The sequence below is a fragment of the Musa acuminata genome, chromosome BXJ1-4, assembly GCF_036884655.1.
Source record: "Musa acuminata AAA Group cultivar baxijiao chromosome BXJ1-4, Cavendish_Baxijiao_AAA, whole genome shotgun sequence".
Lineage (NCBI taxonomy): Eukaryota > Viridiplantae > Streptophyta > Magnoliopsida > Zingiberales > Musaceae > Musa > Musa acuminata.
The window spans coordinates 23,920,660-23,992,030 of record NC_088330.1 but is presented as its reverse complement, the minus strand read 5'-3'; the positions used below and the strand labels follow the sequence as shown (position 1 = coordinate 23,992,030).

The 71,371-nt window shown below is 42.5% G+C and overlaps 5 protein-coding genes across 7 annotated transcripts; 1 reads left to right on the top strand and 4 right to left on the bottom strand.

The window, feature by feature from the left end:
• Positions 1–13,564: 13,564 nt before the first annotated feature.
• Positions 13,565–16,258, bottom strand: LOC135672111 (uncharacterized). Its single transcript, XM_065180563.1, has 2 exons — positions 15,867–16,258; positions 13,565–15,788 (listed from the first exon to the last, which is right to left on the bottom strand). The coding sequence occupies exons 1-2, from the start codon at positions 16,256–16,258 to the stop codon at positions 13,565–13,567; spliced, it is 2,616 nt and encodes an 871-aa protein (XP_065036635.1).
• A 105-nt stretch (positions 16,259–16,363) lies between these two features.
• Positions 16,364–18,337, bottom strand: LOC135672110 (uncharacterized). The gene has a single exon (XM_065180562.1). It carries the CDS (start codon positions 18,335–18,337, stop codon positions 16,364–16,366), a length of 1,974 nt encoding a protein of 657 aa, XP_065036634.1.
• Positions 18,338–20,073: 1,736 nt separating this feature from the next.
• On the bottom strand, positions 20,074–22,053 carry LOC135650776 (peroxidase 55-like). Its single transcript, XM_065170363.1, has 3 exons — positions 21,702–22,053; positions 21,116–21,307; positions 20,074–21,028 (listed from the first exon to the last, which is right to left on the bottom strand). The coding sequence occupies exons 1-3, from the start codon at positions 21,948–21,950 to the stop codon at positions 20,468–20,470; spliced, it is 1,002 nt and encodes a 333-aa protein (XP_065026435.1). The 5' UTR covers positions 21,951–22,053; the 3' UTR covers positions 20,074–20,467.
• Positions 22,054–23,766: 1,713 nt separating this feature from the next.
• On the bottom strand, positions 23,767–27,335 carry LOC135650778 (large ribosomal subunit protein uL22-like). The gene is made up of 7 exons (XM_065170370.1): positions 27,224–27,335; positions 27,104–27,140; positions 26,760–26,800; positions 24,933–25,163; positions 24,746–24,848; positions 24,613–24,680; positions 23,767–24,066 (listed from the first exon to the last, which is right to left on the bottom strand). The coding sequence occupies exons 1-7, from the start codon at positions 27,224–27,226 to the stop codon at positions 23,998–24,000; spliced, it is 552 nt and encodes a 183-aa protein (XP_065026442.1). The 5' UTR covers positions 27,227–27,335; the 3' UTR covers positions 23,767–23,997.
• Positions 27,336–28,296: 961 nt separating this feature from the next.
• Positions 28,297–34,908, top strand: LOC103981775 (uncharacterized). Of its 3 annotated transcripts, XM_009398511.3 has the most exons (5): positions 28,297–28,351; positions 28,475–28,567; positions 29,540–29,739; positions 33,582–33,811; positions 34,364–34,908. In XM_009398511.3, exons 2-5 carry the CDS (start codon positions 28,476–28,478, stop codon positions 34,640–34,642), a joined length of 801 nt encoding a protein of 266 aa, XP_009396786.2. In that variant the 5' UTR covers positions 28,297–28,351; position 28,475; the 3' UTR covers positions 34,643–34,908. The 3 variants fall into 3 exon arrangements, with proteins under 3 accessions (XP_009396786.2, XP_009396788.2, XP_009396785.2); XM_009398513.3 differs by having other exon boundaries at positions 28,314–28,567; positions 33,675–33,811; XM_009398510.3 differs by having other exon boundaries at positions 28,316–28,567.
• Positions 34,909–71,371: the final 36,463 nt, after the last annotated feature.

Below are 71,371 nucleotides of genomic sequence, written 5' to 3'. Positions count from 1 at the left end.
CACACGTGTCATCACTCACGTGATTGGCTTACTAGGCACCTATGACTAGTAATCTCTCACTTGACCTAAAGCCAATCACATATATGTTTAATCCCCATTAGACCCCTATGACGCTTAAAGATAATATGAGACAATATCTTTGTCAGAGGATCTACAATGTTATCTTCGGATGGAACTTTTTCCACTACTACATCTCCATGGGTCACGATCTCTCTAATAAGCTAGAACCTCCTTAGAACACTTCTGATGAGACCCAGGTTTCCTTATTTGAGCAATCGCCCCGAGTTATTGCAATATAAGGAATTGGCTCCTCGCTACCCGGCGCGATTCCCAAATCTGTGATGAACTTCTTTATCTAGACTCCCTCCTTTGTTGCCTCTACTACAGCAATGTACTTTGCCTCTGTGGTCGAGTCAGCAGTAGTATCTTGCTTGGAACTCTTCCAATACACTGCTCCTCCATTCAAGGTGTACACATACCCTGAATTTAACTTGCTATCATCGATATCAAACTGAAAGCTCGAGTCCGTGTAGCCTTCAACCTTGAGGCTACTATCTCCATAGACTACTAAAAGGTCCTTAGTCTTTCTCAAGTATTGAAGGATACACTTTACTGTTTTCTAGTACTCCAAGCCTGGATCCGCCTGTTACTTGCTTGTGACACTCAGAGCATGCGCTATATCATGCCTGGTACATAGCATGACATACATGATAGACCTTATTGCTGATGCATAGGGTATCCTATCCATGTTCGCCCTTTCTTCAGGAGTCTTTGGGGACATACTCCTAGAAAGAGATATCCTATGTCTCATCGGTATGAGACTTTTATTGGAAATTTTTCATGCCAAACCTTTTGACAATGGTTTCTATGTACCTAGACTGGGACAAGCCAAGCATCCTCTTGGATCTATCTCTATATATCCGAATCTCCAAGATATATGATGCTTCCCCTAAGTCCTTCATGGAGAAGTGTCTAGATAACCAAGCATTTACTGTGGATAGCATTTCTATATCATTCCCAATTATCATGATGTCATCCACATATAACACCAAAAAAGTGACAACGCTCCTACTTACCTTCCTGTACACACAAGACTCATCTTCGTTCTTAACGAAGTCATAAGATCTGATTGCCTTATCAAATCTTATGTTCCAACTTCGGAAAGCTTACTTTAGTCCATAAATTGATCTAAGTAACCTGCACACCTTATCTGGGCAGTCCTTGGACACGAGTCACTCGGGTTGTATCATATACACCTCCTCCTCAAGGTTCCCATTGAGGAATTCGGTTTTCACATCCATCTTCCAGATCTCATAATCATAGTGTGTTGTAATAGCCAATAGAATTCGGATGGATTTTAGCATTGCTATGGGTGAAGGTTTCGTCATAGTTAACACCTTGCCTTTGACGATACCCCTTAGCCACTACCCTTGCTATATAGGTCTCTACCTTTCCATCTACTCTAATCTTTTTTTTAAAGATCTACTTGCAACCGATGAATATAATACTTTCGGGCGCATCAATTAGGTTCCAAACCTTGTTGGAGTAAATGGAATCCATCTAAGAATTTATGGCTTCTTGCCACTTCCCGGAGTCTATACTCAACATCATCTCCTCTAATATGTCTCACATATCTCTTAAGAGGATGAGATACTCTGTCGGACATACGTAAAATTGGAACTTGTGTATTAGGTACCTGAACAGACTCGAGCTGTAGAGTGGTGCTTGAGCTAGGTTCTCCATCCTCGCTCAACTCTACCATGCTCCCACTGTCTCTGCCAAGAATGTGTTCATTCTTAAGGAACATCACTCTCTTAGCTACAAAGACCTTTTGGTCCTCGAGATGATAGAAATAATACTCACAAGTTTCCTTGAGGTATCCCACGAACTTGCATCATTTCGTCCTTGATTCCAACTTATCGAGGTTGTGTCTTTTAACGTGGGCAAGACAGTCCCAAATCTTAACAACATTAAGATCGGGCTTCTTCCCTTTTCATATCTTATATGGTTTAGACACTACCAACTTAGTTGGAACTCTGTTCAGAAGGTAAACTACGGTCTCTAGGGCATATCCCCAGAATGAGATGGGTAGGTCAACGAAACTCATCATGGACCGTACCATGTCTAATAGCATATGATTCCTTCTTTCAGACAAACCATTGAGTTGAGATGTATAAGGAGGTGTCAATTGGGATAAAATCTCATAGTCCTTGAGGAATTGGGTAAACTCTGTACATAAGTACTCACCTCCTCGATCTGATCGAAGAGTCTTGAGACTCTTTCCAGTTTGATTCTCCATTTCATTCTTATACTCTCTGAATTTCTCAAAGGCCTCAGACTTGTACTTCATTAAGTACACATGTCCATACCTTGAAAAATCATCAGTAAAGGTAATGAAGTAGGAGTAACCACTAATGGCATGTGTTGACATGGGTCTACATACATCACTATGTATAAGTTCCAGCAACTCAGAGGCTCTCTCTCCAGTTTCACTAAATGGAGAGTTGGTCATTTTTCCACAAAGGCAAGGCTCGCAAGTTGCATATGACTCATAGTCAAATGGATCTAGATATCCATTCTTTAGCAATTTATGAATCATTCCCTCATTGATGTGACCTAGCCTATAATGCCATAAGTATGCACTGTTCATCTCATCTCGTTTCCTCTTAGACACACTTACACTCATGATATGTGGAGTAGTGTCTAGCATAAACAAACCATTATACAATATTTCTTTCGTGATAATCTCATTATCTAATAATATTGAACAACTATTGTTATAAAAAACTAATTTATATCCACTAACTATCAAACATAAAATGGAGATAATATTTTTGATAATAGAAGGAACAAAATAATATGCATCTAATACAATAATAGCTCCACCAAGCAAATGTAGGGTGACCTCGCCAATAGCTACTGCAGTAACTTTTGCTCCATTACCCATCTTGAGGTCCATCTCGCCTCTCGCCAATCTCCTAGGCCTTGCTAGAACCTACAATAAATTACATATATGATAAGTACTACTGGTATTCAATACCCATGTGTTATTATAAGAGTTTGACAAATTAAGACTAATCATGAATGTACTTGAAGCTTCTCTAAGCTTTTGTTTCGCCCTCTTTGCAATGTACTCTTTGCGGTTCCTCTTCCAGTGCTCATCTTTGCCATAATGGAAGCACTGGCCTTTGTCTTTTACCAGGTCTTTCTTAGCAACCATTGCTTTACCTAGTCTACCCCTGCCCTTGCCCTTTTTAAAGGACTTTACGGCTTTCCTTTTTCTTTCTGATCTCACTAGTGTAGAAAACTGGCTTCTCTTTCTTGATAGTGCTCTCTGCCTCCCTCAACATATTGAGGAGCTTCGAGAGAGTCTCCTCAAGCTTGTTCATATTAAAATTCATTATGAACTGTGAAAAGGAATCTGATAGGGATTGAAATACAATATTCACACACAAGTTATCTTTTAGGACCATTCCTAGACTTGTGAGTTTCTCTATCCACTCAATCATTTTTAGGACATGGTTCTAAACCGATGTCCCCTCAGTCATCCTAGCACGGAAGAGGCTCTTGGATATCTCATATCGCTGAGTCCTTCCTTGTTTCTCAAACAGTTTGGGGACATGTAGGAGAATGGATCTCACATCCATCTTTTCATGTTATCTCTATAACTTAGGAGTCGTAGAGCCCAACATGTAACACTGAGCAAGAGTGGAGTCGTCAATGTACTTCACATAGCGAGCGATCTCATCCTCGCTTGCCCCTTCCTCAGGCGTAGGCATCACTATATCAAGGACGTACGCAATTTTCTTCACCGTGAGAAAAATTCTCAAGTTATGGAGCCAATCCATATAATTTGGACCAGTGAGGCAGTTGACATCAAGTATGCATGTAAGGGATTTGAAAGTGACATTTTCTAAAAATAAAGATGCGGCAGAAATAAATAATATGCAAATTTTAAAAAAATAAACAATCAAGATATTGACTTCTATCTTAATCTGCTCCCACTATTTTACTGGCGAGTCACGCGACACCCTCAACACATGAAACGGAAGTCTCCGACAAACTTCTAGTGGGGATTATGATCCAATCGGCACCATAGTGTAACCTTGAGGGACTCGACCAATCACATTAAGCCCGAAAGGTAGACAACTCTTATCGATCACAACTCCTTGTGATTCCCATCCTGTTCGGCCTCCGAATCACCATGGTTTCGAGGGACTCGACCAACCATGATGTTCGGTTAAGTCAACACTATCGTTATAAAATGAGTATGATTCGATGATATACTCTCGAGGGACTCGACCAAATATATCATGTCCTCATATCACCGGTGGCATCTCTATGTCATAGGCAAGATAGTGAATTGTGATGTAGGTGAGCCTCGAGGGACTCGACCAACTCAATCTACATCGGAAATCGATCCCTACCTATAACAATAGAATGCCACATGGGTCAATCTAATTACCTCACGTTTACCGACTTAATATTATCGAGAGAGGGGTTTTTATGATTTGGTCTCCTAATATATATCTACATTGCATGCAAATATATATACATATCTAGTAGGTGTATAAGCAATCACACCAGATGATCATGGACCATAGCCTATTGTGATCAGGCCCGAGCCAGTGGACCTAATCACTTACATCAAGATCTATGTGTGCAGCAGTGCATCTCCATGCCCTGTGATCGTCCATCTCGTCCTCGTCAGTTCTATCGACATCTCGATGCATCTCCATGTATCGTGACCGTCCGTCTCGTGGGTCCCGCTATCGCCTCCACACTCCCGCTACGCCTCCTCGTATGATTATAACTTAATCATAGGCACGTAGGCCCGATAATAAACGAGAAATAAAATGGAGACTCGTAGGCCCCAATAATAATAATCACAAGTATACACAACACACGGTCTATGATCATCTATCCACACATCATACATCACATATATAAATCATCATCATGTAGGACTACTAGATAATAAAAAAATTATAATCAATTAAATATTTTAATTAATTAATATTTTCTGAATTTAGGGACATGTAGGGAATTTTCTAAATACTTAAGGGTATTTTTATAATTTGGACATAAAGACATAATTTATAATTTTTAAAATTCATAGGGGTAAAACTATCTTTTGTCTAAAAACCCTAACACCCTTCTCTTCTCCCCTGCTGTTGCTACCGTCGCCATTACCACCACCCTGCCGGCGACGGGGGCATGACCCCTACCTGATGGTGACTTGCCCGCGGGCGACGTGGCCCCTGCAGGTGGGCGCCCCCGAGGGCGGGCGCCGCCGCCTCCGTGGGCAGTTCTACCTGTGATGCAGCGCCCACAAGCGGTGCTGCCTCACCGGGCACCGCCCTTGCGGGGGGTATGCTCGCGGGAGCAGCGGTCGCAAGCGCCGTTGCCCCGCGACGCCTTTGCCCGCGGGTTCCTTCCTCCAAGTTGCTGCTCAAAGGTTGCTAAGAAGATTCATCTATTGCTTGTCAAAAGAGGATGAATACATGACTATTTATAGGGCTTCTAAATCCTAACTCCTAATATGACTCCTACTCAAGACTTCTACTTCTAACCAACTCCTAATAAGACTCATACTCTAAGAAGCAACCTCCCAACTAACCCTAACCCTAGCCGAGCTCTTCACCTCTTTAATAGGGGTCATTGGCTAGGTAGGCTTTACATGAATGCCTCTTTCAATAAAATTCAATTAGGACTCTTTTGAATAGAGTCCTAACATCTTATCCCCTCACCCTCCCTTGCCAAAGGAGCCCATCATCCATTCACAACCTTCATCGTCTCCAATCGAAATACTTGACACCCTATCTCTTTTGATTTAGCAAACCAATCAGGAGCAGGGTGAAAGAACTAGCGATGCTCATCTCCTTTTGTCTTTGCCTAGACCATCATCTCATGAGGAGGTTGTTAGGATCAAGAGCACTAAGAGGGGGGTGAATTAGTGCAGCGGAAAACTTTCGACGATTAAAACTACGTTCGTACATTGAAATCCGATTCCGACGTAAAAGTCATTTCGTGTAGATAATAACTTTGGAAGCTTACGGAAACATATTTGAAGTAAAGTAAGGAAGGCAGTTTACAGTTAAGATAAATAGCACGAAGGAAATGCAAACCAGATTTTAGAGTGGTTCGGTCAAACGTGACCTACATCCACTTTCGGCTTCCTCCTCCGATGAGGTCACCGACGTCCACTAGAGGCCTTCCTTCAATAGACGAAGGTCAGCCACCCTTTTATAGTTTTACTCCTTTTGACGGGCTTAGAAGACAACCCTTACAGAATTTCTCTCCTCTCTTGAAAGCTCAAAACTTGGAAGAAAAGAGGGAGGAGAACTTCTAGCTATTACAACACTTTTGAGCTCTAAAAATTATAGAGTAAGATTGGATTTTCGATGCCCTTTCATGCAGGAAAGGGTGGGATATATATAGGCCCCAAACTGGTTTGAATTTGGAGCTCAAAAATGTCATTTCCCAGATTTTCGGGGTCCTGGTGGTACTACCTCCTGACTGGGGCGGTACAACCGCCTGGCAGCTCGGAGACTGAGCCTCTGGGCGGTGCCACCACTTGTTAGGGGCGGTTGCACCGCCCAGTCTTGCTCGGAGATTGAGCCTAGGCGGTGCCACTGCCTGATTGGAGCGGTTGCACCGCCTAGTCTCGCTCGGAGACTGAGATCAAGCGGTGCCATCGCCTGACATGGGCGGTTGCACTGCCCAGCTTTCTTGGGAGACCATCTCCTGGGCGGTGCCACCGCCGACCCTAGCGATGGGTTGATCCATTCAGCCCAATTGCCCCCAGATTAAGTTAATGGGATCACCTCCCATTCCTAACTTAATCTACATGCTAACTATGATATTTCTTAAGATATTTACTGCAACTTGCTCCGGTGCATCAATCGCTTCTTCCGGCGAACTTCCGGCGAACATCCGACGAACCTTCGACGATGCTCTGGCGGACTTCCGGCAAACTCCTGGACTTGCGACGATCCACTTGGCGAGTTCTAACAAGCTTCTTTGGCAAGCTCCTGGACTTCTCGGATTTGTTCCCCCAAAACCTCCGACGATCGTCCGGACTTCCGTCGAACTCTCGAACTCCCAACGTGATCATAGTCTTGACTCCGGCGTAACTCCTGCTGCATGTCTTACTTCCATCGTAGTTAATCCTGCACATGTAAAACAAAACTTCGATCGAGACAATTAATCCTAAGCAATTAACCAAGTTGTCCGGCATGTCATTGGTCTTTCGACGCTTCGTCTGATTATTTGGCGCATCGTCCTCTCCTGTGGCTTATTGCCCAATCGGCTAGTTGACTCCGCAACTCCGATATCCTTGGCACAATATATGCTCTTCTTGGCCCGATGCCCGAGTCCACGGCCCGAAGCCTTCTGTTGATACGTCGACCGATCCACCGGCCCGACGTCCAATCTTCTAACATGTTCCTCCGGCACAATATGATTTTTCCTGCTTTAATTGTCTCATCCTGATCGAAGCATCCTACGTCACTCAAAAACGTAGATTAAAATATAAACATAATTATCAATTGTTTTCATCATCAAAATACGAGATTCAACATAGATTGACTTTCTTTTTCTCGACATCACTCTTGTTCCTGATGCTCTCATTCTCTTATGTGTTGAATTGGGAAAGGTAAAGCGTTAGACGATTGATGCCACGATGTGTGACGGGCTCCTTCGACATGAGAGGATAAGGGGCGGGACGAAGTTTAAGAAAAAATTATTTTTTAAAAACTAAGAGCATTCTTAAAAAAAAGAAAAAGAGAAAAAAAAGATGATTCTCGTAAAAAAAAAAAAAAGGAAACGTGAAATATTATTTTGGAAAAAATTGCCTGTCTAATTTTAATTAAGTAATTGGTAAAATGAGAAAGAAAGTAGGGTGATGGGGTTCTAAGTACGTCTTATTTGATGCCGACACAGATGTTCCTTATCGAACATGGGTAACCGACACTGACGACGGATGTCTAGTTCCGATTCTGTTAACGACTTACCGCACAACGCTGGGGATGTGACGCTACTCCAATCGATGGTTCTGCGACTCCTGTCGAGATCGTGGCACGAGTTACGTTTGGGACGTGAACCCTCTTTTTCCCTATCAGCCATCATCTCTCCCTGCGCTTTTCTGATGTGGGTTAGTCTTTCTGGTTCAATACAGTTGCGGGACCGACCTGAGGGACCACAGGGAGCACCAGTCACAGGACAGGTGGTTTTTTTCTCTGGATTTCGATCGGGCACCACGAAAAGAGGCCTGATTGATTTGATGGGTGAGAGGGGAGTGGGAGAAGAGCATTCTTCATTAGCTAAACTTCCCTCGGTCATCGCCACCGCCCGTCGCCCGCGATGCGAACACGTGTACGGACCCACGAAGTGGTGGGGAGGGAAGGGGACGGACGATGATTTTGACATATATTAAATAAACAAAAGTGATTCAAAAATAATATTTTTTGAAGAATAATAACATCATTATATTAATGATCAACAATATATATATATATATATATATATATATATATATATACTAAATTCGAATTTAGAAGGATAAACACAAATGATTACTAATACGTGCCTTGATCGCCTAAATCGAAAGTTCAAAGCATTCAACTCAAAGGATTTAGACAATACAAAAATTACTTGGGAAGAAAAATATTCAATAACATCACAAATGTTTTCTTATTTCAGACAAAAGAAAAAAAGAGGATGATGTCACCATTAGTATAACAGTGGCCATAAATATTGACTTTGAGGAGTGTAACAAAAATGTAGTGTTTATTTTTATTTGATTTAATCATTAAAAGTTGACCGGGTCAACAGTGGCATTGAAGAAGCATCTAATGCAATGATACATCAATTCATTTGCCTCGACCGTGTACAGCTAGCTGTCTAAGACATTTAATATAAATGATACGATATTTAATATTGTTAGTGTAAACACCTTTTTCTTAGCCGTGACTCGCGGGGTCGTCGCGGCTTGGTTCGGGGGTCCGAATGGCGGTGATCTCCCTAGGGCGTTCCTCGTCTGCACTGAGGCGGTCGGGTAAGGTCCCCGATCTGGGGCGGCGCGGCAGCTTCCTCCGGGTGGGGACTTCTCGGCTTCGTACCTACACAGAGGTCGGGTCGAGATGCTCAGCCCGACCCCTCCGACGATCAAATTAGCTCAAGTCTTGGGGTTTTTTTTCCTCAGAAAAGTCCTCCTCTCCCGACCTCTCGCTAGGGGACGTTTATAGGGGAACTCGGCATTACCGGGCACGCCATCACATCGGTCAGGGCCGTATCTCTGATGGCGTCCGACATCGCCAAGGACGTTGCATGGGAGACTGGGGGATCGCAGGGTATGGGCGAGCTTCAACCGTTACCTGCTTCTGTCTCGTCCGACTGTGCTGGGTCAACCGAGGGGGCTGCGGGCTAAGTGAGGCTGGCGTCCGGACGCAGACCGTCGCCTTTATGGCCCCCCCTGGGGCACCGAGCCTGTCCACGTGCGGGGGACCTCGCCAGGAGTGGGGTCTGCCATTTTTTGTCATATCATATCCCCCCCCCCAAAGGAAGCCATGGCTCGGCGTTGGATAGAGGGGATTCGAGGCGTGGCTTTGATCGGCAAATGGTGGTTCTCTCCGCGATTCATGATTGAGGCACATGTCCGGGGCGAATAGGCCGCGCGGCAGAGGTGCTTTGGGTGGCATGAGGCCGGGGAGCACGTCTCGGGCGGGCTAGCCGTGCCAAGAAGGTGGTCTCGGGAACATGCGTCCGAGGAGCACGTCTCGGGTGGGCTGGCCGCGCCGAGGAGGTGGTCTCGGGAACATGCGGCCGAGGAGCACGTCTCGGGCGGGCTGGCCGCGCCGAGGAGGTGGTCTTGGGGACATGCGGCCGAGGAGCACGTCTCGGGCGGGCTGGCCGCACCGAGGAGGTGGTCTCGGGGACATGCGGCCGAGGAGCACGTCTCGGGCGGGCTGGCCGCGCCGAGGAGGTGGTCTCGGGGACATGCAGCCGAGGAGCACGTCTCGGACGGGCTGGCCGCGCCGAGGAGGTGGTCTCGGGGACATGCGGCCGAGGAGCACGTCTCGGGCGGGCTGGCCGCGCCGAGGAGGTGGTCTCGGGGGCATGCGGCCGAGGAGCACGTCTCGGGCGGGCTGGCCGCGCCGAGGAGGTGGTCTCGGGGACATGTGGCCGAGGAGCACATCTCGGGCGGGCTGGCCGCGCCGAGGAGGTGGTCTCGGGGACATGCGGCCGAGGAGCACGTCTCGGGCGGGCTGGCCGCGCTGAGGAGGTGGTCTCGGGGACATGCGACCGAGGAGCACGTCTCGGGCGGGCTGGCCGCGCCGAGGAGGTGGTCTCGGGGACATGTGGCCGAGGAGCACGTCTCGGGCGGGCTGGCCGCGCCGAGGAGGTGGTCTCGGGGACATGCGGCCGAGGAGCACGTCTCGGGCGGGCTGGCGGAAAGATCGTCGTTCCTTTTCGGCGTCGAGGAGTCGCAGCGGCCGTTCTCCATTCCTTCCCTGTAGCGGCCTTGGGTCCGCATTTATGATAGGGTGTTCGTTGGCCTTCTCTGACATGACGCGACGAGTGAGTGTGTGGATGAGCTGTCGGCCGCTATGGGGAGACGGAGGGACGTCTCTTTTGGCGGGATTTTTCCTAGATAAATGGCGCACTCTGTCCGTTTCACGATTCTTGCTGCTGAGTCCCGGACCTCGTCGTCCCTTCTGTCATCGCACCCTCTCCTCTCCTACGCCGTCATTCTCCAGTTGCTCCCTCGTCGTCTCCCTTGTTCGTCTTAAAGCCGGTAAGGATGTCCCTCTCGCCTGTCTCTTCGCCTTTGTCCCTTGACAGAGTCCGGGAGAGCGTGCCTCTGTCCCCCCCAGACGAGGAGGCGGCACGAGCCCTCGAGGCTCTAATGTGGCCGCACGACCTCGACTCGGTGGTGAGCGGGTCGTCACTAGAAAAGCTCCGGGAGCGTTATCACGTCCCGGAGGAGTTTGTCCTGGTTGCACCTGATCCGGGGCAGCGGTCGTACGACCCGATCCCTCGAGGTTTCGCGCTGACCCAAGATGCCCTAGAGGCCGGGTTGCACCTCCCCTTTCACCCCACCATTGTCTCCTGTCTTTCTTTGTGGCGGATTTCGCCTTCCCAGGTGGCGCCTAACTCATGGCGCTACCTAGTAGCGTTCTTAGGGGAATGTTATTATGCTAACATCACCCCTACCCGAAACCTCTTTCTCTCTTGTTTCCGCCTTCTCAAGGGGCCGGGGGGCAATTTCGTGTCAGCCCGGGTTGGCTTTCGCGTCGGGGGAGCCCCTTCGAACAACAAAGGGTGGAAGGGGCGGTTTTTCTATGTTAGCTGGTCGAAGGATTGGGGCTTCGGAGTTCGGTGGGCAGTGAGGGTGATAGATAACATGGTCCCGCATTTGAACGACGAGGAGTGGTTGGGGAAATCCTTCCCGGTTCTCAGGCAATCCGAGCTATGACCGAGGAGTGGCTGGCCGAGGCGGGTCTTAGCCCGGCTTTTGGGGGTATGTTTATAGCGAGTGTTCCCCGTGTCTTGTTTGTTTCCACAGTTGGTGATGGCTTGCTTGTTTCCTCTGCAGGAATGAAACTTCTATCACTCCGCGACGGTTGCTCATCGTCGGTTTCTTCCCCACGCCCGTACGCTGCTTCCTCTCCGCGCCCTTCCGCCGACCCAATGCCTGGCTCGGCGGACGCTCCATTAGAGATTCCGGAGGGGCGCCCGTCAAAGAAGGCGAAGACAGCTGGTCCCGGGAGAGCCGAGGCGGGGGCTGCCTCCTTGAGAACCATGGGCGCAAAGCGGACTGTTCGGGACGACGGGCCTTCCCGAGTTGATGGGCCCAGTCAAGGGGCGGCCGGGAAGAGGTCGAGCCTGCCTACGGTGGGCGACCTGTGCGGGCTACGCACGGGGGCCGACGAGCCCCTATGGTCGTTAGTGATGGGCGAGCTTCCACCGGGGGAGGCCTCCGACCCGCTAGTCGCCCGCTGGAAGGGGCTGTCCCGAGGGGACAAGGTGTGGGCCGGGGGAGATCCCTCGGCCGCCTTTCTCCGAGGTGTGCTCCACCCCGACCTGGCTCGGGACCTGTACACCCTGCCTTCGGAGACCATGCTCAGCAAGGCGGGGCGGTTTCTGACACTGGTAAGTGTTTTGTTAACTCCGGGCGTCTTCGTGACTGTGTGCCGACCAACTCTTTTTCTGTTGCAGGGCCTCCACTACTCGACGGCGCTGATGGACCGAGTGCGTGATGCCGGCCAGGTAATCTGGAACCTCAGCGAGTGCAACTCCGAGTTGTGCCACCAGCTAGAGGAAGTTCGGGCCGGGTCGGGCCCAGAAGCGGTGGCGGCCGCGGAGAAGCGCGCAACTGACTCCGAGGAGGAGGTGGCGCGTCTGAAGGCGGAGCTCGAGCAGTCGGGCAATTCGGTCAAGGAACTCCAAGAGTTTCTTCGTTTGGATCGGGCCGAGCTTCGCCTATTGAAGTCGGAGGCGCTTGGCCTTACCAAGAGGGTGGAGAAGGCCGAGGCTGAAGCCCACGCTGCTGCCGATGCGCTTGCCGAGGAGATTCGCCTTCGCCCGTTAAAGGACAGAGAGGCGATCGAAGCTTATAAGAAGTCTGAGAACTTCGAGCTCGGACTGACCCGAATGGGGCGAGTATCCTATGAGTATGGATACATAATCGCCCTAGGTCGCTTTGGCTCATGCCCTCCCGGCTCCGAGGTGGAAAGAGATCCGTTTGCCTCTCATCCCGTGGACCAGGAGGTGGACATGCCGGAGGACGTGCCATTCGACGACCGCCCTGAGACTCCAGGAGAGTGATGAGTTTGGTTTTTGTATGTCAGAGTCGGGGTTAAGGGTGTGATGGGTCGGTCTGTTCCTTGTGGTCGAGTCCCTGTACCCCTTTTGAAATAAAGTGGCCTTTTCTTCCAAATTCTAGGTTTTCGTAATGTCTGCATCTTCAGACGAAGTATTTTCTAAGGTTCTGTATGTTCCAAGTCCTGGGTACAGGGTCGCCATCCATAGTAGCGAGTCGGAACGTCCCCGGTCGGGGTACTCCGATGACCCGATAGGGTCCTTCCCACTTCGGGGCCAGTTTCCCCCTCACTCGGGTCGGGTGGCTGACCTCAATTTTGCGCAGGACCAGGTCCTCTAGCTTTATCGGTCGAGGTCGTACCATCCGGTTGTAGACCCTCGCTACGGTTCTTTTGTAAGAGAGGGTTTTTCGGTGCGCGTCGGCCCGTCTCTCTTCGAGCAGGTCCAGGTTGGATCGGAGCCCTTCACCCGAGGCCTCTTCGCTGTAGCCCGCCGTCCGCGGAGTCGGGACAGCCACCTCGGGGGGTAGTACGGCCTCGGTTCCGAATGTGAGGCTGTAGGGAGACTCCCCCGTCGGGGTTTTAGGGGTAGTGCGTAGCGCCCACAGGACGCTTGGGAGCTCGTCGATCCAAGCCGACCGGGCAACGGATACCCTTCTCTTGAGACCGTCGATGATGGATCGATTGGTTACTTCAGCCAGTCCGTTCGCTTGGGGGTAGGCCACCGAGCTGAACCTCAGCTAAATCTTGTGTTTAGCGCAAAACTCTTGAAATTTCCCGCTGGCGAACTGAGGCCCATTGTCGGTGACGATGGACTGGGGCAGACCAAACCGAGTTACGAGGTTTCTCCATACGAACTTCTCCACTTGTGACTCCGTGATGGTTGCTAGGGGCTTGGCCTCGACCCACCTGGTAAAGTAGTCCACACCCACGATGATGTACTTCCGCTGCCCGGAGGCGGGCGGGAGAGGTCCGAGTATGTCCAGTCCCCACTGCGCGAATGGCCAGGCACAGTCGACAGGGGTGAACAAGACCGCCGGCCGTCGGGCGATGCGGGCGTGCTCCTGGCATGAGCTGCATCGCCGCACGAAAGCTTTCGCGTCCTGGCGCATGGTCGGCCAATAGTACCCCTGTCGGAGTATCTTGTGCGCCAGGGCTCGTTCGCCAATATGTTCCCCGCAGGCCCCTTCATGCATGTCGGACAGAACTGTCCGGGCTTCGTTCGGCTCTAGGCAGTGTAGCAAGGGGCGTGAGAAAGACCGCTTGTACAACCGTCCTCCTTCTTCAGAGTACCATGCCTGCGTCCGACGCAAGCGTCGAGCCGCTGTTTCATCGTCGGGTAGGGTCCCGTCCCGCTTGAAGCGTAGCATCTCCTGTACCCAAGTGGCCGGCCCGCCGTCCGTGATCGTAGTGACGATCTCAATGGCTCGGTGAGGGAGCTCTTCGGTCTCGGGCCGAGCACGGGGGGTCGAACCGGATGCCAGCTTTGCCAGAGTGTCGGCTCGTTGGTTCTCGCTCCTGGGAACATTCGACAATTCAAAATGGGCGAACTTGGTGGCAAGGTTTTTTACCTGTGCCAGATATTTCGCCATGGTCGGGTCCCGGGCTTCGTATCCGCCGTCAAGCTGCTTAGCCACCAGCTGTGAATCGGTGACGACGCGTATGTCGGTCACGCGCATTTCCAGCGCCAATTGGAGTCCCGCCAGGAGGGCTTCGTATTCTGCTTCGTTATTGGTGGCTCTGAACCCGAAGCGGAAGGAACGCTCAATCGAGCGGCCGTCAGGTGTCACCAGCACCAGCCCTGCGCCGGCGCCCTTCGCGTTGGCCAACCCGTCTACGTGGAGGGTCCACGTCTCACGCGGTGGCTCGAGTTCTTCGCCTGTGCTCGGGGTCAGCTCCGCGATAAAGTCTGCCACAGACTGGGCTTTAACGGCGGTCCGAGGTATGTACCGTATGTCGTGCTCGCCTAGCTCCACCGCCCATTTTTGGAGACGCCCTGCAACATCGAATTTAGACAAAACAAGCCGAAGCGGCCGGTCGGTTATTACCTCTATCGGGTGGGCCTGGAAATAAGGGCGGAGCTTTCGTGCTGACAGGACGAGCGCCAGTGCCAGCTTTTCGATTGGCGGGTAGCGTCCCTCTGGTCCGCTTAGCATGTGGCTGACATAGTAGACCGGCAGTTGGTCGCCGGAGTTTTCCTTGACCAGAACCGAGCTGACCGTGTGCTGAGAGGCGGCGAGGTAGAGGCCCAATTTCTCCCCTGGGGAGACTGACACGAGTCGGGGGAGGTTGGCCAGGTGTTGCTTCATCTGCTCGAAGGCCCTTTCACATTCCGCCGTCCATTGGAAGTTTTTTGGATCCTTCAAGGCCTTGAAGAAGGGGAGGCAGCGATCTCCCGATTGGGAAAGGAAGCGTGATAGGGCGACTAACCTCCCGTTAAGGCGTTGCAGGTCTCTGATCGTCCGAGGGGGCTGCATGTCAATGATAGCCTGGACCTTTTCCGGGTTGGCGTCAATCCCTCTCTCGTGTATGATGAATCCGAGGAATTTCCCCGAGGTTACGCCGAAGGCGCACTTGGCAGGGTTGAGGCGCAGGCCGAACCTTCGCAGGGTGTCGAATGTTTCAGCCAAGTCGGAGGAATAAGTCTCGGCTGTTCGGCTTTTCACGATCATGTCGTCGACATATATCTCCACGTTTCGTCCAATCTGATGGGCAAACATCCTGTTCACCGTCCTCTGGTATGTGGCCCCGGCGTTTTTCAGCCCGAACGGCATGACTTTGTAAAAGTATACCCCTTGCTCGGTGAGGAAGGCTATGTGTTCTTGGTCTTCGGGCGCCATCCTGATTTGGTTGTACCCCGAGAAGGCATCCATAAACGAGAGACGGGCGTGGCCGGCTGTGGCGTCGACTAGCTGGTCGATCTTCGGTAGGGGATAGCAGTCTTTCGGACAAGCATTGTTGAGACTGGTATAGTCAATGCACATCCGCCAGCTTCCATTAGGCTTTTTGACAAGGACTACATTGGAGAGCCACTGTGGGTACCTGGCTTCTTCTATGAAACCGGCCGCCAGAAGTCGGTTTACCTCTTCTCGAATGGCAAGTTGCCGATCTGGGGCCTGCCGCCTAGGCCTTTGTTTCACCGGGCGGGCATCGGACGAGATGTTTAGGTGGTGCAGCGCGACTTCTGGGTGGACTCCTATTAGGTCCGATGGCGTCCAAGCGAAGATGTCGGCGTTGGTTTGCAGAAGGCCGACGAGCTGCTGTTGCTCCGCTTCGGGTAGTTCCGACCCGATCTTGATTGTTTGGTCGGGCTTGCCTTTGATTAGCGGTAAGTCGACGGTGGATTCCCTTGGTTCGGGGCGGGGAGCCGGCTTTTTTCCCTCTCGGGGGTCTTCGAGCGGGGATTGGACCCTTGCTCTTTTATTCAGCGTCATAGCAGTCAAGTAGCAGCGCCTGGACTCCCAGGAGTTTCCAGCTACTTCCCCGACCCCATCGTGGGTCGGGAATTTGATGGTCTGGTAGTAAGTCGAGATGACGGCTCAGATCTTGTTGAGGGTTGGTCGTCCGAGGATGGCGTTATACGCTGTGGGGAGGTCGACCACCAGGAAGGAAGTCATCACCGTTTTTGTTTTTGGGGAAACTCCCAAAGTTAGGGGCAGGGTGACAGCCCCTAGTGACGAGATTGAGGCACCGGTAAACCCCGTGAGCGTCGAGCATGCCGGCTTCATGTTCTCCCTGACCAGGCCGAGCTTCTGGAAGGCATCCCAATAAAGTATGTCGGCCGAGCTCCCAGTGTCGACCATGATTCTTCTTACTTGCACGTTGGCGATTCTGACTGATATCACCAGCGCGTCATCATGTTCGGCTAGCTCAGGTTCCCCGGTCGGGAAAGTGACTTCGGGCCCTTCTTCGTGTTTGGAAGCCTCGGCCAGGGAGGCCCTGGCGTATGCCTTTCCGCACGCCACGGAGCTCCCTCCGACCGCGGGTCCGCCGGTTATGACGTCTATGTGTCGCTCGATGGGACCCTCCGGGCGTGGTGAGAGCTCCTTCTCTGGCCGGAGATACGGGCCGAGGTGCCCACGGCGGATGAGCTCCTCAATTTGCCTTTTTAACTCTCGACACTGCTCGGTGTCGTGACCGGGCTGTCGGTGAAAACGACAGTATTTGGAGCGGTCCGCAAGCTCGCGCGGGCTATTCATCAGGTGAGGATCTTTGAGAAGGCCTTTCTCCTTGATGTGGAGAAATATTTCGGTCCGGGAGGAGTTCAGGCCTTGGGGAGGGGGCCTGGGTACCGCATCGTCGAGTCCGCCAGCCCTACGCCGGGAGGTAGCGGGCTGTTGCTGCCGGGGCTGCTCTGGCTTAACCCTCTTGCGCTCGTCGCGCCTCCCAACCATCCATGCTTCAGCAGCGACGAACTGGTTTGCGCGTTGTAACATTTCGGGTACCGAAGTGGGGGGTCGCTCCACCAGAGACCAAAAGAATCGGGTAGGCCGCAGGCCCATCATGAATGCCTGCATCATCAAAGAGGGGTGAGCATCAGACAGCCCGCGAATTTGTATGGTGAAGCGGTCCACGAAGTGAGAAAGGGGCTCGTCCTCCCTCTGGTTGAGCCCGAGGAGCATTGCCACCGACGGCTTCGGCTTGGCGTGAGCCAGAAAGTTAAGTTCGAAATCCTTGGCCAACTGGTCGAAAGAGGCGATGGACGCGGTCTTCAGATTGCTGTACCACGCCCGGGCTGGGCCTCGCAGGGTTGTCGGGAAAGCCCTGCACATCAGGGCGTCGGACGTCCCATACAGCGCCATCTGGGCGCGGAATGCGGCTACGTGGTCAGCCGGGTCGGTGGCGCCATCGTAGGCGTCTAATGAAGGGAGCCGAAAATGCGGCGGGATCGCTTGCTCTTGAATCTCGGGGGTGAAAGGGGACCCCTGGTGTTGCTCGGCTCCCGGGTCTCCCTTGGTCCTGCGAATCTCTCGCTGCACCTCGTCCAGTCGGTGACCTACGAGGCGCAGCTGAGCCCACAGGCCCTCCGTCGAGTCTAAAAGCGGGGCCTCGGGCGTCGGGTGCGCCGCTGGATCCCCCGCTCCTCGGCTCCCGGGTTGGGTCGACTGGCCCAGAGGTGAAGCGGGAGACTCGGGAAGAGGTGCGTGGGTCTGGGCGGCGGACCGTTGCCGTTGGGGAGGTAGGGTTGAGTGTGAAGGCGTCGAATGAGAGACCAGCGAGATGACGGTCTGCATCACTCCCGTAAGAGCCCGGACCTGGTGTGTGAGGTCGTAGAAGGCTTCGGGTGGCATAGGTGACGGGCCACCGGGATTGCCGATGGGCGGCGATAGACCCGGGTCGTTGAACAGTCGCCAGTAGCGTTCCGAGATCACGGCGGGGCGCTCGTCTCGAACCCCCTCCTGCAGGGGATGTTCTCTCGCCGCGTCGGTCGGGTGCGACCTGTCGGCCGGGGGTTCGGCGGAGCGGGCCTGTTGATCGCTCGACATTCGGACGGGCCCTTCCTCTAGCGCCATTATGTTAGTGTAAACACCTTTTTCTTAGCCGTGACCCGCGGGGTCGTCGCGGCTTGGTTCGGGGGTCCGAATGGCGGTGATCTCCCTGGGGCGTTCCTCGTCTGCACTGAGGCGGTCGGGTGCGGTCCCCGATCTGGGGCGGCACGGCAGCTTCCTCCGGGTGGGGACTTCTCGGCTTCGTACCTGCACAGAGGTCAGGTCGAGATGCTCAGCCCGACCCCTCCGACGATCAAATTAGCTCAAGTCTTGGGGTTTTTTTTCTTCATAAAAGTCCTCCTCTCCCGACCTCTCGCTAGGGGACGTTTATAGGGGAACTCGGCATTACCGGGCACGCCATCACATCGGTCAGGGCCGTATCTCTGATGGCGTCCGACATCGCCGAGGACGTTGCGTGGGAGACTGGGGGATCGCAGGGTATGGGCGAGCTTCAACCGTTACCTGCTTCTGTCTCGTCCGACTGTGCTGGGTCAACCGAGGGGGCTGCGGGCTCAGTGAGGCTGGCGTCCGGACGCAGACCGTCGCCTTTATGGCCCCCCCCCGGGGCACCGAGCCTGTCCACGTGCGGGGGACATCGCCAGGAGTGGGGTCTGCCATTTTTTGTCGTATCAAATATAATAACATCTTTTATTTTTCTAAAAAAAAAAGGAGAAATACAGCAATCAATCTCATCTTATATAACTATTCAAACGTGTCATATTTGATTAGTTAATCCCTACCTTTTTATTTATATGCATACCGAATCTTTTTTTATTAATTATTTCAATCCAATTTAAATGAGTCAAGTATGCATGATATCCCAAACAAACATGTTCTATTATCATCTCAAAAATCATACTAGATAAAATTGTCATAAATTTCACGCTACTCGTTCTCCAACTCAATTCGATTATCTATTTTTGATCAAGTAAAACTACCATCAGATAAGTGAGAGTACCAAAATAAAAATCTGACGTAGTGCCATTCCTCTGCCTCGGTTTAGTGAGACATGTATTTCTATTAGTATTCAATTTATATTTATATTGCTACCAAATTAATAAATAAAAAATGAAGAAATTAATGGTGCAATTATCATTACCTTTTCTTGTATTTACTCCTAGAAAAGGGAATCTGTCAACTTAATTTTTCCGATGTTTGAAAAAAGTGTGGAAATATACACATTTTCTAACACGCCTATGGAATAAATGCATACTTCTTTTGCTATAGTGGATAATTTGATTTGTTTATTCCCACAAGCTATGTGAAACAAATTAGTAAGAACTCATGCTACCAACATATATATGTTGCCTCCTTATCATTTGAAAGATCTAGAGAACTGCTAATTAGTATGATATAAAGAAACAAGCTCGATCTATCAAATTACTGTCATGAATGCTTCGGTCACGATAACAATAGATTGGTCCAAAGATGAAATAACAAAAAAAAGTAGAAGTTGATCTCATTCAAGTGTTTACCTGAATGAAGTGTGGATAGATCCACTGATACAATATTAAAATGGTACAAGTTCATCTTATTCAAGTGTTTACCTGAAGTATGGATAGTTCAAAATTACCGATTCAAAATACTCAATCCAAAGTTAATAGTAATATACTTGACATCTCGATCATGTAGAATTAAATTTGACATGTCACCAAAAAATTCTTGTGTTTTCATGCTATCTGAATTTGTATTTTTTTTTTCACTCATACAATATATAGAATGCCAAAAAAAGATCAGACTAAATGAAGGTCATGACAATATGGAATTTAAAGCCCTGGCTAAATATTATATGTGACATGTTGGATGTTCACAAGGGTGAAGTTTGAACCTTCCGAAGCAAATTAAGAACATAATAAAATAGGATTCATTGCAGCTAACCTGGATGCCATCCATGAACTTGTTTGATTCTGAGTACATGCACTGCAATGCATGAGATATCTGAAGACTGTATGCCAGAAACAATGCAAGAAGATATTATCGAACCACTGAATGCAGGCAATTAACCCAGAAAACTACAGGAATCATTCAGCTTCGGCAATGCAACCTGTTCCTGCCTACTCTTTTGGTGCATCTGATCCATGAACAACTTGCATTCGCTTGTCATCAGCTCCTCAACGAATCATCTCTCTGTTCTTGCTGCCTAGTAGTTTGCTGCTAATTGAACGCAGTGCAGTCATTCCTGATCTCTCCCTGGCTGCCGGTCTTCACTCCGACCCTGCCAAGCCTGACCATGGCCGTAGTGAAGGCCCCGAAGAAGCTAGTTTGGTTGGCTGCAAACCTCTTCACTACAGACCTCGATAGCAGGTTGGTGAACAGCACCTGATCGGAAGAGAACAGCCCCTCGCCGTTCAGCAGATTCCGGTAGTAGAGGTTGTCGAACACCGTCGGGGTGAAGGGATCCATGTTGACGGCGATGGTCGGGTCGACATCACGCGGGCAAGCTCGCATCAGCAGACGCGCGTACGCAGGATTGAGCGACGGGTCGACTGCCGATGAGTAGAGGCGTCCGGTGAATCGGCTGCAGTGGGAGAAGCCAACGGTGTGAGCTCCCGAGAGGGCGATCATGTCATGTGTCGTGAGGTTGTTCATCCGGAAGAGGTCGGAGAGACGGTTGAGGTCCAAGTCCGGGCCAGGGAGGCGTCCGGCCACTCTTTCGGCCTGAGAGATGAGCCCGTCGCGCCTGCCGAGCTCCACCGCAAAGTCGGGGCCACCGGACTACCAACACAACCCGTTCGTTCCATTGAGCTCACTCATCGAGTAGCAGCACAAATGGGTGTGTCGGAGTTGGATCAGTGCACTTACAAGGACTACTACGTCTCTGGCAGCGATTGCCAGGATGTCAGCACAGGAGACAACGCCAGGGCAGCGAGCTTCCACGTCCTGCTTGGCCTTGATGACGGTGTCGAAGCCGTCGCCTGCGAGCGAGAGGTTGTCGGGCGCGTCCTTCTCGGCGTCGCCGCTCGGTGAAGCTACCATGACAGACGCATCACAACCCTGCACGTGAATGACGACTCAAATTCTCCTGCTCACTGGGAGAAGGCGTGCAGAGTAGCAGATAACGTGGAGCTGGTCAACAAAAGATGGAACTCTAACAGTAGAATGGTTCGTGCGGCCAGAGTTCTTGGTTATAGTCACTGAGGCAATCTGTCGAACGGGTTCGCGAGCAGTCTTTGCCCGACAAAGTTATAGACCATGGATTGCCTAACTTCCTTCTACTACAACTCTAGTGCAAAATCTACAGAACATAACAGTCGCCTGAACAAATTCTCAGGATCGGAGGGAAAGGAATACAGTCAACTGCAATTAGGGTCTTAAATCTGCATCAAAAAGAAGGTGAAGAAGAGGAAAGGGCTGCATGAGATCAGATGAGAGATTTGTGGAACCATACCTCTACAAAGCAGTCATGGAAGAAGAGCCTCAGTGTGGCAGGCACAGTGACAAATGTCTGGCTCAGCTTCTTCACAACAGCCTGCCTGACAATGGACTCCACATTAGGGCATGCGAGCTGATAGAAGCTTGGGCTGAGCTGAGCCTCCCCGCCGCTCACAGCCATCAGCAGCAGCATCCCCACAAGCAAGCAGAATCTCCAGACCTCCATGCCCATGGATTCCCTCCCTCTCACAAGCCCCGAAAACATGAAGGAGGGGTGGAGAGGGGCATGGCAGAGGGGGAAGAAGGGTCAAAGGTGGAACAGTAATGGAAGTTGCAAGTGGGGGGAGTGTGTGGGTTATATGGGAGCGACCCATGGCATGTGCCCTCATACTATGGGTTCCGTTTGTTTGTCTACAAAGCAAGACATTGCTTGTTGTCCAAATGAGACATGCCCGAGAGCAGGCAATCATTTCATTTTTTGCAGTTTAACTAATCCTCTCAGGCTTAAAGCCGTAAGAAATTCAAACTTTGCTTCCCCCCACCCCTTTTTTTTTTACAATTTAATAATTATATATAAATATAATTGTATGTTAAATTAAAAATATAAAAAACATAAACAGATATGTTAAAATAAATTTATAATATAGCGAAACAATATGATACGCACAAAGCAGACACTGCAATGAAATGATGGGATGATAAAAGTCGTCAACCGACAGTGTAACAGACGACAAAATACACAGACATATTCTTCGTATATTTTCTATTATGATAAAAGTCCTATAGCTATAATGGATGATTTTGCCCTCTGATTTAATACATCTCATTTTGGCCTCAGTTGTTGTATATGCATATATAGTACTTTTTTCTGCAAAGAATTTGCTTGTTTTTATTTTCTAATTTTCTAGATTGTTGGCAGCTCAATAGATCAATAAAGGTAGCAGTGCATGTGGCTGCAACGACCAGTAAGGCAAGTTGGCATCAACTAAATGTCTAACATTAGATAGCGAGGATTGATACTGACACAAGACAGTAGTATGCCTTCTCAAGTTGCTAAATTCAAAAGTAAGTCAAACTGCTTTCCTGGGGCACAGAAAAAGAATTGTAAATTGACTGAAAACTTGCAGATCTAAAAGAACAACTACTGGGGGAGGAATTACACATTAGAAAAGAAAAGGACTTGTCATCTTTGAAGCAACCTGAGGGGGGCAGGGAATCTTGTGACACTTGAGTGGTTTTGTGCAGACATAGTTACTGTCAACCAGCTACAAAGAGCCTTCTTTGTCAGTGACCCTGCCTGGTGAAGGACACAATGTGAGACACATCAAGATAGATGGAAGCAATTGGAAGGTTAGATAGCAGCATTCAATGTTTGACTTGTATGTTTTTTTCTCCAAACACAAAATGCCACATGCCACCCAAACAAAACACCCATGAAAGAATTGAAAAATTATGTCAACACTGGTCAAACAGAGTTTGCATTTTGAGAGTTTGGACATGAAGATATCACAAGAGCATGCTACAGTTTTGTAAGATAAAAAATTATGGCTTCTCGTATTAGGGTTTTACCAATAAAATATTGTCTTTATATATTTATTGCTAAATGCTAAGACCTGTTTGAAAATTCATATAAACAAAACACAGAAAGCAGAATTTAACAATGTTTTGGAATTAATAAACAAATCTTTCTGCAGTTTATTGAAACTTAATATGATCAAGTAAAGCAGCTCAACTTGATAATTTATCTATCCACAACAGCCAATATTCTACCGAATGTTTTGTGCAATTTGCATGACATCTTTGTAGAACTGTGGCATGAAATATTTTGTTCAAAACACTGATCCTACACTACGGTGTGTCAAGTTTTCGCCATTGTGGCACATGAGAAGAACAACTACACAATTATTGGATCCACAGTTGAGATCCGAGAAGACATGAACAGGATAGCATCAGTTCTGATAACCAGCACTACTGTTCAGTATTTCCATTTTAACAAGATAAAATAATTCCTCAAGGAGATTATACTGATAGATCTTAATCCACGATCCAAGATGATGATTTCAAAGCAAATGTCTGTGCTCTAAGGGAAAACAGATCAAATACTCAACGATTAAGGTGTCACATTGCTTCCATTTCAAAGTAGCTATGGAATCCCACAAATTTCCCAATCAAAAACAAAGGTAGAAAAAGATAATGTTCCAGAAGCACTAGTAATCTCCAGAATATCTTTTGTTACCAAAAATAAGATAGCCTGCATCTATTTCAAATCAGCCCAAGATCAATGCTTTCCTCAAAGCTGTAACCACTGATCTTTAAGAAGACGCACCACTTCGAATAGCTTGAGATTTCTTGGGCTTGCTTGGTGCAATCTGGGTCTCCGGCTGTAAGACATGAGCAGAGTATGATTAGGAATGAGGTAGAAAGGAAAATAAGCCACACAAACCATTTCCAAAAGAAAACATTCTTGTGCATAATCTAACTAAAAACCACATTTGTAATCAAAATTTCCTGATTTATGGCTTTAAATTATATTATCATGGATAGATCAATGTAGAAAATCCCAGCCAGAATATCTGCAAGCATTCTGATTGTGTTAAACAGCAATGAAGAGTAAGTACAAATTCATAGGTCCTAGGGGCTTGTTATCTGTCATGAAGAATAATAATGTCTGATGCAATGAAAAGGATGCCAATAATCTAGACAAAAGAAGCACAGGTTGCACAAACAACCTGAACTTCGGTATATGTTATTAGAAGACCTCCACCTCACAAATCAGCTATCGTGGATATTGATCAGGCAATATGAAATTTTTTAACTAAGAGTTAAATAGATTCATCTAGGCTACCAAATGATGAAGACAGCTTTTGACATGCAGCAATCCAAGAATACAGAGGGACATGTAAATAGGGAAAAGATAAAAGAATAACCTCTTTCTTGACTGGCTCTTCCTTCTCCGATAAAATCAATTCAATATGACATGGAGAGGACATATATGCTGCCAAAAAATGATGAGTCAGTTTTGAGAAACTAACATTAATTTGGTTCAATTACTGTACTCACGGTTAATTCGTCCATGAGCACGGTAAGTCCTACGCCGCTGCCTCTGAGCTTGGTTCACCTGGATGTGTGAGATGTAGAGAGCATCAACATCCAAACCTTTCACCTGAAAATAAGAATATAACCGAAACCATTTTAAGACAAGTATAACACTTAATTTAAAAGGAAAAAACACACGATAGATTCATACCTCTGCATTACTCTCAGCATTCTTGAGCAAATCCAAAATGAATCTGGCTGATTTCAGAGGCCAGCGTCCTTGCCCATTTGGATGACGACCCTTCGCTTGAGCTGTACGTCCTACACCCCCACAAAACCTTCGGAATGGAATGGCTTGCTTATGAGCAATTACATCTTCAAGGTACCTTTTAGCCTTCGCTAAAGGTAGCTTTCTAATTGCATGAGCTGTCTCGCGAGTATTCTGTTGCAATTATACAACATTTCAATTAAAATATAAATTGCATAACGTATAACAAAAACGGGCTGATATAATCATTACTGAACTCTTTGCTTTTTAACAAAATTGTCCAACAAATATGTAAGTTATAAATCTTTCTTCAAAGAAAACCTGAGTGATATACCATGGATTATTAAAACATGTGAGACTTAGAAATAATTGTTGTGTCCAGATATATCTGTATAGGACATCAATATCTATCAAATGCATCTCAAACTAGAACCCGTTTTACACAAATAGAAGGTGCCTCTCTCAAACACTACATTACTTATACTAGTGTTCAAAATAATTACAGGGCATGTTTATCGCCTATTGTAAGACTGCTGAACATGTAAAATTCTTAACAGTATGTCTGCATTTAAACTCTTGACTTATCATGAATATGTAACAACATAGTAAATTTTTAAACAATTGCTAAAGTACATTATTTCACCACTATTATAGTTGGCCATAAATATTTTTAAACAACTGCTATTAGTTCCAGGTTGAACAAGCCAAATTGAAATGGTAGATCAATTTTCATAATGATTATGGAAAAATAAAATATACATCAACAACTTTCTCTTAACAATCATACTTCATGAATTAAAATATATATCAACCTAAAATGGTAGCTCAATCTTCCCTGTTCTTCCCAATTTCTCTCTCGTTTATTCTCATATTCTTCATGAATTAAAAGTATTCTTTCTCACAATCTTACCATTGACGATCAATTTCCAAAGCAGCTATCAGCTGCTTTTGACCTGAGTTCTCTATTTCCACATATCTGGACTCATTATGAATAATGTAACGTTCACAACAAGCCCTCCGAACGACAATATCTCATTCATAGTTTGGGACAGATAAATACTGCCTGATAATTATCAGTCTGACCCCTAACCAGCACACAGACCATCTCTACTGTCCGATCTGCTTCAGTCCAAGGCTTACCATTCAGTTCAGGTCAAAAACCAGGCTTACCGCCTGATTTTAAAGGTAAAACACAGGTTTCAGGCAGTATATTTACCTATCATTTTTCCTGACACTGATAACTGCCTTTTTGGTTTATCTCTCTCGCCACACCTCTTGCAGCACTGCCACAGCCCATCGTGTTGCCAATGCCACTTACTGCTCATCTTTCTCATCCTACTCCTCCTCTCTCTCTCTCTCTCTCTCTCTCTGGGGTCTGTGCGGACTGGTAGATGGGGATACCATGTGTCGATTTGTCAGTGTGTACCAGATTTATACCAGTCCAATGGTAGCAATATTTAGTACCTTGATCACATTCGTATCAATATGATTTCTAACTCAAGCTTCGAGATCAGAAAGATTTTACCAAAAGAATTTGATAATAAATAAAACAATACCTTCCATGTCTATAATTTTCTCGATTCTCATTCTCTTCATGATTTATTGTGAAGCCAGCTAACATTATCTAAGACTCATCGTCTAATGTGTATAAGAAGACACATCTAGTAAACCTCCTAAATTCATATAGGTTATGCACAATAAACAAGACAAACCAACAACAGCACTAGAACTAACCACTAAGTTCTGCACTAAAATAAACATCTAACGCACCTTGAAGTGAACCCTCAAGTCCCGGCCCATGGCCTTGGAGGCTGCAAAAGAGATAATTTTATGGGTTACTATAAGCTCATAAAAGTTAATCGCGTCTGCAAAACCATGCACTGATCATTTCGTTGACATATTCCGATGAAAAAAAAAGTTAAAAATTTGCTGCAGGAGAAGCTAATGACCACAATTCGTAGATCTGAAAATTCTAAACCCCACAATCGGAGCACTAATGTAGAACCATATACAAAATGCTACCAAAATCGAGATCGAACCAAATATAAACCCTAGACTGCAAGTTCACGAGATCAAATCGAAAACAGAGCAGGGAAAAGTGCAGAGAAACTCACACTTGGTCGGGTTGGTGGGCTCTCTCGAATACTTCACCTGATGACGAAAATGGAACATCGAAAGAGATCCGATCAACAATGTTTAGAGAAAAACCAAGAGAGGAAATGGGAGGAAATTACCATGGCGTTCGGCTCTCCACTGCACCCCACTCCGTTTAGCGCACGCTTCTCTCGGCCGGCGCGGCAGAGAGATGACTCTTATAGATAGGGGAAACGAAACCCTAAACCAAGGGAGATCATGCTCCGATTTGATTGTGATCGATCCGGTCCACGTTTCAATCGCGGTCCGAACCCGACGTCGGCCGGGCTCAAAATCAAGCCGAACCGATTAAGCCAACGGAAATCATTCTTTCGTGCATATGACTTTTCATGTGTGTGAATTCCCCGTCCATCAAAATAAACTAATTCCATAAATCACAATAAATTACTTCTTTATTTTTTTTCCCTAAAATTTAGTTTGTAAACGTCATCGTTTCAATAAACGAGTAGAGTACATTGCAATCTTGGAAGCTTTGAAAAGAGCCAAAAAAAAAAAAAAAAAGATGGCTTGCAGGTCTTGTGGGTTAATGTGATGTTTTGGAGGCTTTCAATTGGCTGAATGAAACAAATGATGTGCCTTGCAGTCAAAGATCAAGAGTCTCAACAATTCTCTTTCTGGGACAATAACTTAGAAGTGTCAATCTTCTTCTCCTCCATCACTATAAATATAAATATCATGACGTATACGCTTGCCAATTCTATAAGTATAAGAAACTCCTCTCATGTGCCTCATTTTTTTTTCTTCTAATAATTTGATTTTTAATTGCCCCGTTAATTAGAAAAAACCACTTCATATAATATGGTTATTGTAATCGCTAATTTAATAAGACGGCCTACTTAGATGACATCCAAATGATACAGTATCATTTCTGACCACTGATATGACACATCGAATATAATAGAGGTACTTTATACGCACACCAATTCAGACGCGTGTGATTTCTAATCTGTCAAGACAAAATGACCAAAAGGGTCATCAAAATCTTGATCATGATGCACTCTTTTCATTGTTCATCGTTAACATTAACTTAATTAGATCAGTAAGTTTTGCTTTGCTTAAACGCTGAGGGGTAAAGACGTAAATTAGTTAGTGTCGAAGAATATACTTGTAATTTTGTCTCTTTCCTAATATAACGACGATACATTTATCCGGTACACAGCTGTCCAAAACCCACCACGGTTCCTGCGCTCGGCTCTTTGGTGTCACCGGTGGCTTACCTCTCTTAGATCTCCTCTTTCCTCTAATCGCTACTTTCTTTTCCTGGATTCTTTGTGTTCGTTGAACGATCGTTTATTTATTGGGTTGTCTTGTGATTCCTGATCGTTGCCAAGGATGGAGGAGTCCGGGAAGAGGGTTTTGTTGACCTCCGGTGGAGATGAGATCTCCAAAGGCATCGCCTACCACCTGGCGAAATCTGGCTGCAGGTTTGGTGACTCTCCTATTCTCCACCCTGGAATTGTCTGATCGATTCGTTGTTTGCTATTATTTTTTGGTCGATCTTCAATGTAATGAACCTTATGTTTGGAGCGCTGATCTATTTATCTGTTTATTTATATGTGGTTGCCCAAGAAATTGAATTTTCTTAACTAGTTTTAATACGATGCTAAATAGAATGGAGTTGGTTAGGTTGCATCTGAGGAGAGCAATAAGAAATTTTATGCAGGAAATGACACTGTGAGTTAAGATCGTCGAAGAAAGGCAAGTGCAGACTGCAGATGTGGGTAACGCAAGCTTTACCATCCATCAAACGAAAACTGCTATCTGTAATTCTCGTAATAAATTGTGATTTTAGTTTCTCTTAAAATATCCTTCAAGTCTGCGTTTATGTAAAGCTTCCAGCAATAGGAACCTGAGCAACTTCTTTTTGCAATAGTTTGATCAAATACTCCTGACAAGGGATCAAATTCGCAAGATTACTTGCTTCCCGGGAAGACCTAAATTCGGACAAATCAGTCATTAGTTGATGATTACAGTAACGGACCAGTTTTAATTTTTTTTGGAATATCAGCGTATGGGTCTATTGACTTGCATCAGCTAGTCGGCGTTTTCAGTAGATCTGACATTATTGGTTAACTTATTTTTATCTTGGAAGTTATTCTTTGCAGTTTGGTGTTTCTATCACTGTATTAACTTTTGAATGTTCATTCGATTTAATATCTTAATTGGACATTGATATCTCTTTATTATTATGGTGGTGTTACTGTGCTTCACTATGCCTAAAGGTCACATTCTCAATTTGATGTCTCCACTAGCTATGTTGATAAATGAATGAAATGATTTTATATTCATAGATTCGATTGTATCTTGATGCTATTCCTAAGTCCAGTGTATGCCTTTGTAATTTTGCTCTTTAAAAATTGTTCTTCTGACTCTAATTTTTGTAACATCATAACTAGGCTGGTTTTAATGGGCGATGAGGATCGTCTTCAGAGAATGGTGGGGGATATTATGAGCTCTTTAGGTGGTTCCTCTCCTTTCAAAGTGGTTGATTTGAATATGGAAGAAGAGCATGAGTCTTTCTTTGATGAGGCAGTGGAGTTGGCCTGGAAGCTTTTGGGGTCACTTGATGCTTTTGTCAGTTGTTATTCTTATGAAGGTAACTTAACAAAAGTGCTGCTTTGGGTCGATAAAAATCACATTCATTAATTCTTATTGGTATGAGGTATATAGTGTTTTTGAATTATGGAAAGATGCTGGAAGCATTCTAGTTATCATGAAACTATCCATGTGTAATTTAAAGTCATTTAACATAGATAAGAATATGTAGCATCTCATGAAGAAGATAAATAATTAGGAAAACTAAGCTAGGGAAAAGCTTGCATTCTCAGAGAAATTATATGTATAGAGCACATTTATAGCTGTAATTGTGATGCTGATTCTAGAATTTATACAGAATGAGAAACAAACACTTTATTTTTCTTAATGTTCTAATTTTAAGTATCAAAACTCAAAAAATAGTTATTGTTAAGCTGACCTCAGAGTTTTTTCTAAATTGATCTTAGTGCTACTTTAAAATAAAACAATAACAGCACCCAAAATATACTTCTATGGTTCACCGACAAGTAGAAGTCTGCATTGGATTAATCCATGAAGAACTCATCAGTGCTATTACTGAATTTCTGGAAAAAGACCAAAGAGATTAAACCTATTATCGAGGCTTATAAGCTCTCTGTTTTTGATATTCTACTACCTCGACATATCAAGTCTCATAAACAAATAATATTTTAACACTGTCTATTTGGTCGATGATAGAGAGCCTGATCAAACTATTTCTGTGAGTCAGTAGGTGTCATCTGATTCCTTATCCTACTTGAACAATGTTTGAGCCTTTTTTTGCCTTGCTCAGGATTCCCTGGTACGTAGGAGTCTTCATTGTGGATGAACTTATGGTAGGGCACAACATAAGGTGGGTGTGATTATGCATGAGGTAAGATGCAATCTGGGTCACTAATGTAGAAACATGGGAATGCATAGGCTCAAGTTCTCAAGTGGGGTTGTTATTGTATGCGTCCTTGCTCTAAAACTAGGGTTGATAATGACACCAGCTAACAAGTACTACTCCGATTCAAGAGGAAGTAGAATCTTGCACAGGAATCATCTATGAAGATCAAAATAATATTTTTACAGAAAGTTGCAAGGATGAGAAACTTATAATATTACTCGTATTCCTATGCCTTTTGGGTTCCTATATAAAGTATTTTAATATCTAAACTTCTCAGTTCCTACTAAAAATATTCTAATATCTGAACCCTATAAAAATATATTCAATTTATTTGTTTGTTGTTAGGGAGAAAAGTGTTGTTCGGCCTATTTCCATGTATCAGAATGATTCTTTACTTCAGTTAGACAGTGTCCAAGCTTCTTTTTGCATTGTTTAGACTACTACACTTGTGAGGCTCTCGGTCATGGATGAATGTACAAGAGGACATGGCACAGGACGGGTGCGATCACCTGTGAGGTGAGACATTGATGCAAAAAGTGCATAGTAAGAAGACAACTCTAGAAAGTATGATATAGATTGACTACTTTCCTATTGATCTACAACAAAGAAAGCGAGCATTAGAATTTCTTTAGCAAGAGTTCCTGGCAAGCATCATCAATATTCAGTTTGTGTGGAGGAAGGTATGCTAACATGGGAAGATGGCCTAAAACACATTCAAAAGTTAAAAAAAGTTTTTAACAAGTATATGGAAGCCCTAAAATGATCTAGTAAGTTCTGAAACATACTTAGCTTAAATCTTGTTTGAGACACATAGTTATGTAGTTTAATCACATGCAATTGAAGGGAAAATCTTCAAAAATTATCTAGATTCATATTGATCATAGAAGAAGATGAATTGACCATCTCTTTTTAGGAATTCAATCATCTCAGAAATTCTAAAAACCTATTCTACCCCATCGGAGTGGTGCAAACACATAACATAAATATGATAGAGGGAGTTGATTATCGGAAGTAGAAAACCATGGTAGTGAAGAGATGGTTTAAAAGTAGGATGAAACACTCCAGCAGGAGAAAAGCAATAATCAAGGCCATAAGGCCTTAAGGCTTAATGTTTTCATTATTTTAAAAATTTTTAACACTTCATGCTACAAGCCTCAGGATGTAACCCTTATTTATGCTATAGATTACTTAAGCCTATAGCAAACAAAAAGAAAAAAAAGAAATCTTTATCTGATAAAATCCTATCAAATCTTATTGTATAAAAAATTCATTGTAAATTGAGTGACCTCTATGTACAATGCACATGGATACCCTTTAGGGTTACAGAAGTAGTTTAAACTTACAAAAGAGACTAATCTCATCAAAACATCCTTCCTTATATATAACAAAAGTATGAATAAAAATACTTGTTTTGCATCAAGAACAAGAAAAAATGTAAAATAGCTCGACTTGATCCCTAAACTAGATCTAACCAAATTAGATTTTGGAGCCATGGTTGCATCAAGCTGATTATATATGGAAACAACAAGCTTTTATTTTGGAAGCAACTTCAACTCAAAAGACACAGGATAGAACATTGGTTTTAAAGCTCATTTTAGTTTCAGTTCTTTTTTTGGCTTGTGGATATTCATCTGAATAGCTTTGATAGTTCAAGTATTTTTGGCCTTAAGCATGGAGGCTTCGGTCAATCTCATAGAAAATATATAGTAAAAAGAAAATAAGTTTATCAATCTTAATTTGATAAACATAATTCTTAGGTTTTTTGCCTTACAATCTAGATATATTACAACAACAATAACAACAACAACAAAGCTGAAATTCCCAACTAGTTAAGGTTAGCTACACGAGTTTTTTGCCACCATGTAATTCTTAATTATAAGCTCAGATTTTTCATCATATTTATACAAATGCCATGTCAAATGGTCAGAAAAATAATATTGTCTCACATGTTATGAATTATTATTCTTGTTTTCAGATGTTGTACTATTGTGGTAGTTAGAAGGAAAAAAAAGCCTACTGGGCCATTGATTGAAGCATGTTTAGACTTTGTTAGGTATTTTTTTAATTTTTATCAATATAAAAAGGGGGTGTAACGCCAATATGGGATCAGTGAAGGGGAGGGTCAATGTATGCAGCCTTGCCTCTAAATATAGAGAGGTTGTTTCTGTGACTTGTACCCTGATCTCCCAGGTCACAAAGGAGCGTTCCAAGGTTTGCTCTGATTTTTTATCATTATAAATACATAAATAGCTTTTATCTGAAAATCATGTACTAGGTACACTTTGTGATGAATGCATAACTGATTCTGTTTACTGATTTCAAGCCCATCAGGCTCAAGAAAAAAATTTGCAGCCTTTGAGGAGTTACTGTAAACATATGTCAAAAAGGAGAATAAGATGTAACCATAAGTGAAGTTTATCGTAAAATAAAGTTTGTCACATTCTAGTGATTGCAGTCTAGTCCAGATATTTCTATCTGGCTTTGATGCTGGAAGCCAGATTGGCTTTTGGTCTGTTGCAGTTCAAGTTTGTGAGTCTAGTTTCACTGAACAATATGCACCTGAGATATCAAATAAGTGGAAAAAAAAACATGATCATACTTTGACTCAAGTTTTTGTCAACCTAAACTTAAGGCCTCGCTCGGACCATTATGTCCCTTCCAGAGTCTGGATCTGCACACCAAGCTTGCCATTCTGGTCTTGTTTGTAGACCGCACCATGTTTTGTGCAATTAATATTCCTCACAGTGATACATTATTAAGTTTAATCCAGCACTAAGATATTTCCATTGTGTTTTTTGTATAAAGTGTTCTTGATGGAGTCACATAGCAAGTCTTTGTAAATTTACATCATAGGTTGTATGGCATTTGATTTGTATTTCTCATTTGTAATGCAACATATTTGGTTTGGCTGCTTGATATATGTATAAGATGTAGCATGGTTTATGGTCTTAGTTCCTGGTTTATTAAACTTTATAAATACTGAATTTTTTGTACAGGGAAGATGCAAGAATGTCTTAATGTGACTGAAAGTGAGTATAAAAAGACAGTGAAAACTAATTTCATGGCACCTTGGTTTTTGCTAAAAGCAGTTGCGAAAAGAATGCGGGATTTTAAAACGGGTGGTTCTATAGTATTCATATCCCAGATATTAGGGGCAGAAAGAGGCTTGTATACTGGTGCTGCTGCCTACGGATCAAGTTTGGCTGCGGTACAACAATTAGTTCGAGTAAGTACATCTTAGCTGAAGCTTCTGCTTTATGTGATTTCTTGGCTTTCATGATTTCATTATTGTTAAGCAATTAGGATCCAGATGATTGAGATTCTATATGCTTAGCACACAACTACATTCATAGAAGGAACCTTTACTAACTTCTCCAAGGGTTTGTCATCTTCTCTCCATTGTGGTTAAAGAAGTTTCTCTGCCGATGGTGTTCCAATGCTGCCTAGTAGTTTAGTTGGAAATATGTCCCTTGTAGTGTCATGAGTCTCATGAGAGGGAAAATTTTGGTGCAAGGCATATATTTTGGTTCCTAGTTTTGGTGCCTGGAGTTGCTTTAACCAATAGATTATTTCCAAGGCTACTAGGCAAAGTAAAATTTCTAGGGACCCAACATTCTACATGCGAGTTCTTTTTAATGTCAATTTCACAATTGAATATGATTTATGGCAATTTCTTTCTTCTCTCAGCTCGTCATTAATCTCAAGAACCTTTTATTGTATATGCCTATGAAATGTGTGCTCCTTGTCCATTTTGCTGAAACTACTTTACCATTTGCAGCTGTCAGCTATGGAGATTGGTAAGTACAAAATACGAGTCAATGCAGTTGCTCGTGGGTTGCATTTAGATGATGAGTATCCTCGATCAGTGGGGAAGGAGAGGGCCGAGAAGTCCACGGCAGATATAATGCCACTGATGAGGTGGCTTGATCCGAAGAATGATCTTGCTTCCACTGTGATATACCTGGTGGGCGATGACTCCCGCTACATGACTGGCACTACTATCTTCGTCGATGGAGCTCAGTCCATTGTGAGGCCTCGAATGCGTTCTTACATATAAGCATTATAGCTATTGTTCAATAAAGCACCTCAGTTATAGTCTCATTGACAGAGGGATATCTATAAGTGGGAGTATGCTTTTGGTGATTAGTTGTAGGGTTTGCCTTGTGTTGTGGTTGGATTTAAAGTATGTAAAACATATAAAAGTGGGTGGGTGTTGACAATTTTTGGCCGTTGCCAAATGTCTTGCACTTTACGTGCAATGCCTTCCAAATGTTTGGTTGGCATCAGGATTACAAATGAAGGATCATTGAAATTTATAGTTGATTGATTGAATGTATGACGTGCAGGAGTCTTAAATGACAAGACTAAGTCATAGCTAACACTTCGAGAGTGGGACCTTGTTTCTGACTTCCTTTGCGGCTCTTACAGTCACGTTGCTATCCAAGTCTAAAGGATGCATAATGCCAACCACACATTGCACCTTCTGGTCTGCTACAGTGTTATGAACCAAACATTGAATATTTTTGCTGCAACTGCTCTCCGGGATCTTTATTGTCAACCAATCAAAGGTAGTTTGGTCACGGTAGAATCTGATTCAGATGTTACCGCGATGGATTGACTTGCTGCTGTTTTGTGCAGAGGATAACGATTAGGAAGATGAGGAACCACCCCTGGTTCTTGAAGAACTTGCCCAGGTCACTGACCGAAGCAGCACAAGCTGTGTACTACAAAAGGGACAACTCTGGGCCTACCTATAACAGGACAACACTAGACCGCAGAGGATCATGTCATTGCAGTACACAATACCAGAGTACGTCCATATTTTCACTGGATTGCAAGCAACTGCTCTCCTGGATCTTTATTGCCGACCCATCGAAGGTAGTGTGGTCCTCCAAAGCCTCACGATAGAATTTGATTCAGATGTTATCGCAATGGATTGACTTGCTGCTGTTTTGTGCAGAGGATAACGATTAGGGACAACACTGCGCCTACTTTGATTAAGTAATATATATAGTTTGTATTTTTTTTAAAAAGTCTTCATCGATTAATAATAAGATCGATACGAAAGTATAAAAATTATAATATATTATTATATGAAAAATTTTAATGTCAATTTGAAATCAAATAACAATATATCTAAATTTATGCTCTTCATAAAATTTTTATTTGATTTATAAGCATACAAGACTCGTATTCTTCTCTCTTATATTTTTAATAGAACAACTATCAACGATAGATTTAGGGACAAAATGTCTATCTATTTATAGATAAGAATAAAATATTTACGATAAATAATTAGGAGAGTTTCTTTTATCAAGATCATTTTCTAAAGAATCATATCATAATTGGATTTCCTTTCTACTAATCGATAATCATAATCAAAATATAATTAGATAGAGCCACATAATTTAACACGATCAATTTGAATCAGACTTGACCGTGTCGAGAGTTTTGATTTCATCCAAGATGTTTGAAGTTACCCGAGGGAACATTGATCGATGTTGTGAGATTCCCAATCCTTCTATTGTTCGATTTACATTCCCTAAATAGATTATATGGTAATCCTTCTAATGTTCGATTTATATTCCCGAAATAGATTATATGGTAATGAAGTATCAAACTTGATAAGTAAAGTCATTTTCTCATGGTTATGTAGTGTAATATGATAAGTAAATGTGTGGTTACAAAATGGTGATTAGCACACGATTATGTAGTGTAATATGATAAAATAAAATTAGTTTTTTTTTAAAGACCGATTCTAACTTAAGTTAAACTCGCTGATTTAAGGACTTCCATTTTTTTTAAAAGCTCTATTAACTCAAAAAACGGTTACATCTTGTGCTGATGATACCAGCACAAAAAATCAAGGAAATACTATTGAATCTCGGATTTTGATGATGGAACCAATTGATGGTGTTTATAATTTGATTTATGTTTTGAGTGATGTAGGAAGCTTCGATCAAAGAAAGACAATTAAAAGCAGGAAGAATCATGTTGGGCCGAAGTAGAACATATCAAAAGATTGGACGTCGAGTCGGAGGATCGGTCGACGTTTCGGCAGAAGGCTTTGGGCCATGGGTTCGAGCATTGGGCTAAGAAGAGAGAAAATTATACTAAGAAAATTGGAGTTGTGGAGGTCAACTGGCCGATTGGATAATAAGCCGCAAGAGAGGACGATGTGCCGAAGAATCGGACGAAGCGTCAATGAACCAATGACATGCCGGACAACATTTGATTCAAGCTTTATAATGATTGTCTAGATCGAAGTAGGTTTTAAATATGCAGAATTAATTATAATAACAATCAAGGCATAAAGCAAAATGAAATTCTGGAGTCAAGAATGAGACTTCGTTGGGAGTTCGAGAGTTCGTCGGAAGTCCGAATGTTCATCGGAAGTTCTATCGGAATTGACCGAGAAGTCTAGGAGCTTACCAAAGATGCTCATCGGAACTCGCCAAGAAAATTGTCGTGAAGTCTAAAAGCTTGTCAGGAATCCGTTGGAACATTACCGAGAGATCATCGGAAGTTCGCCGGAAGCTCACTAGAAGAAACCTAGACTTACCGAACTTATTTAGCCTAGTGTTTGTCTTAAAATTCGTAGTTAGCACTATATATATATATATATATATATATATATATAAAAGAGAGAGAGCCTAACCCAATTAAAATCAATCAAAATATGAAAAATATCATTAACAAGACTCGTAGCTTGTTAAGGAAGATTGATTTGCTTGTTCAAAATATTAATGATCATTTTGGCATCTGCCTCCACAATAATACTAAAAACTATTTTTATTTTAGCCTAAATAGATTTCCCTTTCCTTGCATAAACTAAGGATCCCTCCCACCCCACTTAACCCATTCAACCTTGGATTTAGCCCACACCATCCGGATGGAACAGAGCTCCCACTCGATCCCCTCAGATGAGACAAAAATAACACTAAAATGTACAATGATTTTATAGAAGATTACCGTAGAGGTAACTTTATTACCATTAAAAATTTCATCATTCTGGACCTTCCAAACTATCCAAAAAATATTATATGCAATAAATGCTCTCAGGGTTACAAAACTACAATCATCCTCTTACTCAAGTCATTTCCCAACATATAACTCGTTTAAAAATTAAAATTTAAAACACCACCGTTTGTTTTACGACAATCATAGAATTTTCAACATAAACAACATTTCAAGAACAAATGTAAAACATAATCTTCAGCACATTGTTGTAAAGAATTCTCCCATGGAAACTTTTGTTTTTCATAATAAAATTCTATTTAATAACTGAAAATCATCCAAAATCAAGTGTGAAGGTTGGGAAATAATAAACTTGTACGCAGAACACTTTTTTTTTTCTTCTCACATGCTTCCTTTGGTAGCTGGTCCCTTCGTTTGAACGACACAAATTTCTTGAAGTTTTATCACCGACCATGAAAATGATACACCTTTGTTAATCTTCATGGTATCCTCCTTCTCCTTTTTTCTTTAATTTCTTTTTTTTTATATATATAAAAAACCATGCAAATGTAGCCTCTCCCAGGAAATTAAATTTTCATAAAGTTTTAGTATTGTCCTCTATGATCTCATATAATTAGCGATCCATTCATAAATTGATATTATACCATATATTTTAAATTTCATTGAAGCATCAGTATAGTCCTTTATGAGCTCATATATATATATAATTAGCGATCCAATCAAGAATTAATATCATCGATCTAATTAAGAATCGATATCATATCATATGATTTTAAATTTCATTAAAGTATTAGTATAGTCCTCTATGAGCTCATATAGTTAACGATCCAATCAAGAATCGGTACCGTACTATATAATTTTAAATTTCAATGAAGTATTAGTATAGTTTTCTATTGGATTATATAGTTAATGATCCAATTATACCACATGATTTTAAAGTTAATTAAAGTGTTAGAATAATCCTCTATGGGCTTATATAGTTAATGATCCAATCAAGAATCAGTATAATACCATATGATTTTAAATTTTATTGACTCATATAATTAATGATCCAATCAAGAACTTGCATCATACTATATAATTTTAAATTTCATTCAAGTATTAGTATAGTCCTCTATGAGCTTATATTGTTAACGATCCAATCCATAATTGACTAGTGTCGTATCATATGATTTTAAATTTTATTAAAGAGTTAGTATAGTTCTCTAAGAACTCATATATATAATTAGCGATCCAATCAAAAACTAATATTATATCATATGATTTTAAAATTTATTAAAGTATTAGTATAGTCCTCTATGAGATTAGATAGTTAATGATCCAATCAAGAATAGGTATCGTATTGTAAGATTTTCAAATTCATTGAAGTGTTAGTATAGTCCTCTTTGAGCTTATATAGTTAATGATCCAATCAAGAATCGGTATCATGCCATCTAATTTTAAATTTCAGTGAAGTGTTAGTATAATCCTCTATTGGATCATATAGTTAATGATCCAATCAATAGCCAACATTGTATCATATAATTTTAAATTTCATTAAAGTGTTAGTATAGTCCTCTATAGACTTATATAGTTAACGATCTAATCAAGAATCGATATTGTACCATATGATTTTAAATTTCATTGAAGTGTTAGTATACTCCTTTATGAGCTCATATAGTTAACAATCGAATCCATAATCATATCATATTATATGATTTTAAATTTTATTAAAGTATTAGTATAGTATTGTATGAGCTTATAGTTAACGATCCAATCAAAAATCAGTATTATACCATATGATTTTAAAATTCATTAAAGTATTAGTATAGTCTTCTATGAGATTAGAAAGTTAATGATCTAATCAAAAATCGGTATTGTACCATATAATTTTAAATTTCATTAAAGTGTTAGTATAGTCTTCTATGTGCTCATATAGTTAACGGTCCAATCAAGAATCGGTTTCATGCCATATGATTTTAAATTTTAGTGAAGTATTAGTATAGTCCTCAATGGGATCATATAGTTAATGATCCAATCAAGAACCAGCATTGTACCATATAATTTTAAATTTTCATTGAAGTGTAATACAGTCCTCTATAGGCTCGCATAATTAGTGATCTAATTAAGAATTGGTTTCATACTATATAATTTTAAATTTTATTGAAATGTTAGTATAGTCCTCTATGAGCTCATATAGTTAACAATCCAATCCATAATCGATTGGTATCATATCATATGATGTTAAATTGTATTAAAATGTTAGTATAGTCCTAAATGAGCTCATATATATAATTAGCAATCCAATCAAGAACCAATGTTGTACCATATGATTTTAAAATTCATTTAGGTTTTAGTATAGTTCTCTATAAGCTTATATAGTTAACGATCCAATCAAGAATTGGTATCACATCATATGATTTTAAAATTCATTAAAGTATTAGTATAGTCCTCTATGAGCTCATATAGTTAACGATCCAATCAAGGATCGATATCGTATAATATGATTTTAAAATTTATTAAAGTGTTAGTATAGTCCTCTATGAGCTCATATAGTTAATGATCTAATCAAGAATCAATATCGTACCATATAATTTTAAATTTTATTAAAGTGTTAGTATAGCCCTCTATGAACTAATATAGTTAACGATCCAATCAAAAATCGATATTGTACCATATGATTTTAAAATTCATTAAAATTTTAGTATAGTCCTCTATGAGCTCATATAGTTAATGATCCAATCAAGAATCGTTGTCGTAACATGATTTTAAATTTCATTGAAGTGTTAGTATAGTCCGCTATGGGGCCCATATAGTTAATGATCCAATTAAGAACCGATATCATACCATATGATTTTAAATTTTATCAAAGTGTTAGTACAATCCTCTATGGCCTCCTATAGTTAATGATCCAATCAAGAACCGATATCATACCATATAATTTTAAATTTTATTAAAGTATTAGTATAGTCTTCATAGAGCTAACGATCTAATCAATTAGTGTCATACCATATGATTTTAAAATTTATTAAAGTATTAATATAGTTTGTAGGGAAATTTAGGGGTGACATCACATGCGCAGCGAAAGAACAGAAAATAAAATTCTCCAAATTTCCTATAAATTATGTTTGTCATCGTGCAAAGATTGGTGCGCAAAATTCATAAAACCAAAAACTATATATATGAAAGATTACGTTTTACCTAGGAGATCGTTGCTAGTCATAGGTGCCCTGCAAGCCAATCACGTGAGTGATGACACGTGTGACTTGACACGTAGTCTTTTTGCTTATTATATTTTGACATTTATCACTTTATGTTGCTTGTTACATATATATATATATATATATATATATATATATATATATATATATATATATATATATATATATATATATATATATATATATATATATATATATATATATATTATGATGTCCTTGGCTCTGTGCAATGGGAATCGGATTGTGATGAGATCACGATAATGAGATTGATTCGTCTTTAAACATAGATCCTAAATAATCCCGATCATAGGTTACTCAAGAGGGACATCGAGATAACCAGACAGTCTGATATGTTATATACCCGTCCATATGATGGATGTAGCTGGTCTCATAGTTGCTCGTGTGGGGATACTAGGGATACAATACATGTGTTCATTGGGGAATGAGTTCATTGATTGATCCTCTCACAGAATTTTAAATGGTTGATGATGCCTTATTGTCAGACAGCAATTCTGTAGTTCCAGTGATGTATCTGGTCCTTAGACTTGAGATACCAAGGATGTCCTGTATGAGTGCTCCACTCTTTGATACCGGACTTATAGGTTTGGATGTCCCAGATCTAGCACAATCGATCATCGGGAGTGGTAGTCAACCTTACGAGGGCTATTGAGTGTCGATAGAGGATTATCCACTCTCGGTATCATGAGAGGAATGTCTCATGTGTTCTTGCTCGGACAAATCCTTGACCAGGGTCATTCGGATTGAGAGAGAAAGAGTTCTGCGGGAGAATCCGATTAGAGCGAGACTCGAGTAGAAACCGTATGGGTCTGATAGCACCATGCTCGGTATACGGTCTCTGAGATATTAGATAGATGAGGGACTATAGGTATATGGTAACTGAGGACAGATAGGTGCAATGGATTGGATTCCCCTGTATCGTTTGGGGACTACGGCATAATGCCATAATACCGTGTGATGTGTGTACTTCTGATTATTACTATTGGGGCCTACGAGCCTTTATTTTATTTCTCATTTATTGTTAGGCCTATGTGCCTATGATTAAGTTGTAATTACACGAGAAGGCACAGCGGGAGCGTGGAAGCAATAGTGGGACCCACGAGACGGACGATCGCGATGCATAGAGATGTGTCGAGATGTCGACGGAACCGAAGAGGACGAGATGGATGATCACAGGGCATGGAGATGCACTGCTGTACACATAGATCTTGATGTGAGTGATTAAGCCTACTAGCTCGGGCCTGATCACATTAAATTGTGGTCCATGATCATCTAGTGTAATTGCTCATGTGCTGTGTGATTGTTTATACACCTACTAGATATGTATATATATTTGCATGCGATGTAGATATATATCAAATATGTATGTGTGTAACATGTCATATTAGGAGACCAAATCAAAGAAACCCCTCTCTCGACAATATTAAGTCGGTAAACGTGAGGCAATTAGATTGACCCACGTGGCCTTCCATCGTTATAGGTAGGGATCGATTCTCGATATACGTTGAGTTGGTCGAGTGCCTTGAGGCTCACCTATATCACGATTCGCTATCTTGACTACAACATAGAGATGTCATCGATGACCTAAGGACATAGTATGCTTGGTCGAGTCCCTCGATGGTATATCATCGAATCAGACTCATCTTGTAATGATGGTATTGACTTAATCGAACATCATAGTTAGTCGAGTCCCTCTAGACCATGGTAATTCAGAGGCCGAATAGGACAGAAATCATAAGGAGTTGTGATCGACAAGAGTTGGCTACCTTTCGGGCTTAGTGTGATTGGTCGAGTCCCTCGAGGTTATACTAAGACGCTGATTGGATCCCGATCCCCACAATAAGTCTACCGGAGACTTCCGTTTCATATACTGAGGGTGTCCCGTGACTTGCTAGTAAAATGGTGGGAGCATATTAAGTTAAAAGTTTATATCTTGATTGTTTATTTGTGTAAAATCTGTATGTTATTTATTTCTACTGCATCTTTATTTTCAGAAAATGTTACTTTTAAATCTCTTACATGATATACTTAATGTCAACCATCTCACTGGTCCAAATTATATGGATTGGCTCCACAACTTAAGAATTATTCTTACGGCGGAGAAAATCACATACATCTTTGATATAGTGATGCCTACGCCCAAGGAAGGGGCAAGCAAGGATGAGATCGCTCGCTACGTGAAGTATATTGATGACTCCAATCTTGCTCAGTGTTACATGTTGGGTTCCATAACTCCTGATTTACAGAGACTGCATGAAAAAATGAATGCCAGATCTATTCTCCTATATGTCTACAAACTGTTTGAGGAACAAGGAAGGACTCAACGATATAAGATATCCAAGAGCCTCTTCCGTGCTAGGATGACTGAGGGGACACCGGTTCAGAACCATGTCCTAAAGATGATTAAGTGGATAAAGAAACTCACAAGTCTAGGAATGGTCGTAGAGGATAACCTGTGTGTGGATCTTGTGCTTCAATCCCTACCATATTCATTTTCATAGTTCATAATGAATTTTAATATAAACAAGCTTGAGGTGACTCTCCCAGAGCTCCTCAATATATTGAGGGAGGTAGAGAGTACTATCAAGAAAGAGAAGCCAATTCTCTACACTGATGAGACCAGAAAGAAAAGGAAAACAGAAAAGTCCCTTAAGAAGGGTAAGGGTAAGGGCAAACCAGGTAAAGCAAAGGTTACTAAGAAAGACCCAGCAAAGAACAAAGGCCAGTGCTTTTACTATGGAAAAGATGGGCACTGGAAGAGGAACTACAAAGAGTACCTTGCAGAGAGGGCAAAACAAAAGCTTAGAGAAACTTTAGGTACATTCATGACCAATCTCCATTTGTCAGACTCTTATGATAATACATAGGTATTGGATACCGGTAGTGCTTATCGTTGCAGGTTCTGGCAAGGCCTAGGAGACTAGCGAGAGGCGAGATGGACCTCAAGATGGGCAATGGAGCAAAAGTTGTTGTAGTAGCTATTAGCGAGGTCGCCCTACATTTGCCTAGTAGAGCTATTATTACATTTGATGCACGTTATTTTGTTCCTTCTATTATCAAAAATATTATTTTCATTTCATGTTTGACAATTAGTAGATACAAATTAGTTTATGAGAATAATGGTTGTTTAATATTATTAGATGATGAGATCATCATGAGAGGAATATTGCATAATAGTTTATTTATGCTAGACACTACTCTACATATCATGAATGTAAGTGTGTCTAAGAGGAAACGAGATGAGGTAAATAATGCATACATGTGACATTGTAGGCTAGGTCACATCCATGAGGGAAGGATTCAAAAGTTTTTAAATGATGGATATATAGATCTATTCGACTATGAGTCATATGCAGCCTACAAGCCTTGCCTTCGTGGAAAACTGACCAACTCTCCATTTAGTGGAATTGGAGAAAGAGCCACTGAACTACTGCAACTCATACATAATAATGTATGTGGACCCATGTCAACTTATGCCATTAGTAGTTACTCCTACTTCATTACCTTTATTGATGATTTCTCAAGGTATATATATGTGTACTTAATGAAGTACAAGTCCAAGGCCTTTGAGAAATTCAAAGAGTATAAGAATGAATTGAAGAACCAGACTGGAAAGAGTATCAAGACTCGTCGATCAGATCGAGGAGGTGAGTACTTAAGTACAGAGTTTACCCAGTTCCTCAAGGACCATGAGATCCTATCTCAATGGATTCCTCCTTATACACCTCAGCTCAATAGTATATCTGAAAGGAGGAATCGTACGCTATTAGACATGGTACGGTCCATGATGAGTTTCGCTGACCTACCTATCTCATTCTGGGGATATGCCATAGAGACCGCAGCTTACTTTCTAAACAGAGGTCCAACTAAGTCGATAGTGTCTACGTCATATGAGATATGGAAAGGAAAGAAGCCCGATCTTAAGGTTGTTAAGATTTGGGGTTGTCATATCCATGTTAAAAGATACAACCTCGATAAGTTGGAATCAAGGATGGAGCGGTGAAAGTACATGGGATACCCCAAGGAAACTTGTGGGTATTATTTCTATCATCTTAAGGACCAAAAAGTCTTTGTAGCCAAGAGAGCGGTGTTCCCTAAGAAAGAACACATTCTTGGCGGAGATAGTGGGAGCATGATAGACTTGAACGAGGTTGGAGAACCTAGCTCAACCACCACTCTATAGCCCGAGTCTGTTCAGGTACCTAAGACACAAGTTCCAACTTTACGTAAGTCCGAAAGAGTATTCCATCATCTTAAGAGATATGTGGGACATATTAAAGAAGAGGATGTTGAGAATATTGATCCTCAGACCTACGAGGAGGCTATTATGAGTATAGACTCCGGAAAGTAGCAAGAAACCACGAATTCTAAGATGGATTCCATGTATTCTAATAAGATTTGGAACCTAGTTAATACGCCCAAGGGTATTATACCCATCGATTGCAAGTGGATCATTAAGAAAAAGATCGGAGTAGATGAAAAGGTAGAGACCTATAAAGTAAGGCTAGTGGCTAAGAGGTATCGTCAAAGACAATGTGTTGACTATGATGAAACTTTCTTACCCGAATCGATGTTAAAATCCATCTGAATTCTATTAGCTATTGCAGCACACTGTAATTATGAGATCTGACAGATGGACATAAAAATCGTATTCCTCAATGGCAACCTCTAGGATGAGGTGTATATGATATAGCCCGAGGGATTCGTGTCCAAGGATTACCCAAATAAAGTGTGCAGATTGCTTAGATCCATTTATGGACAAAGCAAGCTTTCCGAAGTTGGAACATAAGATTTGATGAGACAATCAGATCTTATGACTTCATTAAGAACGAAGATGAGCCTTGTATATACAGGAAGGTAAGTGGGAGTGCTATCACCTTCTTACTGTTATATATGGATGACATCCTGATCATTGGAAATGATATAGGAATATTATCCACAGTAAATGCTTAGTTATCTAGACACTTCTCCATGAAGGACTTAAGGGAAGTATCATATATCTTGGGGATTCAACTTGAATGGAGGAGCAGTGTGCTAGAAGAGTTCCAAGCAAGATACTACTGTTGACTCAACCACAGAGACAGAGTACATTGTTGTAGCAGAAGCAGCAAAAGAGGGAGTCTGGATGAAGAAGTACAACACAAATCTGGGAGTCGTGCCAGGCAGCGAGGAGCATATTCCCATATATTGCGACAACAATAGGGCGATTGCTCAAGCAAAGGAACCCAAGTCCCATCAGAAATCTAAGCATATTCTGAGGAGGTTCCACCTAATCAGAGAGATTGTGACCCGAGGAGATGTAGCAGTGGAAATAGTTCCATCCGAAGATAACATTGCAGATCCACTAACAAAGCCATTATCTCAGATTATCTTTGAGCGTCACAGGGGTCTGATAAGGATCAGACACATAGGTGACTGGCTTTAGGTCAAGTGGGAGATTGCTATTCATAGGTGTTGAATCTCGGATTTTGATGATGAAACCAATTGATAAGTATTTATGATTTGATCTGCGTTTTGAGTGACGCAGGATGCTTCGATCAGGATGAGACAATTAAAGTAGGAAGAATCATGTTGGGCTGGAGGAAAACATGTCAGAAGATTGGATGTCGGGCCAGAGGATCGATCAACGTCTCGATAGAAGGCTTCGGGCCATAGATTCAGGCATCAGGCCAAGAAGAACGGATATTGCGCCAAGGATATCGGAGTTGCAGAGTCAACTGGCCGATTAGGCAATAGGCCACAAGAGAGGACGATGCATCAAAGAATCAGATAAAGCGTCGAGGGACCAATGACATGCCGAACAACATAATTCATGCTTAGTATTAATTATCTAGATCGAAGTGTGTTTTACATGTGCAGGATTAACTACAATAGCAAGGAATGAAGCAAAATAAAGTCCCGAAGTCAAAGACATGATTTCATAGGGAGTTCGAGAGTTCATCGGAAGTCCGGACGTTCGTCGGAAGTTCTGTCGAAACAAACCGAGAAGTCTCAGAGCTTGCTAGAAAAGCTCATCAGAACTCGCCAAGAAGATCATCATGAAGTCTAGGAGCTTATCGGGAGTCTGCTGGAACATTATCGAGAGATTGTCAGAAGTTTGCCTGAAGATGGTCGGAAGCTCGCCGAAAGAAACTAGACTTATGGACTTGTTTAGCTTAGAATATGTCTTAGAAATCGTAGTTAGCACGTAATTGGGTTTGGATTTGGGCCAACCCAGTTAGAGGCCATTGGGCCCATGTAAGGATTATGTTGGGCCCAATGAGAGGCCCAAATAGTGCCCCAAGAGATGACACCGTTGTGGCACAATCTCCGAGACTATGTCAGACGATGGTACCGCCCAGTGTTAGGCGATGGTACTGCCATACTGGGTAGTGGTACCGCCCAATGCAGTGTCAATGTCAGACCGACACTAGCGGTGGTATCACCCAACTATCACGGACTTAGCTAGTTTTGCCTAAGTCGTGCGGCACCCTTGTGTGTCCGTCCGCAAAGGTCAGCCTCCCCAAAGCCTCCCATGGTCCCTTAGGACCCACAAAAGAGAAAATAGGTCAGAGGAAACGCCTCACTCGGGATCCACAAGCAAACATTCTAGGAAACACTTCATAGACAATGCAAATTACAAACAGACTTTATAAGCTTTGAATAGTTGCACAACAAAGGGCCAAAATGATCCATTATAGACTGACAATCTCTCACAAGTGTCCGCATGACACAACCTTTATTTACAAGCCTAAAGAGACCACCAAACCCAACTAAAATGAGACTATTAAGCCTTTGGCCGTCCCTCTACATGCTGTGTAAAGCATAAATAAATAGAAAGATATGAACATACATAAGTATTACATCAAACATCCTATTTCAAAGTTTGTCCATGACATTCTCCCCCACTCATTCCTTCGACGTTCTCGTCGAAGCCTTTGTGGACACTACAACTCCTCACCTTTGCTAAGTCTTTAATCTTTTGCTCTAGCTGCAATGCGCCTCTTGGCCCCTAGCTGCTCTCCGCTGCTATTGTTGAGTAGTCAAACTTTTGATCCGCTATGCTATTTCAACTCGCTAATGACTTTGACTCTGGTGTAGGGTTGGCTGAGTTGTATTGATCCTTGTTGATTCCTGTGGATCCTCCAGATGAAGGAAAAGATCATCCTTACTATGCGCTAGTCTCTCAAATATCACATGCTGCTTGAATAGGGTGGATGCTTGTTGGAGCTTTAACGAGCATCGCCTCACAAACTTTTGAAGTTTTTGGGTACTTCCTCCACAAAATTTGCCCATTGATTCTTCTTATACTTAGTTGTCACTTCCAAATAGGTTCACATCACTTCCGTTTTCGATTAGCATTTCATTCGGAAATGAAGCGGACAATCTACTCTCAGTAGCACTGATCACCATTGGTGAGGATTTGACAACTATTGTCTTCCATTATCTTCGAAGGGTCTTTGAACCTGTGTAGAGCTCCTCTGCTGGATAAATAAGAGAATTGGGGTACTCGATTTTGCCCATTCTCTTAAGAGTTGAGAAGGCAAAGGTTACTTGACTTCGCCCACCTCCTCAAGGTTGTACTCCATGCATCGAGTTGGGTACTAGCCTTCACCTGCTCTTTGCTCACACTTCTAAAGCACTTGAAGTGTTTGCACTCCTTGCGTTGAGTTAGTTACTGTGATTCACCTTCTCAATGCAATCAAACTTCTGGAATGCAGGAAGTTTTCACCCCAACTTGAAGTAAGTCTATAGTAGTTTTGGTCGCCTCTGGGATTGTACCGTCTTTTTCATCAACCCGGTCGCCTACTCCACTGAGTAGCATAGGTACAGCACCGCGTACTGCTTGCTTCATTCCTTGGTCATGCACTCTTTCATGACTCGAAGTCCTTCACTTTCGGCTATCTTGATTAGAAGCTCGTTGACACCGGTCTTACGAAGTTCCTTGGCCTATACCCTTCAGCCTTGTCTCGGAACTTGGAGTTTGCCTCTGCATGCTCCACCTCCTCGGCCCCTTTCACGACCAAGCACTCTCCCTCTATGAGAGCAAGGGATCAATGACTTTCACGGAAGTCCCACCTCTGCGGTATCATAGTGTTGCCATGCCCATGACCTTACCATCCGTCGCCTCGCATCTGCATCTCTTTTCTTCATGATCAATAGATATGTCTCCGTGGCACTCCTCCGAGTCCACCTTCATTCTAACTGATGCTTGATTTTGGGTAGCTAAGTCCCTTTGGACTCGTCGTCGCTTCCTCGCCCATTTTGACCCCTTGCTTCAACAACCTCTGTGTTCTTCAAGCAGCTCCCTTTGGTCGATGGAAAGATAGACTGCAACTCCCATGCATGGCCTCTGCCATCACGTTGTAGGATTTGCACTGATTCTGTTCTCCTTAGCTTCCTTGGTAGCAACGTTCGCTTATTCGACCTTGTTCTTTGACTTGCCGGGCTCCCTTAAACGAATATAGGCTCTGGAGTAGTCTAACTCTCTAATTGCTTTGATCATACCTTTGCATGATCAAGTCCCTCCCATGGGACTCACTACTACTTACATTCAAACTTTTCTCTTAATGGAACACAACCCCCATATGTTGATGACCAAGGCTTTCATCCGATGCAAAATTCGATGCACGCACGGAAGACCCGCCTCTGCGATACCATGGCCTTCACTCCTTAAATCCATAGCCCTTCTTGCCATCGTGTTATTCACTGAAGTGGAGCTTCCGGTAGCTCCTGATCATACCTCCGTATGATCTAGTCCCTCATGGGACTATGTGGTGTGTATCACATTGCCACAAACTGTTTTACCATGATCCGCTGTACCATGTCGCCTCCTGGTGACATCTCTATTGCATTCTGATCCTTATGGGATGAACATGAATTGTGATCCCTCCATGTGTGGCCTCTGCCAATACATCACAGGGTCTCTTCCATCTTCAATTTTGTTCGCTCTTTTGGCAATCGACCTTCATCCACCCACTCTTGGGTCACACCTAGATGAAACACGGCTCTAGGATAGTCTGTCGCCTAGTAGCTCCTGAAGTCCACTAACTTCTCTGCAATTAGTGCACCATTATCTGGATCCTGGGCCTCTGCCCCTACCAGCACAATCTCTGCTGTGCACCGCTTCCTTCAAGCAACTTGAATGGCAACACTGTGGCATATTCTTCAAGAGTACCTACCTCCGCATCCTCTTGCCTCGTGCTAAGGCCTTTTGAACCTAACTTCGCCTCCACAAGTTGAGTTGCCTTAGTTCCTCCGTCAAATACTTCTTTGAGATAAGGTGCATGTGCCCAAAAGCTCCCTTCATCTTTGGCACCATGCAAGATGAGTTCGCTCCGTCAGAATGAAGGACCCATAGAACAACATGATCCTACTCTTGCCTTTGCAAGAATTAATTTCCTTGACCACTGTCCAAGGAAAGCTCTATGTCTCCGCTCCATGTTCCATCTTCTATGCTAGCTCCCTTCATGCGGCTTGGGTACTTCGTGAAGTTACACCTAAGTTGCTCCGCTCCTCGTTTTTGCATTGCGTTAATGGTGGCCCTCGCACCCACTATTCAATAGGTCAACCCTCCCTTGAGTCCGATCTACATATCGACTCCAAGCGTGCCTTCATTTGTGTTGCCTTAGGTCGCTCTCCCACTTGATCTTGCAATGCATCCACCAATGCATTCTCTCAAGCGAGATCATACGACGACTCCTCACCGCTTGCTCGGTCCATTGAGCTTCGTGGAGTTGTTGTTTGTTGAGGTACTCCTCCTCAACATGTGTGGTATGTTGCACATGATTCTCCCTCTGGAGAACTGAGACTTATCCCTCTTGGATATCTATCCCATTGGAGCAACATCTCTCTTCATTTCAGAGAACACCATCCCCTTGGACTACTCCAATTTGCCGAACAAACTGCGCATTATTCTGTCGCCTACAAACGCACATGCTAGATTGCGACTCAACGTCAATATAGGCCCCACTACACCACTTAAGGCCTACCAACATGTTGAACTCGCTGCACACTTTAGCCTCCTACGGATATATCCTTCACATGCCGAAGAGAAAGTTTCAATGCTCCATGGCGCCGAGTTTCGGCCGCCTTGGGATGGCCGTGAACATTCCATCATCCGCATGCAAGCCCATGCATGAGTACCGAATTCTTCGAGATAGCAATTCCCCTTACCTCTGTGAGCTTTGCACAACTCTTTTAGTTGCTGAACAACTTATTCCACCTTGCATAGTCTCATCCTTTGCCAAGCGCCTCGCTTGCCTTGAGCACCATCAAGTATTGTTGTCAACGTCGAGCCGTAGCTCGAACTCAGCCATCTTAACCTTTGTGCCCTCCGCATTCTTCTCAGCTTGCTTGTCCTCGTGGTGCCTCTTGCGTGAAGGGTTGGCCATTCCTCTGAATGCCAATCTCAGATGTCCGCTCCTCCAAGCGACTCCTTTTCCCTACATCTCCATGCCCGTTTTTCTCTCAAATGGTCGTGCGTGTGCTGACTGCCCTCAATGTAGCCTCGCTATGTTTCCCACGTTTACACGTCAAGTGTTTCTTTGAGTGCTTGTCCGACTCTGATACCATCTGTCATGGTCTTAGCTAGTTTTGCCTAAGTCGTGAGGCACCTTTGCGTGTCTGTCTACAAAGGTCAGCTTCCCCGAAGCCTCCCATGATCCCTTAGGACCCACAAAAGAGAATTGGGGTACTCGGTTTTGCCCATTCTCTTAAGAGTTGAGAAGGCAAAGGTTACTTGACTTCGCCCACCTCCTCAAAGTTGTACTCCATGCATCGAGCTGGGTACTGGCCTTCGCCTGCTCTTTGCTCACACTTATGAAGCACTTGAAGTGTTTGCACTCCTTGCGTTGAGTTAGTTACTGTGATTCACCTTCTCAATGCAATCGAACTTCTGGAATGCAAGAAGTTTTCACCCCAACTTGGAGTAAGTCTCTAGTAGTTTTGGTCGCCTCTGGGATTGTACCGTCTTTTTCATCAACCCGGTCGCCTACTCCATTGAGTAGCATAGGTATAGCACCGCGTACTGCTTGCTTCATTCCTTGGTCATGCACTCTTTCATGACTCGAAGTCCTTCACTTTCGGCTATCTTGATGAGAAGCTCGTTGACACCGGTCTTACGAAGTTCCTTGGCCTCTACCCTTCAGCCTTGTCTCGGTACTTGGAGTTTGCCTCTGCATGCTCCACCTTCTCGGCCCCTTTCACGACCAAGCACTCTCCCTCTATGAGAGCAAGGGATCAATGACTTTCACGGAAGTCCCACCTCTGCGGTATCATGGCATTGCCATGCCCATGACCCTACCATCCGTCGCATCGCATCTGCATCCCTTTTCTTCACGATCAGTAGATATGTCTCTGTGGCACTCCTCCGAGTCCACCTTCATTCTAACTGATGCTTGATTTTGGGTAGCGAAGTCCATTTGGACTCGTCGTCGCTTCCTCACCCCTTTCGACCCCCTGCTTCAACACCTCTGTGTTCTCTAAGTAGCTCCCTTTGGTCGATGGAAAGACAGACTACAACTCCCATGCATGGCCTCTGCAATCACGTTGTAGGATTTGCACCGATTTTATTCTCCTTAGCTTCCTTGGTAGCAACGTACGCTTACTCGACCTTGTCCTATAACTTGCCAGGTTCTCTTAAGCGATTATGGGCTCTAGAGCAATCCAACTCTCCAATTGCTTTGATCATAACTCTGCATGATCAAGTCCCTCCCATGGGACTCACTGGTACTTGCATTCGAACTTTTCTCTTGATGGAACACATCCCCCATATGCTGATGACCAAGGCTTTCATCCGATGCAAAATTCGATGCATACACGGAAGACCCGCCTCTACGATACCATGGCCTTCACTCCCTAAATCCATAGCCCTTCTTGCCATCGTGTTATTCACCGAAGTGGAGCTTCCACTAGCTCCCGATCATACCTCCGTATGATCTAGTCTCTCAAGGGACTATGTCGTGTGTATCGCATTGCCACGAACTGTTCTACCACGATCCGCTGCACCATGTCGCCTCCTGGTGACATCTATATTGCATTCTGATCCTTGTGGGATGAACTTGAATTGTGATCCCTACATATGTAGCCTTTGCCAATACATCGCAGGGTCTCTTCCATCTTCGATTTAGTTCGCTCCTTTGGCAATTGACATTTATCCACCCACTCTTGGGTCACACCTGAAGCACCACTCTAGGACATTCCGTCGCCTAGTAGCTCCTGAAGTCCACTAACTTCTCTGCAATTAGTGCACCATTGTTTGGATCCTGGGCCTTTGCCCAGCATAATCTCCGCTATGCACTGCTTCCTTCAAGCAACTTGAATGACAACATTGTGGAATATTCTTCAAGAGTACCTGCCTCTGCATCCTCTTGCCCTGTGCCAAGGCCTTTTGAACCCAACTTCGCCTCCGCAAGTTGAGTCGCCTTAGTTCCTCCGTCAAATGCTTATCTGAGATAAGGTGCATTTGCCGAGAAGCTCCCTTCGTCTTTGGCACCATGCAAGATGAGTCCGCTCCATCAGATTGAAGGACCCATGGAACAACATGATCTTGCTCTTGCCTCTGCAAGAGTTCATGTCCTTGACCACTGTCCAAGGAAAGCTCTATGTCTCCGCTCCATGTTCCATCTTCTATGCTAGCTCCCTTCATGCGGCTTGGGTACTTCACGAAGTTACACCCAAGTTGCTCCGCTCCTCGTTTTTGCATTACGTTGAGGGTGGCCCTCGTGCTCACCATTCCATAGGTCAGCCCTCCCTTGAGTCCGATCTCTATATCAACTCCAAGCGTGCCTTCATATTTGTTGCCTTAGGTCACTCCCATTTGATCTTGCAATGCATCCACCAATGCATTTTCTCAAGAGAGATCATGCGACGACTCCTCACCGCTTGCTTGGTCCATTGAGCTTCGTGGAGTTGTTGTTTGTTGAGGTACTCCTCCTCAACATGTGTGGTCTGTTGCACATGATTATCCCTATGGAGAACCGGGACTTATCCCTCCTAGATATCTATCCCATTGGAGCAACATCTCTTTTCATTTTAGAGAACACCATCCCCTTGGACTACTCTGATTTGCTGAACAAACTGCGCATTATTTTGCCTCCTATAAACGCACATGCTAGAATGTGACTCAACGTCAATACAGGCCCCACTACACCACTCAAGGCCTAGCAACATGCTGAACTCGCTGCACACTTTAGTCTCCTACGGACATATACTTCACATGCCGAAGAGAAAGTTTCAAAGCTCCATGGCGCCGAGTTTTGGTCGCCTTGGGATGGCCGTGAACATTCCATCATCTGCATGCAAGCCCATGTATGAGTACCGAATTCTTCGAGATAGCAATTCCCCTCACCTCTGTGAGCTTTGCAAAACTCTTTCAGTCGCTAAACAACTCATTCCACCTTGTATGGTCTCATCCTTTACCAAGCGCCTCGCTTGCCTTGAGCACCATCAAGTATTATTGTCAACATCGAGTCGTAGCTCGAACTCAGCCATCCTAACCTTTGTGCGCTTTGCATTCTTCTTAGCTTGCTTGTCCTCGTGGTGCCTCTTGCGCAAAGGGTTGGCCATTCCTCTGAATGCCAATCTCAAATGTCCGCTCCTCCGAGCGACTCCTATTTCCTACATCTCCATGCCCGTTTTTCCCCCAAACGGTCGTGCATGTGCTGACTGCCCTCAACGTAGCCTCGCTAGGTCTCCCACGTTTACAGGTCAAGTGTTTCTATGAGTGCTTGTCCCGCTCTGATACTGTTTGTCATGGACTTAGTTGGTTTTGCCTAAGTCGTGTGGCACCCTTGCGTATCCATTGCAAAGGTCAGCCTCCCCGAAGCCTCCCATGATCCCTTAGGACCCACAAAAGAGAATTGGGGTACTCGGTTTTGCCCATTCTCTTAAGAGTTGAGAAGGCAAAGGTTACTTGACTTCGCCCACCTCCTCAAAGTTGTACTCCATGCATCGAGCTGGGTACTGGCCTTCGCCTGCTCTTTGCTCACACTTCTGAAGCACTTGAAGTGTTTGCACTCTTTGCGTTGAGTTAGTTACTGTGATTCACCTTCTCAATGCAATCGAACTTCTGGAATGCAAGAAGTTTTCACCCCAACTTGGAGTAAGTCTCTAGTAGTTTTGGTCGCCTCTGGGATTGTACGGTCTTCTCCATCAACCCGGCCGCCTACACCACTGAGTAGCAAAGGTATAGCATCGCATACTACTTCCTTCGTTCCTTGGTCGTGCACTCTTGCATGACCCGAAGTCCTTCACTTTCGGTTATCTTGATGAGAAGCTCGTTGACACCGATCTTATGGAGTTCCTTGGCCTCTGCCCTTCAGCCTTGTCTCGGTACTTGGAGTTTGGCTCTACATGCTCTACCTCCTCGGCCCCTTTTGTTGAATCTCGTATTTTGATGATGAAACTCCTTGATATATGTTTATGATTTAATCTGCGTTTTGAGTGACGCAAGGTGCTTCGATCAGGATGAGACAATTAAAGCAGGAACATCATGTTGTGCCGGAGGAACATGTCAAAAGATTGGACGTCGGGCCGGTGGATCGGTCGACGTATCGACAGAAGGCTTCGGGTCGTGGACTCGGGCATCGGGCCAAGAAGAGCGGGTATTGTGCCAAGGATATCGGAGTTGCGGAGTCAACAGGCCGATTGGGCAATAGGCTGCAGGAAAGGACGATGCGCTGAAGAATCGGACGAAGCGTCGAGGGACCAATGACATGCCGGACAACTTGGTTAATTGCTTAGGATTAATTGTCTCGATCGAAGTGTTTGTTTTGAGTGTGCAGGATTAACTACGATGAAAGTTAGACAAGCAGCAGGAGTTGCGCCGGAGTCAAGCTCATGATCACATTGGGAGTTCGAGAGTTCGACGGAAGTTCGAACAGTCGTCGGAAGTTCTGCGAGAACAGATCCGAGAAGTCCAGAAGCTTGCCAAGCGAAGCTCGTCGGAACTTGCCAAGTGGATTGTCGCAAAGTCCAGGAGTTTGCCGGAAGTCCACAAGAGCATCACAGAGGGTTCATCGGATGATCGACGGAAGTTCGCCGGAAACTCGTCGGAAGAAGCGATTGACGCACCGAAGCAAAGCTGCAGAAATTGTCTTAGATCTAATCATAGTTAGCACGTTGATTAAGTTGGAAAATGGGAGGTGATCCCATTAGCTTAATCTTGGGGCAATTGGGCCCCTGAAAGACTGAAATTGGGCCGAATGGAGCTAACCATTCGGACCCTGATTGCACTAAGAGGTGCAACCGCCTAGGCCAGGAGGTGGCACCGCCTGGGCTAAGCCTCCCAGCGAGACTGGGCGGTGCAACCTCCCCAGCCGGGAGGTGGCACCGCCTGAGCTCAGTCTTCGAGTAAGACTGGGCGGTGCAACCTCCCTGACAGAGAGGTGGCACCGCCTGAGCTCAGTCTTCGAGCAAGACTGGGCGGTGCAACCTCCCTGACAGAGAGGTGGCACCGCCTGAGCTCGGTCTTCGAGCTCTGCCAGGCGGTGCAACCTCTCCAGTCAAGAGGTGCAACCGCCTGATCCCGGAATTCCGGGATTTGATCGTTTTGAGCTCCAAATTTGAACTGGGTTGGGGCCTATAAATACCCCACCCATTCAGCACTGAAAAGATACAGACCTACACCGAAATCTTGATCTTTTCTGTGATTCTAAGAGCTCAAAAGTGTTGTAAATCCTTTAAGTCTCCTCCTTCTGTTCTTCAAGTTTTGAGTTGTAAAGTGAGGAGAGAAAGGTCTGTAGAGGTTGTCTCCTAAGCCTGTCAAAAGGAGAGAAACTGTAAAAGGGCAGTTGGCCTTCGCCTATTGAAGGAAGGCCTCTAGTTGACGTCGGTGACCTCGTCGGTGGAGGAAGCCAAAAGTGGAGTAGGTCAAGACTGACCGAACCACTCTAAATCTCTGGTTTGCGTTTATTTTGAGCACTTTATCATTACTGCAAACCTCCTTCATAACTACTGCATTCTGCGCTTTTACGAACAAGTTCTAAGTGCTGTTCTTTCTGAATCTGCATTCAGACTTAAATCGGTGTTTTCGTACATTACAGTTTACGTTTACGTTTTGATTCTGCAAAACTGTCTTCTACGCCTTCACGAACAAGTTTTTAAGTGCTGATCTGTCCGAATATGCTTTCAGACGTAAACCAGCGTTTTCGTATGATATTTACATTGCAGTTTACGTTTACGCCTTGATTCTGCAAAATTGTCTTCTGCGCTTTTACGAACGAGTTTCTAAAGTTCAGATCCCTTTGAAACTGCGTCTAGACGTAATATTGCGTTTAGACGTAAAACTGCTCAAACTGTGTAAAGACATTTTAGACGTAAAGTAAGTTTAGACGTAAATCTGCGTTTAGACGTAAAACTGCGTTTAGACGTAAATCTGAGTTTAGACGTAAATCTGCGTTTAGACGTAAAACTGCGTTTAGACGTAAATCTGCGTTTAGACGTAAAACTGCGTTTAGACGTAAATCTGCGTTTAGACGTAAAACTGCGTTTAGACGTAAATCTGAGTTTAGACGTAAATCTGCGTTTAGACACAAACTGCGCTTAGACGCAAAACTGCGTTTAGACGTAAACTGCGTTTAGACGTAAACTGCGCTTAGACGCAAACTGTGTTTAGACGCAAACTGCGCTTAGACGCAAACTGTGTTTAGACGCAAACTATGTTTAGACGCAAACTGCGCTTAGACGCAATCTGCGCTTAGACGCAAACTGCACTTAGATACAAACTGTGAATCAGCTTTTGCATCATAATAGTTTCTATCGAACGAACGCAGCTTTCGGTTTTAATCGCTGTAAAATTTCCGCTGCACTAATTCACCCCCCCCTCTTAGTGCTCTCGATCCTAACAATTGGTATCAGAGCGGGGTATTTCTCATTTCGGATTTACACCCGAGAGAAATGGCTCTTCAAGAGGGCTTTTCGGTCTTTCGTCCACCGTTCTTTAATGGATTGGACTACACTTATTGGAAAACTCGAATGAGAGTTTTCTTGATTTCTGTAAATCTGGATTTATGGAATATCGTTGAAAATAGTTTTCAACTTCCCTCTAAACCGACGAACGAATGGTCGGATTTGGAGAAGAAGTATTTCTCTTTAAACGCAAAGGCTATGAATGCCTTATTTTGCGCTTTGGACAAAAATGAGTTCAATCGGATTTCTACGTGCGAAACAGCTTTTGACATTTGGCGAACACTTGAAATCACGCACGAGGGAACTAGTAGAGTCAAAGACTCGAAAGTTAATATTTTACTGCATGATTTCGAGCTTTTTCATATGAAACCAAGCGAAACCGTTGTTGACATGTACACCCGTTTTACGGATGTCGTCAATGGTTTAAAATCACTTGGTAAAAGCTTTTCGGATTTTGAACTCGTTAACAAAGTTTTGCTCTCACTTTCTAAAACTTGGGATTCAAAAGTAACTGCTATTCAAGAATCGAAAAACTTGAACCAATTTCCACTTGAAGAATTAATTGGTTCATTGATCACATATGAAATGACGTGCAATGCACGTGAAGAACTTGAGAATTACCTTCCAAAGAATAGGAAGGATTTGGAACTCTGGACAAATGAATGCCACTTGAGCGATGACTCAAGTGATGAGGACGATAATGAACAAAACAACCTTCCAAAGAACAGGAAGGATTTGGGACATAGAACATTTGAAGACCACTCGAGCATAAGCTCAAGTGATGGTGAACTTAAACTACAAATGAAACGAAAATTAAAAAGCAAAAAGAATCGAACTACTTGTTTTAAACGCAAGAAGAAGAACAAAAACTGGGATGAATCGAGCTCCTCCGAAGAAGAGAAAGTCAACAAAAGCAAGGCGGCAAACTACGCCTTAACAGCCTACAATGATGAGGTAATCGAAATCCCCCTAATTTATTTTGAAATTACTTGATGCTTTCATGATGTATTTTTCTCTTTTAGTTTAGAATTAATTTTCTTAAAAATTACATGTTAAAAAATTATTATTATGATCATACTAAGTAATTTCGAAAATGATAATATTGCATATTTTATGATAAACAAATAAAATGATCTTGATTGAAAATATGAAATCATGGTTAAGAAGTAATAATGTGCATTACGTTGATTTCCATTGTTATTTCTCGATTTTGATTAAAGATCATGTTTGATTTGAAGAAATGCATAATGATGAAATTAAATATTTCGATTAACAATTTTATGCATGAGATTTTAAGCCGATGATAAGCATGTGTTATTCTCATGAGTATATTTGAAAAACAATGGCAAAAATGTGCTCGAATGCATGAACGTGTTAAGGTTATTTTTCGGACATTCTTGATTCAATGTTCAAAACACTTAATTGCCATGATGATTTTACACTATAACATGTTGGAAATTATATGTTTTGGATACATAAATTTTTATGATCATAAGCATGTTTTATCTTCATAATTGAACTTGAAAATCTATAGCAAAATCTTATCCGAATGCATGAAAGTACTAATTTCATTTTCGGATTCACTTAACAATTGGTATCCTAACAATCGGATTTTCCCATACACTTATGAAAAATATTTTTCTAAAATGGATTTGATGAAATGATTCCTGCTTATAAATTCCATCTTGAAATATGAATGATAGCGTCTTTGCTTGCAAAGATTTGTTTCACATACATATCTCCTATGATTCATGTGCAGAAAAAGAATTTATAAATCATAATACAATGAGATTTCTTATGCAAAAATAAAGTGCTTTTGTGATTTTTTGCTAAAGAGAATAATTATTAAAATCATGATCTTGATAATTATAACATGAAGCTCTTTATAAATCAAGATCGTTCATTGTGCTCCCTACATTTATCAAAAAGGAGTTCTTCAAATGAAATGCAACTTGTCTTTTGATTTCATAATATTTTGTGAATTTCGAAATTAATTTTAATGACTTGATTATGAGTTTCAAGTTGACGATTTGATTTGAATAAGTTATGTCTAAATCATAATCATGATCTTGCAAAATTGAAATCACAAATAATATCTTTTGGTATTCATGAATTGATACTATAAGTGCCATATTTGAATTTTCATCATGTTAAGATATCAAGAACTTGCATCGTAATTCTACTTGATGATATCTTGCCATGTGATGAAATGCTACAATTGATAAACACTTGAAATGCAATCCTCTATCTTATTGATTTTTCAATAAATCTATGCTTGTCATATATGAATTTATTGAATGTAATTTTGAGGATGATTTCAGATTTGACAAATACTTGATTCGTATTTACCACATAAGATACACTTTAAATATGAATCATGCTTCAATCATGTTAAATGCTTCAATCATTTTCTATCTCTAGAGTTCTCGATTTTGATGAAATAGTAATAACGTTATTCATGTTATGAATCTCAAAAATGATAATATGCTTCACGTGATAATATGAATACACGAAACACTTATGATATGATTTTGATACAATTCCGTGTATTCATAAAATATTTATCTCCTCATCCAATAACTTTTCTTGATATTCCTTATGAGATGAAATGAAATAATGCATGCAATACTTGTGCTTTCTAATTATGATGTGATGTATTGCAAATCATGATTTAAAATGCTATGAGTGCTAAGTTACACATTTTGAGAAGAAATTGCTATATTGAAACATTAATGTAATTATGAATGATGATATGATATTATGCATGTAATACTTCAACTTATGATAATGATGCATGCAATGATAAAATATTCATGATGAAAAATTGTCTTGACATTCATAACTTGATTATTCATCCTTTGTCATGATTTTGAAATCGTTGTAAAAGGAAAAAGAACTACAAAATTGTATTCTTCCTTTCTTTTTAACGATGACAAAGGGGGAGATAGCTAGCTTGCACAAGTCAAGAAGATGCAAAAACTTGATTACTAGCTTGCCTATCTTAAGTAGCAAAGATTGCTAACTTGCTTATTTCAAGAAGCAAAAGTTGTCTTCTTGAACATCACCATCTTGAATATCTCAAGAAGCAAGACTTGCAACCTGCACATTACAATAGGAAGCAATAATCATGAGCCTACACAAGAAAGTTATCTTGCATTTGCTTTCGAGGTTTTTGCTAACTTGTATATTGTAAAAAATTGCTAGCTTGTAGTCTAAAGAGAAGCGAAAAGTTGCTATCTCAAAAGAAGAAAATGTGCTATCTTGCCTATCTCAAGAGGCAAACATGCTAACTTGCGCATCTAGCAAAGTGGACAAAATTTTCATATTTCAAGAAGCACGAGTTGCCTTCTTGAACATATCTAATTTGCTAGCTTGCATGATGTAGAACTTGCTATCTTGAACATCTCTAATTTTCATACCAAGTGCTATCTTGTATGCTATAAAACTTGCATATCTAAAACTTAATAGCTTGAATATTCTAAGCATGAATCAACACTTGCTATATTTTCTAGCAAAATTGCATGATGATAAAACTTGATATTATGTTTTTCATGCAATAAGTTGAACCAATATCACAAACACTTGATTGTGATACTTCTCCTTTTTGTTGATGACAAAGGGGGAGAAGTATGTTGATAACATGACATGTGATGCATAAGTTTATGCATATGTTCATGTTGACGTGTTGCAAGTATTCATGATGAATATTGCAATGACTTGAATTCAGTTTGAATTCAAGGCTCTATCAATATGGCATATTGATAGGGGGAGTTTGTTTAAACTCCGGGAGTTAAGTTTAACTCCGTCATCAAGTAGTTGTCATCATCAAAAAGGGGGAGATTGTTGAATCTCGTATTTTGATGATGAAACTCCTTGATATATGTTTATGATTTAATCTGCGTTTTGAGTGACGCAAGGTGCTTCGATCAGGATGAGACAATTAAAGCAGGAACATCATGTTGTGCCGGAGGAACATGTCAGAAGATTGGACGTCGGGCCGGTGGATCGGTCGACGTATCGACAGAAGGCTTCGGGTCGTGGACTCGGGCATCGGGCCAAGAAGAGCGGGTATTGTGCCAAGGATATCGGAGTTGCGGAGTCAACAGGCCGATTGGGCAATAGGCTGCAGGAAAGGACGATGCGTCGAAGAATCAGACGAAGCGTCGAGGGACCAATGACATGCCGGACAACTTGGTTAATTGCTTAGGATTAATTGTCTCGATCGAAGTGTTTGTTTTGAGTGTGCAGGATTAACTACGATGAAAGTTAGACAAGCAGCAGGAGATGCGCCGGAGTCAAGCTCATGGTCACATTGGGAGTTCGAGAGTTCGACGGAAGTTCGGACGGTCGTCGGAAGTTCTGCGAGAACAGATCCGAGAAGTCCAGAAGCTTGCCAAGCGAAGCTCGTCAGAACTTGCCAAGTGGATCGTCGCAAAGTCCAGGAGTTTGCCGGAAGTCCGCAGGAGCATCACCGAGGGTTCATCGGATGATCGACAGAAGTTCGCCGGAAACTCGTCGGAAGAAGCGATTGACGAACCGAAGCAAAGCTGCAGAAATTGTCTTAGATCTAATCGTAGTTAGCACGTTGATTAAGTTAGAAAATGGGAGGTGATCCCATTAGCTTAATCTTGGGGCAATTGGGCCCCTGAAAGACTGAAATTAGGCCGAATGGAGCTAACCATTCGGACCCTGATTGCACCAGGAGGTGCAACCGCCTAGGCCAGGAGGTGGCACCGCCTGGGCTAAGCCTCCCAGCGAGATTGGGCGGTGCAACCTCCCCAGCCGGGAGGTGGCACCGCCTGAGCTCAGTCTTCGAGCAAGACTGGGCGGTGCAACCTCCCTGATAGAGAGGTGGCACTGCCTGAGCTCAGTCTTCGAGCAAGACTGGGCGGTGCAACCTCCCTGACAGAGAGGTGGCACCGCCTGAGCTCGGTCTTCGAGCTCTGCCAGGCGGTGCAACCTCTCCAGTCAAGAGGTGCAACCGCCTGATCCCGGAATTCCGGGATTTGATCGTTTTGAGCTCCAAATTTGAACTGGGTTGGGGCCTATAAATACCCCACCCATTCAGCACTGAAAAGATACAGACCTACACCGAAATCTTGATCTTTTCTGTGATTCTAAGAGCTCAAAAGTGTTGTAAATCCTTTAAGTCTCCTCCTTCTGTTCTTCAAGTTTTGAGTTGTAAAGTGAGGAGAGAAAGGTCTGTAAAGGTTGTCTCCTGAGCCTGTCAAAAGGAGAGAAACTGTAAAAGGGCAGTTGGCCTTCGCCTATTGAAGGAAGGCCTCTAGTTGACGTCGGTGACCTCGTCGGTGGAGGAAGCCAAAAGTGGAGTAGGTCAAGACTGACCGAACCACTCTAAATCTCTGGTTTGCGTTTATTTTGAGCACTTTATCATTACTGCAAACCTCCTTCATAACTACTGCATTCTGCGCTTTTACGAACAAGTTCTAAGTGCTGTTCTTTCTGAATCTGCATTCAGACTTAAATCGGTGTTTTCGTACATTACAGTTTACGTTTACGTTTTGATCCTGCAAAACTGTCTTCTACGCCTTCACGAACAAGTTTTTAAGTGCTGATCTGTCCGAATCTGCTTTCAGACGTAAACCAGCGTTTTCGTACGATATTTACATTGCAGTTTACGTTTACGCCTTGATTCTGCAAAACTGTCTTCTGCGCTTTTACGAACGAGTTTCTAAAGTTCAGATCCCTTTGAAACTGCGTCTAGACGTAATATTGCGTTTAGACGTAAAACTGCTCAAACTGTGTAAAGACGTTTTAGACGTAAAGTAAGTTTAGACGTAAATCTGCGTTTAGACGTAAAATTGCGTTTAGACGTAAATCTGAGTTTAGACGTAAATCTGCGTTTAGACGTAAAACTACGTTTAGACGTAAATCTGCGTTTAGACGTAAAACTGCGTTTAGACGTAAATCTGAGTTTAGACGTAAATCTGCGTTTAGACACAAACTGCGCTTAGACGCAAAACTGCGTTTAGACGTAAACTACGTTTAGACGTAAACTGCGCTTAGACGCAAACTGTGTTTAGACGCAAACTGCGCTTAGACGTAAACTGTGTTTAGACGCAAACTGTGTTTAGACGCAAACTGCGCTTAGACGCAATCTGCGCTTAGACGCAAACTGCACTTAGATACAAACTGTGAATCAGCTTTTGCATCATAATAGTTTCTATCGAACGAACGCAGCTTTCGGTTTTAATCGCTGTAAAATTTCCGCTGCACTAATTCACCCCCCCTCTTAGTGCTCTCGATCCTAACACCTTTCACGACCCAGTACTCTCCCTCCATGAGAGCAAGGGATCAATGACTTTCACGGAAGTCCCACCTCTGCGGTACCATGGCGTTGCCATGCCCATGCTCCTACTATCCGTCGCCTCGCATCTGCATCCCTTTTCTTCACGATCAGTAGATATGTCTCTGTGGCACTCCTCCGAGTCCACCTCCATTCTAACTAATGCTTGATTTTGGGTAGCTAAGTCCCTCTGGACTCGTCGTCGCTTCCTCACCCCTTTCGCCCCCTGCTTCAACACCTCTGTGTTCTCCAAGCAGCTCCCTTTGGTCAATGGAAAGACAGACTGCAACTCCCATGCATAGCGACTGCAACTCCTATGCAACACCTCTGTGTACCGATTTTATTCTCCTTAGCTTCATTGGTAGTAACGTTCGCTTACTCAACTTTGTCCTCTGACTTGCCGGGCTCCCTTAAGCGAATATGGGCTCTGGAGTAGTCTAACTCTCCAATTGCTTTGATCATATCTCTGCATGATCAAGTCCCTCCCATCGGACTCACCGGTATTTACATTCGAACTTTTCCCTTGATGGAACACAACCCTCATATGCTGATGACCAAGGCTTTCATCCGATACAAAATTCGATGCATGTACGGAAGACCCGCCTCTGTGGTACCATGGCTTTCACTCCTTGAATCCATAGCCCTTCTTGCCGTTGTATTGTTCACCGAAGTGGAGCTTCCAGTAGCTCCCGATCATACCTCCGTATGATCTAGTCCCTTACGGGACTATGTCGTCTGTATCACATTACCACGAACTGTTCCACCACGATCCACTACACCATGTAACCTCCTAGTGACATCTCTATTGCATTCTTATCCTTGTGGGATGAACTCGAATTATGATTCCTCCATGTGTGGCCTCTGCTAATATATCGCAGGGTCTCGTCCATCTTCGATTTTGTTCGCTCCTTTGGTAATCAACCTTTATCCACCCACTCTTGGGTCATACCTAGATGAAGCACCGCTCTAGGACAGTCTATCGCCTAGTAGCTCCCGAAGTCCACTGACTTCTCTGTAATTAGTGCACCATTGTCTGGATTCTAGGCCTCTGCCCCTACTAGTACAATCTCCGATGTGCATCGCTTCCTTCAAGCAACTTGAATGGCAACACTGTGGCATATTCTTCAAGAGTACCTGCCTCCGCATCCTCTTGCCCCGTACCAAGGCCTTTTGAACCCAACGTCGCCTCCGCAAGTTGAGTCGCCTTAGTTCCTCCATCAAATGCTTCTCCGAGATAAGGTGCATATGCTCAGAAGCTCCCTTCATCTTTGGCACCATGCAAGATGAGTCCGCTTCGTCAAAATAAAGGACCCATGGAATAACATGATCTTGCTCTTGCCTCTGCAAGAGTTCATGTCCTTGACCATTATCCAAGGAAAGCTCTGTGCCTCCGCTCCATGTTCCATCTTCCATGCCAGCTCCTTTCATATGGCTTGGGTACTTCGCTAAGTTACACCCAAGTTTCTCCGCTCGTCGTTTTGTATTGTATTGATGGTGGCCCTCGCACCCAACGACAGCATAGAGTAGGGCAGTGATTTATGCCCTAGTCTTGACACCAGAAACAGGAGTTGAGATTACATATTTGCAGTCTTACGCAATAGCCACTGATAACTCGGTGAAAGCACAAATGGAAGCATTGGAAATTAGAATTGAGAATCGACTGTAAGAAACACTTCATGATTTTAAAAAGAGCATACTGGAGAGCCTCAGCAAATTTCAACAAAATGGGAGTCAAGTTCTACATTGCACTGATATGAAAATACAAGAAAAAGGCCCCAAGATTGTGACACAAATTACTTACACATGAAGGTGGAATTTCCGAGATGGAAAGATGGAGATCTGACCAGTTGGATCTCTAGGGCAAAAAATTTTTCCATTTTCACAGAACTCCAGAAGAATCCAAGGTGGAAATAGCCTCAATCTAGCTCGATGGAGATGCACTCCAATGGTACGATTGGTATGAAACTGTTTACGTAGTTCCTTCGTGGGAGAAGTTCAAAAGAGGGCTTCTTGTTCGATTTGGCCCATCCGAATATGAGAATGTTGATGGCTAGCTCGCCAAAATTTTTCAAACTTCTACAGTGTTGGAATATCAGAGTAGGTTTGAAAGATTGTCAAATCAAGCTAGAGATTGGTCGGAATGACAGCTTTTGGATACATTTGTTAAAGGGCTTAATCCGGAGATCCGGTGTGAAGTTAAGGCTCGTCAACCCCGTACTATGATAGCTGCGATCTTATTTGTACATCTACATGAGAAAAAAATTAGCAAGGAAAGATCAGCAAGGGGTTTGCACTATGAAGAAAAGTGGAGTATGGAGCACCAATGTAAACAAGGGCAACATCTAATGATTCAGCCAATTAGAAAGGAACCGAAAGCAGAAGAGTTAGACTCTGATTATGAAGGTGTGGAAACTAATGAAGATATTAAAGTCATCACACATATAGTGCATGCATTGGCTGGATATGCTAACCCACAAAATATGAAAATTAGAGGAACTTTGAAGCATCAGCCTATCACTATTTTGATTGATACGTACAGCACTAACAATTTTATAGATAGTGAGACTGTTGATCGATTGACCCACCACATTGAAGACTATGATAGATTCGAAATAAAGATCGTTGATGAACGAATTTTCACTTGTGATAGCAAAGGTTCAAAGATAAAATTGATTATACAGGGCCAGAAGTTTCTTGCAATGATTACTATACTAAAAGACCGACCTGTTGCTTACACTATCAAAAAGTGGAGACCATACTTACTTGATCAATGGGTTATGATGCGTTGCAGATAGTCTATGGCTAAAGTGCTGAAAGAGAAGCTCCCCGAGATTGATGTTGCTCAACCTTGAGGACAAGGCTGATTTGAAGAGGGAGGAACTGTTAAGACCCTTTTTCTGAGCTTTTGAATAATGTTTATTGAGTCTGTTTAGTCCAGTTATTTATTGAGTCGGTTTGGTTCAGTTAGAGTCAAGTAGAGGTTTATTTAATATTTATTTATTATTAGAGTTCAAGTCCTGATGGAATCTGGGTGGAACTCTATAAATAGGGATGTAACTGCTTCTTTCCAGTTATCTATGAAAAATACTATTCTACCTTTTGACAAACCCTAGGAGATCGATCCCCTCGAAGCGATCAAGGAGGGCCAATCCCCTCGAAACGATCAAGGAGGCCGATCCCCTCAAAGTGATCATCCCCTTTCTCTTCTTCTTTTTACGATAAGACTTTAGGGTCTTATCAATAACTTTCTCGTGTAAGCTCATGATTCTTGCTTCCTATTTGCTTCTTAGTTGCAAGTTTTGCTTCTTGAGATAGGCAAGATAGCACATTTGCTTGAGATTACAAGATAGCATTTCTTGCTTTTGAGATGAGCAAGCTAATAAGTTTTATCCCTTTTTGCGATGTGTACATTTGTAATTTTTTGCTTCTCTTGTCTTGTGCAAGCTAGCTATCTCTTCATTTGTCATTGTCAAAAAGAAGGGAAGACCCTTTACATCAATTATGACAAAGACAAGTATCAATCTTATTTGTGCATCATTATATTTTCGAATTAAAACATGCTCATTTTAAAAAACCTTATATTTCATTCATGCACGATATCAAATAAATCAATCAACATTATGAGCATATCATACATGATACTAAAATCTTTAACTATTTATTAATATTTTGATCATGATACCAAACGTTCATCATTTAGAGTATTCATGATACAAAACATTAAATCAACATTTATAATACATCATTTTATCAACAACTCATAGCATTTTAAATCATGATTCACATCATATGTAATACATCACATCATAATTAAAAAGCACAAGTATTGCATGCATCATTACAAATCATAAATGTTTCATATCATGATGGTATCAATTTGTCAAATTGCATCCTACCATGCATAATCATAACATTTTTCATTTTATCATTGTAAACAAGAAAGAATAAGGGAAGAACAAAATAGTGTAAAATATTTTAATTATTTTAAGGCATACAAGCCATAAATCCAATGGCATCATGTCATGAAAGATAAGACATCTTGAATTACAAAAGACATGATTCATTTTATCAAATCTCTTCTTTATATAAATAATAAAAATTATAGGTGTACAAAGAAAAGATTGTGATTAAAAAAGAATCTCAAGTAGTAAATCCAAGAAATCAATATCATAATTTGAATACAATCTCATTCAAATTCAAATCGTCAAATTCATCAAAATCTCAACATTACTTTCAAGAGATTCAAAATGGTATACATAGATTTATCATAATAATCATCAAGATCAATAAGATAGAGAAAAATAATTTTTCAAGGAAAAAATATTTTCCTCTTTTTAGTTGTTTCAATTCATATGATTTTATTTCATATATGCCAAATAAAAACATGTATCATGTTTAAAACCGAAGGTGTAAGATTTATTACAACAAAGATCAATAAAGCACTTTCATTATGGTAAAAATTAATAATATGTAAATCGCAAGATTCATCATGCATAATTTCAAAATTTATTAAGCATGATCATTATGCATGACACTAAAACATGGTTTCAAAATGTTTAATATTTTCATTACACAATTTCATCATTATGCATCATCATATTTTCAAATTCGAACATGCACAATTTCAAAACTATATCTTTCATTTTTCATGCATGATACAAATAACTCAATCAACATTATGAGCATATTATATATGATATTCAAGTATTCATGATACATCATTTTGGCAACATGATCATAGCTTTTCAAATGATGGTATCTAAATGTCAAAGTTCATTACATCCTATCATACATGATCATTAACTTCTCATATGTATTTCATACATTATTCAAAATATCAAGAGAATTTTGGTGATGAAATATATATTTCATGAATGCAAGAAATTTTACATAATAAAATTCAAGTCATAAATTATCAAGATGTCGAGTAGCATAGGTTAATTTGAATAAATCATTTTCAGTGAATACCAAGAAAAATCACATCATGAAAGAATTTTGATTCATGGAAAAATTTCATGTATCGAGAAATCAAGATGATAATTTATAAAAAAAATATTACAAGTTATATTCAAGAGAAAAATCATCATTTGTTTTCAACTCATTCAATTTGTCAAATCAATATCATGATTTTGATATAACTTATTTCAAATTTAAATCATCAAATCAAAATCATTTTTAAGAGATTCATATAAATCAATAAGATAGAGAAAAATAATTTTCAAGAACAATGCTTTTCTCTTTCTAGTTATTTAAATTCATGTCATTTATTTCATTTATGCTAGATAAATATGTGCATCAACATTTAGGATCGAAAAATGAATTTTGTCATAAAAACCATCAAGATCAATAAACCACAAAAATTATTACGTATAATTTTACAATCTGATGCATAAAATCATCAAATCATAGTATCAAAATTTCAATATTTTCATTCCATCATTTTGCATTGGTTTCATTGAACATAATTTTGAATGATTCTTATATATAACTAAAACTTCTTTAGTTTTAATTTATGTGATTGACTTTATATTAGCATGTTCAAATTTTGTTCTTAAGTCAAAACCATACATTATGTTTGACAACCAAAGACAAGGTTCGAAAAAAAAGATCATCAAGCCTTCCATTCAAAAGCCATGCATCATTATTAAGTATGATATTAAACTTCTCAATATTTTCATTAAGACATCAAGCATGGTTTCAATCAAAATCGTAAATCATCAAAATACACATTCTTACTTCTCAAGCACATACATAAGATTTATATTTAACATTTTATTACATTTTCATTTTTAAACATTAAATTATTAAACATGTAATTTTCAAGAAAATTAATCCTAAACTAAATTAAAAATAACTCATGAAAAGTATTATGTAATTTCGAAATAAATTAGGGTTCAATTACCTCATCGTTGAAAGCGGTTAAGGCGTAGTTTGCTACCTCGCCTTTCTTGATTTTCTCCTCATCTTCGAAGGAGCTTGATTCATCCCAATTTGTGTTCTTCTTCTTGCATTCAAAGCAAGTAGTTCCATTTTTTTTGCTTTTTAATTTTTGTTTCATTTGTAATTTAAGTTCACTATCACTTGAGTTGATGCTCGAGTGGTCTTCATATGTTCTATGTCTCAAATCCTTCTTATCCTTTGGAAGGTTGTTCTCGAGTTCTCTTTTTGTCATATTATTCATTTCGTAGGTCATTAAAGACCAAATTAGTTCTTCGAGAGGAAATGTCTTAAGGTCCTTGGCCTCTTAAATGGCCGTAACTTTTGGATCCCAATTTTTTGGAAGGGATCTTAGGATTTTAGTTACTAGTTCAAAGTTAGAAAAACTTTTACCAAGAGTTTTGAATCCATTGATGACATCGGTGAAACGGGTGTACATGTCTCCGATGGACTCACTTGGTTTCATTCGGAAAAGTTCATAAGAGTGCATAAGAATATTGATTTTGAACTCTTTCACTCGGCTAGTGCCTTCATGAGTGACCTCAAGAATTCACCAAATATCAAAAGCCGAATCACAAATCGAAATGCGATTAAATTCATTTTTGTCAAGTGCACAATATACGACATTCATAGCCTTTGCGTTTAAAGCAAAAACTTTCTTCTCCGATTCATCCCATTCGCTCATCGAAAGAGAAGATTTTTGAAATCCATTTTCGACAATATTCCAAAGCTTGAGATTCAACGGAAGTAAAAAACCTCTTATTCGAGTTTTCCAATAAGTGTAGTCCATCCCATTGAAAAAGGGAGGACGAATGAGAGTGACCCTCTTGAAAGCCGTAAAGAGCCATTTCTATTTGGGTGTTAAACCAAAGTAGAAAACCGTGGCTCTGATACCAATTGTTAGGATCGGAGTGGCACTAAGAGGGGAGGGTGACTTAGTGCAGCGGATTAAAACTCGTAAGTTTGAAAACGATTTCGTAAATGCGTAGAGATTTCGATTCGACAATGAATGACTTGGTGAAAGTAGCTCGAGTAAAGTGAGAAGATAAAAAACCAAAAGCTTGCTGCTATGAAAATAATGGTTTAAGAAAGGTAAACACTCACACATTCAAGGAACATACCAATTTAAAGTGGTTCGGTCAAAATGACCTACATCCACTTGCGAAGCCTTCTTCGATGAGGCTCCCAACTTCCACTAGCAAATCACTTTGAAGGGGAAGGACAAATACCCCTCTTACAACCTTTTACAAGTGGTTCACACTCTTATAGATTTTCAAAGAGAAAGAGGGAGGTGAACACTCAAGCAATTGAAAATAAGACTTGCTAAAGACTTTGCTAAGGCTTTATCTCAATCTCTAACTTCTCAAAGGTTGTGTTCTCTGCTGAGAATTGAGGGGTATTTATAGACCCTAAGAGGATTCAAATTTGAGCTCTAAATTTTAAATTCTCTTGGGTT

What these genes read in the sequence shown, in the direction of transcription:
- LOC135672111 (XM_065180563.1), bottom strand. Translation starts at nt 16,258, where the DNA reads ATGACGCTGAATAAAAGAGCAAGGGTCCAATCCCCGCTCGAAGACCCC. An exon ending in GGTTTCATAGAAGAAGCCAG is followed by an intron (nt 15,789 to 15,866) that starts GTACCCACAGTG and finishes TGACTATACCAG; the next exon opens with TCTCAACAATGCTTGTCCGA.
- LOC135672110 (XM_065180562.1), bottom strand. Translation starts at nt 18,337, where the DNA reads ATGGCGCTAGAGGAAGGGCCCGTCCGAATGTCGAGCGATCAACAGGCC.
- LOC135650776 (XM_065170363.1), bottom strand. Translation starts at nt 21,950, where the DNA reads ATGTTTTCGGGGCTTGTGAGAGGGAGGGAATCCATGGGCATGGAGGTC. An exon ending in TCCATGACTGCTTTGTAGAG is followed by an intron (nt 21,308 to 21,701) that starts GTATGGTTCCAC and finishes ATTCACGTGCAG; the next exon opens with GGTTGTGATGCGTCTGTCAT. An exon ending in CCAGAGACGTAGTAGTCCTT is followed by an intron (nt 21,029 to 21,115) that starts GTAAGTGCACTG and finishes TTGTGTTGGTAG; the next exon opens with TCCGGTGGCCCCGACTTTGC.
- LOC135650778 (XM_065170370.1), bottom strand. An exon ending in ATGCTGAGAGTAATGCAGAG is followed by an intron (nt 24,849 to 24,932) that starts GTATGAATCTAT and finishes TCTTATTTTCAG; the next exon opens with GTGAAAGGTTTGGATGTTGA. An exon ending in AAGAGCCAGTCAAGAAAGAG is followed by an intron (nt 24,067 to 24,612) that starts GTTATTCTTTTA and finishes CATGTCTTACAG; the next exon opens with CCGGAGACCCAGATTGCACC.
- LOC103981775 (XM_009398511.3), top strand. Translation starts at nt 28,476, where the DNA reads ATGGAGGAGTCCGGGAAGAGGGTTTTGTTGACCTCCGGTGGAGATGAG. An exon ending in CAGTTGTTATTCTTATGAAG is followed by an intron (nt 29,740 to 33,581) that starts GTAACTTAACAA and finishes TTTTTTGTACAG; the next exon opens with GGAAGATGCAAGAATGTCTT. An exon ending in CGGTACAACAATTAGTTCGA is followed by an intron (nt 33,812 to 34,363) that starts GTAAGTACATCT and finishes TACCATTTGCAG; the next exon opens with CTGTCAGCTATGGAGATTGG.